Genomic DNA, 72,089 nt, shown 5'->3' on the forward strand with positions numbered 1-72,089 from the left:
GGGATTGTTTTCTAGATTGAGATTGTGAGGTGATTCATATCTTATGCTATAGGTGATATTGAGTTGGGAAAGGAGAATGCATTTGAGAGGGAAGTTCTTTGTATTTTATCTTGTATAATGCTATTAATATAGTGGTTCCCTTCAACTCAGGTTATTATGGATCTCCAACACTCCTCAAATATTTAAACCTTAAACAATGGAAATGGTCACAAAAATGTCATGTTTCAAAGAGGCTCCCTCTATAGTTATTGACTAGGTTTTGCTTTGAGCTTAGGCTTGAAATTGCTCCATAGGTTTTTGCTTTGTCGAGTATTCTTTAAGCATGTTCGAGCCTTGCAATGCTTAAAGTAGGGGAACAAATGCATGTCATTACAATGAAACTAGAAATAGATCCTTGCAATGTTTTTTATTACAAAAGATTAGTCTATGAATAGAGTTGAACTTTAATGTAGACCTCTAGTTCACCTATAGTTGGTGAGCAATCTTTATTCAACTTATGTGAAGTTAAAACTTATATGTTATCGCATCTATCATGGAGGTTGTGTTTTCCACATTTATTTTATCTTAAATTGTTATACTCGCCTATTAAGGGTTATTTTTGCTTATGTAAGTTCAAATCTTTGTTTTACTGATATTTAATGCCTAAACACCTGCATGGCAATTAGTACTTTTAGATTTAAGAATCAATTACTTTCATTGGTGTGAATTTTCTTTCCTCTCTATTGTATGTGTCTGTGTTTTTGTACATTTAAAATTTTATTAGTAATTTTTTCTTTGAAATATCAGGTTTTGATACTCTTGATTGGTGCTGATGAACATATTATGCGAATGCAATGTAGTGGATTGAAGATACTAATGTGCTTGAGATGATTGCGAATAAATTCAGTTCTTCAGTAAGTATCATATGTTTTCTAAAGTTTATAGTGTAGGATTTGGATATGTCATTAGTTATAAATTTAAATTTGTTATAGAGTTTGGATGAATTAAAAGTAAGAGGTAATTGTTTAAGTTGATATGTGAGATCAATAAGTTAATTAAATATGTGCACACTGACGCTGTATGATTTTCTTTTATCATATGGAACATATGATCTTTAAATTTTATTGGTCACTGTCTTTTTGGGTGCCATCAAACAATTCTTATGTTTATCGTTGTTGAAGAACAAGGCCTCAACTCTTTTAATCGTTTTTCAACTATCTTGCTCCATCTTCATTAGTTTGTTATCAAGATTTAGAGTTGGACTAAAATCATAAATTGAAGTATATTTCCCATGATTGTTCTTAGGGTTCTGGAAAATGATGTTCAACTTAATTTCTAGCAAAAGACTAATGTGCTTCGTTTTCTAGAGAAGCTCTATGATGATTCACAAATATAGACATTTTTTTGTCAAATATGACTGTGATGTCAATTCAACAAACATATTTGAGAGGTCTGCAATATTTTGTTTTATTTGGTGTACTATGAAAAATGTGTTTTATATTATATTTATGATATGGATCCCTAATTTATTATAATTTTATGTTCTTGAACTTATTGGTGCAACATTTGTGCTAGGGTGGATGTGATTGTTTTTATTATTGCTTTTTCTATGTACTCTATATTTATATTTAATTATTGTGTTACCTATGGTGTTTCTCCGGGTGCAACAATCATAGTTTTTTTTTTTTACTTATATCTAATTATTTTCATATATGTGGTTTATTATTATATTTTTCTCATGCTAAAAAGGAAGGTCCATAGGCTGACCTTGACCCATAAGGCTTTGTGGATATTTAGCGCTATGGGTTTCTTGATAAAATATTTTTTTGTGGGCCTTTTTTGGCCTTGTAATACCTAAGAAGACTTAAGTATGTTATTAATGTAATTCACATGTTTCACAAGGTGTTGTGTAGCTCAGTTGGTGAAAGCTCTTTGATGAGTTAAGTGGTCATTTATTTGATTCCTGATTAGAGATTACTTTTTGTGTTATCCATCTATTTTATTTTAACAAGTGCAACACATGTTATTGTATGTGTGTTATACTCAATTATATGGCTTGTTGGTGGAGATGATTGTTTAAGATGAATGAATGAGAGTTTGAATAGGGGCTTAAGGAGCATTTATTATTTTTTAAAGGGCATACACAGTTGTTAATATGCAAAAAGAGAGTGCAGACATGAGAGCCTTGAGGGGAGAAAGGAGTGCATGGCTGGAAATTTGTAGAAGGATAACGGCAAATCATTGGACAACGGAAGTGAGTCTGGATAAGGTTTTGGTTGGCTGTGATATTATGTGTAGTTAAGATATTATAATTGGCCCTAGGTACGGGGAAGCTAACCTAGACAATTCCTTTGTTTATTTATGTGTTTTAATGATAATGTTCTGGAATCATTTGTTTTATGTCACTCGATGAATTTTGATAGACGTTTTATTTTCTTAACGTTCACGTCAATTTGTGATTAGTTATTGCTTAATTGATGAACTTGAATAGTTGTCATGTTTGTAATGTATTGTTGGTTGAATTGCAATGGTATACATAACTATATATTTATGTTATTGCTGGATTGGAATTGGTTGCGAGTGTAGAAGATACCATCAAGTTTGTACGTTCCTAATTAATAAATTGAAAGTTGTTTCGGTGTAGCATTTTGGTCTTGGAAAAGCTTGGTTGGTTGATTGTCTTTTGTAGAATTGCTATATTGATGATGGTCCAGATTTAAGTATGCTATATGTTTAGAATTTATCTTCTGTTTTGTGAAACTAGTGCATATAGCAATCACTGTCTTGAATTGGAATCTTGGATTTAGTGAGTACATCAAGATGGGGTTAAGGGGTATGAACCTATTGGTTTTTTTGTATGGTCTGGTGCAACCCAATTTAGATCAAATAATCAGTATTAGAGAATGACATAAATATGTTGGAGTGAAAGTTAGTCTTGTACGTTGTAAGGCTTTTTGTCTAAGAGGTGAATGTTTATGGGTTCTATAATAATTTGTTGTCATAAGCTATATTGTCCAAGTTGGGGAGGACCTTACTCTTAGATGTGATAGGTAGGTTGTGGGAAGGCTTGGGCTCAAGGGGTAGTTTTCGTAGGTTAGTGTTTAAGGTATTGTTTTTGTGTAATAGGGGTTGTTGTGCGCGTTAGTACAGATGAAAGCCTGGTTAATGTGTACAAATAGTGTTTCAATATTGACGAGTATATTTCCAGTGATTAATTGTTATCAAGGTTAATTTCATGCCATAATAGTTGTTATATTATTATTGTCTAGTGTTTAAAGAAGCGTTGCAATTACTATAAGGTTCCTAGTCCAATGTTTAGTGACTAAAGTGTTTTTGATCATGTTCTAGTTACTTTAGTGGTCACATTTAGTTGTTTAGTTATTATAAACCAATGTCTACTTGCTAGTTAAGTTATTTTCCAACGTGTTCAATTGTTATAAGGGTCTTTTTCCATTATGTAGATGTTATAAGATTACTTTTCCACTGTTGGTTTAGTATTGCAGGTGCTTAGCTATTTCCAGTGAAACAATGATTTCCAATGGTCACGTAGTAAGTTTCTAAGCATATAGGGTCTTACCAAGCTGTAAAAAATTATTGTAGAGTAGTTTAGAGTGGAAGCTCAAATCCATAGGTTCAAGGTCGAGCTAGTCGTGCTCGAAGCCGGGTTGGCCAAGTTGGGGTGTTGGTTTGGCTAGGTAGGGTGTCATGGTCAGGTTGTTCGAACTTGGTCGAGCTTCTTGGCCGAGCTCTTAGGGTGTTTTTCCAACCTTGTTTTGAGGGTTTCACTAATGCAATCAGGGGAAACAACAGTGATTGTTTTCACCAATACGCAACAGTTCGAGAACCGAGGCATATTCAGGCGAGGCAAAACGTGGTAGACTTTTTGCCTTGGGTCAGACCGAACCATAAAAGATTAGGATTTTGTCTCGGTTCAAAGTTAACCAAAGCAGTAAAGTTTTTGATTTTTTTTTAAGTTTTTTTTGCGCAGGACTTTATGCCTCGGTTCCCTTTGAATCGAGGCAATATGTCCCCCTATACTGGCTCAATTGGAACGTGAACCGAGGCAGTAGGGTCCTTTTTTTTTCTTTTACTTTCGTCAGCCTTTATGCCTCGGTTGAGGACTGAACCGATGCCATATGGGTGTTTTTTGCTTCGGTTATGGTCACAATCGAGGCATATTCTCCTGTTTTTTTTCAAGAAGAACATGTTTGTTTCTGCAACATTCCCAACTACAGAAACAGACCTGCATATAATTTTACAGCCAGAACAGTCCAGAATAATCCACAAGCGTATATTTTGAATGAAAATTATATTAAAACATAAATACATTGAAGGTAATCATAAATCAACTTCTTAAAAGCATAAATCAATCCAATGTAATCATAAATCAATTTGAAACATAAATCAATCTAATGTACAAAGTTAAACTAATAGTAATCTACAAAAGCATAAAACAACTTAGAAGCATAAACTTAGAATTTATTATATCCTAATATCTACTACATACTATTATATAATTGAATTACATATTTAGCTAGTGCTTTCCTCACGAATTTAAGTGTCTTATCTAGAATTGGAGCAGTCACATTGAATCTCTGCATAAAACACAATGATTTCAATTAGTGTATATGAAATCTAAACTATAGAGAAAATAAAATTCAAACCTAAATATTACCGTGTGTCATCCACTGGTGTAATGTGCACGAATAGTGGTCATCATCCAAAACATGACGTAGTAACCACATTCATATGATAAAGAAAGTTGCTTTAGCATACATTTAAAGAAAGTTGCAAGGGAACTATTAAAAACAATTTCTTTAGCATACATTTATATAACAAAGAAAGTTGAAACATTGAGGTTCTTACCAATCTACTACATGTCTAAGAGGGCTGGGAGGAGACTTGTGCAATGAACAAAACCAGACAGCAGTGTTCTCCGGTATGGAGATTATAAGTAGCTGCCAATGACGTCTGAAATTGGTAATAACTTAATTGTCATATACCAAAATTAATAAATGAAACTTTAAAGTTAACAAACTTCACCTATCCAAGTATATAAGGGAGAAAATATATCTCCTTCCCCATTGCAACGCAGCTGGTGATGTATGTTTGGATATCATCAAATTTATTTCTTTCATGTGTCATAGAGGGGTCAATGAACCCATATACATCATTCAACCCCTTCTTGTTACTGACATCAAACCTATACCTGAAATGAAGAAATGTTGTGATATAAGTAACTTGATAAGAAAGAATTATATAAAAAAATTCTCATAAACTTACATCATCCACTGCTGAATGAGTGTAATATTAATTTCTTCTCTCCCCGACGCAAGCTCCCTAACATCTTACTGATGCAAGTATAATGGCATCTGAGGTTCTCTTCCAAATGTAGTAGAATCCCACTGTACAATCATCGACACATATGAAATGATGTTAGCAAGCTCGTTTAACGCACTAAGAGGGTCGTCCTCAAATAAATGAGTCTTATTTGGTGTAGGACTTCCCTATTGACCTGTCTGTTGTTACATGAAAAAATTATTATGTTATGACGTCAATAAGAAGTAAATATTAAAATTGAGAAGTATATAGTAGGAGTGTTTACCGGGGGGTCAGATACATCACCAACCAAATGTCTAGGCCAGGAGACGAAGGACTTAAATGCCTCTTGCACAGTGAAAAACTCATATGTAGGCACACGAAGAACGACATCTGTACGACAACTTCATCCACCGTGACTTTGACCTCATCTTCTGCTAGTTGTACACCACGCACTACAGTGGTTGTCTCATAGATTGTGCCACGAGCCACTAGCATGGTCCTGATATCAGAGAGAATATATAACTGACATGGACGAGTGTCGTCCATGTCGTCCTCTAGGGCACCAGCAGTTGAGCAACTTCCTTTGCCGCTTCTACCTGTCAAATTAAATGTTAGGTTATACAAAAAGTAAATTAATAAACAAAAATGATTATTAAGTTTACCTATAGGGGGCACAACATGTTCCGCTACAGGAGATAGCGGAGGAAGATTGCCATAATCCTCAGAACGCTGCTAGAACTGGTGCACAACCATTTCAGCAACTTCATCATACAACTCTGTCTAGACCTTCTTTGTGATCTCATGTGTCATCTCTTTTCTGATGTCCTCATTCATGTTTTCGTATGAATATGGACGCGAGGAAGACCCAAAGAACTGTCGTATGCCTATGCCAGTCCCAGCAGCACGCACCCGTCCTGGGTGCTCAGGTCGTTCAATAACTGTGGCAATAATATCCTAACGACCTTCCTGTGTGAATTGACCTTGGAAGCTCTACTCAACCAAGGAGTCCTGTAACATAACAAAACTTCAAAATCATTTGAAAGATCTATGTAATATATATAACCAAAATGTTGTAAAAATATGAGAAATGACATCTTACAATTCTTTCAGATATCTCTCTCGCAAAGTCGGAAGTGTAGGAGCATGATGGTCTTATACGGGCTAACTTCCACTTCTCATGCCGAGATGGTGGTGAGGGAGGAGGAGGAGGTTCACCATCCTCAGAAAGTGGAAGTCTACAATCTGACTTCTGCTTCATTATTTTTTCCTCAAGCTTCATATATCCACCACGAGACAGTAGGTGTGGATTTTTATTCAGAACACTTATTCTGTGCTTTTGACCTTTTTTCCTGTGACAAAATGAAACAAATGTCATAAAAAAGAATTATGGATAATGAATTGAATGATTTTACCTACACTTACCTGCCACGTCTCGGATGAACGTAGCTCTACAAACTGACGTCATGTTTCTTCGTCAATTACTGAATATTTGGAACATGGAGTTTCATTACTTTTTGGTCCAAATATATATTTGGACGTCAATTTTGTCTTAAACCCTCGAAATCTTTCTGCAATTGCAGATAAACACCTATTCTTTAAGCTCTCGACATTTGGGATATCAAATTTCATCTGCAATAAAGAAAGTAATAACCTTATATCAATATAATTAAACTAGAATTTGGAGCAATATTGATTAACTAACCAATAGATCTTGTCAGATAAGATTTTGATCAACCTCAGATACATGGTCAAAGGATGGAGTAAGTATAGAGATTTGATCACGTGCTAGTACTCCAAGGTAAGACCTAAATTCATTTGCATTTGGCCCATATGCTAAGCCAGCGACCACGTCAATAATGACAGGCGTCCTCTCACCTGCATTTCTTCTAAGTTGAAGTTGTCTACACCTTGTCACTCCTCTAGTGGGTCTAGAAGTGGGGACTTCATCCCCAAACGAATGTGGTGCCTCAGCCATATATCTGTCAAAATAAATAAGATGAAAGATTAATAAAAGACTTATAAAATAACAAACAGATTAATAAAAGATTAACAAAAGCCATAAATTTTTACATAAACATGAAATTCATACATAATCATATGGATTGATCATATGTATATTCCCTCATTGTGATCTTCCTGAATTGCTTGTATATCATCAATTAGAGGGTCGTCATCCAAATTTATTGTCGTTTTAAATGGATGGTTGTCAGCAATATGAAGATTACTTAGATTTTCTTCTTTATCTTCAATTTATCTTTTTCCTTGAAGAGCAACATACCAATGGTCAGACGCAAGATCTTTGACATAAAAAACCTGGCTTGCTTGATATGCCATGATAAATTGTTCCTTTCCTATAACCAACCTTTCGAAAATCAACAAGTGTCATAACAGATTCATCTATTTTGACACCACTCTTATTGTCGACCCACTTACATTTGAAGAGTGCAATGGAAAACTTAGTGTAACCAACCTCCCATATCTCTTCAATTCTACCATAATATATCATGGTTCCAATTACAGGATTTTGATCTTTGGATGTGGAAAATTATAGCGACTCAGCTTCTAGACTGACGCCACTATTTTGTATTGTGCTTTTATCATCCAAAGTCTTTGTATAGAATGTGCAATTATTAATTTCATAGCCTGTACAACATACAACATCAAACTTCAAACCATTTGCTAGCCATAACAAAGTCTTAGAAGACCATGATTCTTTCAAAACTTCAGATTTGAACCAGGATAAGAATGTTCTGTTATGCTCCATCAACTGTCATTTCTCTGATTGTCTTGGATACTTGTCCTTTACAACGACTTTGTGTGCTTCCAAAAATGGAATCACTTCATTTCTGTTGTTTAATATGTACATATGTGCTTGCATCAAATATTCACGACTTTTCGTCACCACATTTACACCTCAGATACTTTTACTTGTAGAACATATATTCAACCATGATGTTCGAGGGACTCCTATCGGATTTGCTTTAGTCATATAATTAGAGCAAAACTCGATACTTTCTTCAGCAATATATCTTTCAATCATTGAACCTTCTAGATGATATTGATTTTTTGACGTACCCTTTCAAAATCTTCATATAACGCTCAATAGGGTACATTCATCTTAAGTATACTGGTCCACACAACTTTATTTCTCTGACCAAATGAACAAGTAAATGCACCATGATGTCAAAAAAGGGTGGAGGGAAAAACATTTCTAGCTGACACAAGATGATGATAATTTAACTTTGAAGTTCATCTAACTTTGTAGGATCGATGACTTTACTACAAATTGATGAGAAAAATGAGCACAATCAAGTTATGGTCTGCCTAACTTTTTTGGGCAAAATTCCACGAAATGCCACCGGTAACAATTGTTGCATTAAGACGTGGCAATCGTGAGACTTGATTCCAACAAGCTTTAAGTCCTAGATTGACACTAAGCTCTTGATATTTGAAGAGTATCCTTGTGGTACCTTGATACTCTTTAAACAAAGACAAAAACTTATCTTCTCTTGTCTGAACATTGTGTAACATGTAGGGGGAAAATAAGTACGCTTACCAATCTCTCTTGGGGCCAACTCTTCTTGGATCTTCATGTTAACCAAATCCAAACGCGCATTCACTCCATCTTTTATTTTTCCCTGGATGTTTAGTAGTGTATCAATCAAGCTATCAAAAACATTTTTCTCTACATGCATGACATCTATGCAATGTCTAACATCTAAATTTGACCAGTATGGAAGATCAAAGAATATTGATTTCTTCTTCAGAGGGGTCGTTACAGAAGACTTCTTGGATGTTTTCCCAAATACATGATGTACTCTATTAACTTTTTCAAGAACTTCAAGTCTAGTAAGTGGAGTGGGTGCATTGTCTTTCTCTTGTTCTCCATTGAATGCTTTCTTTAACCTTCGATATGGATTATTAGATTGTAAAAATCGCCGATGAAGCATATACGTTGTCTTCCTTCCGTGTTTTCTTCACATATAGGACATGCTTTATGACCCTTCACACTGTATCCCGACAAATTACCATAAGTTGGGAAGTCATTAATGGTGAAAAATAACATGGCATGCATCATGAAAGTTTCTGAAGCAAAGGCATCAAATATTTCAACCTCATCAACCCACAACAACTTCAAGTCTTCAACTAGTGGCCTGAGATAAACATCTATGTCATTTTCAGGCTGCTTTGGACCAGATATCAACATTGACAACATCATGTACTTTCTTTTCATGCACAATCCAGTAGATAAGTTGTAAATTATCAGTATAACGGGCCAACAACTGTGATTGGTACTTAAATTACCAAATGGGTTCATTCCATCAGTAGCTAAGCCAAACCTAAGATTTCTACATTCTTCACCAAATTGGGGGAATTCTTGATCAATATTTTTTCATTGCTTTGAATTAGCTGGATGACGAAGCAGCCCATCAGTTGTTCTCTCATCTGCATGCCATCTTAGGTTTTTAGCGTCTTTGGGATTCACGAACAAACGCTTAAGTCTGGCCATGAGTGGAATGTACCAAACTACTTTCAAAGCAAGAACCATTCTTTTCTGTGTGATCACTATCTTCACCATTGTTTTTTGACTTGTATTGTGATAACACACATTTTGGACACTTTATCTAAACTTCACTCTCATTCCTATATAATATGCAATCATTCGGACATGCATGTATCCGTTTATACTCCATACCCATCGGATAAAGAATTTTTTTTGCATCATAATTACGAGTGGGTAATGTATTTCCATCTAGCAGCATTTCATCAACAACGACAACAATTCTGTAAAACTCTTATCAGTCCATCCATTTCTCACCTTTAAATTCATGAGCCTTAACATAAATCGACATACAAAGGAGTCTCTGCATCAGTGGACATCGTTGCATACACATGCGCTTGGGCAAAAGCTTCTGCGCCAACATCGCGGATCATGTCCTCTAAGTTGTCTTCTTCTGGTCGATCTTCCATATCCATGGAGGAATCATATACATTTGTAGTTGGAGAGACAGTTGGAAAGTCTGTTAATTCGTCGTGCCATATTCATGTTGTATAACTTCGTACGAAACCATCACAGATAAGATGTTCCCTAATATCAGTTGTGTTCAACTTCCTCCCATTCAAACAGTTCACATAGGGACATCTAAACTTGACTTCATCATCACCACTTGTACTCGCATTACGTTGCGCAAACTCTATAAATTCTTCTACCCCTCTCTCGTACTCAGTGTTGATGCATGGTAAATTAATCCACCCTCAATCCGTACGCATGTTTACTGAAATTGTTTACACAATTTCAATAATCTTGAATCATCACTTTGATCGTGTTTGTATTCAAGGTGTGACCCTATCCCATTCAAGAAGATTCACTTTTTTTAGTTTATTAAACATATAAATTTTTTAAACAACATATCTAAAATTTCACGAAATTTTGTCAGCATTTCGCATTGGTCTTCAGGTTACACGAAATGAAAGTGATTATAAATCACAATCAAATATGCACCTGAAGATCAATGCAAAACACAACTGCAAAATTTCATGAAATTTATGACATGTATTAATAAACTATGAAAAAATTATTACTCTTCTTAAACTGTTCAACCGGACAATTCAAGATTCAATACTTGTTTATTACCATCTCCTATATTCATTTGTAAATAGTACATTTGTTCAAAAAATCTAGAGATAGTAAATAATTTTTGTATTGAATCTCAAATGGAAAACTAAGGCTAATTGTAAACAACAATATATATTCAAGCAAACAAATAATTACAGTATTGCTACCGCGTTTTGATACGCTTCAGTTTTAATGAAACCGAAGCGTAATGTGCGAGTTTGAATCTCCTTTTTTTTATTAGTGAGTAAATCATTTGTTGGACGAAAAACTTATTATGAGAATTTAGTGAGTTGGGTCGAGCCTAACTACTCAGGAAACTCTATATTTGTTAGGTTAATTTTTATATATTTTTCTTCTAACACTCATTCGTTAGGCGACCACTCAACTAATTATGGATTGTTGTTTTATTTGATCCGATCTCTCTCAGATTTTCTTAGAAGACTATAAATACACCTTATATATTTATATGTTTGTTTATATTTATTATCAAATATGTAATAATATAATTAATAGTATATGCTAATTACAATGGTTACTTTTTTTTATATGAAATTACATAAATAACGATAATATAAAATAATAAAAATTTATATGATTATATCGATTTTTCTTTTACTTTATCCCTAGATATGATTATTGCTTTTCTCAATAATTAATGCACCTATAAGAATTTTCTAATTTGTAAGTTCTCTTTTCATATCTTAGTCCGTCAATTTACTTAAGTTTTTTCCCATGATTTAAATCTCTCATCTATCATACTATATACATTTCAGTCATTATTGTTAATACTATTAATTGTGATTATTAGCTTACGGTCATAAAATTTTGGGATACATATATGAAAAGATACTCTTGGCTTCACTTGAATTCAGGATCCTACATTGTAATAATTGCATAACATTTTGGTCTCTTCCATCCGCTGCAATCACTTCCTAACTTTCATCTCAACTTTCTAAACATCTACATAACATCTTTAATTGTCTTAATGCTAAAATACTAACAAATCATATTATAAATTGCATTACCCCATTTAAATAGTAAAATTCTCATCTCTTTTACTCTCTTGATAATGTGCACTTTTGTTCCAAAAAAAATGCACCACGTAGACATTCCTTTCTTCATTCAAACCAATATCAATCACCACAGACAAATAAAAATGTAAAGGGTTTTAAAAACCTACCGTGGCGGCAAAGGACGGCAGCAAAGGCAGCGGAGTGGCGGTGGAGCGGCGGGAACGATGGCGGAAGCAACGCTTGGAGAGAATACTCTTGTAGTTCGCGCGAGAAATAGAGCCACCCAACTTGGACAACGCTTCACCGGAGACAATGGAGGCGAAGGAGGGGGACGAACTGTGGCGGCACAGCGGTCGATGCACGGAGAAGACAACAATGGCCAACCCGCGAGAGAAATCGAAACAGAGACCTTGTTGCGTGACAGAAATGGAGAACGCCTCAGGAGCACTTCGCGTTTGGTGGTGCAGGTTCGCCTAGTTGCAGCAGTTCGCGTTTGGTGGTCGCTCTGGTCGAAGAGAAAGAAAGGGGAGGTCGCTCTGGTCGAAGAAGAAATGTAAACCCTTTTTTACGATTCTGTAAAATAAACCAAAGAGATATTACCTCGGTTTCACGAATAACTGAGGCAGTACGCAAGCTACTAAAGTGGTTCAACAAAAACCCGATGCCTAAACAGCTTAAAAAAAATTCAAAATAAACCTATATGCTTTGGTTGGCTTCCAAACCGAGGTAGTAGCCCATTTCGACACCGGTTCTAGAAAAACGAAGCAGTCTATGTGGACAGATGAAAAGCCTGAATACACAGACTTTTATGCTTCGGTTGGCTTGCAAACCAAGGTAGTATCCAGTTTAGGCACCGGTTCTGTGAAGAACCGAAGCGGTATCCCCATCACGAAAAGGTAGCCAGTCTGACTTGTAGAGTGGAAGAGAGTTTTATGGCTTGGGTGGCTGAGATAACCGAGGTAGTATCACGTTTTGGCACCGATTCCTTAGTAACCGAAGCATATAAGTTCCCGTTAATTACAAAAACGCCACCGCGTTTTAATATGCTTCGGGTTTTCCAAAACCGAAGCGTATTGGGTGCGTTAAAAAGTTATTTTTTTACTAGTGTTTAGAACTCAGTTTTAAGTGTGTTTTTTAGGTTGGGCAAGTTGATGGACATAGGGGCCGAGTTGTTTAAGGAAGTGGTTGAGATCTATGGTTGCATGATCGAGTTGTGTTATGTTGTGCAGAGTTGTGTTCTAGTGGTTGTGGAGTATGGACTTCAGGCTAAGCTATTTGGTAGTCTATGGGCTGGCTTTAGATGACTCTTGAATATTAATGGTGCATGTCTTGGTAGTTGTTTGGTTCCATGTTATGGAGGACGAGTCTACTCATTGTACTTAGTAAATCCTGAGCTTGGTGCTTTTGGTAGTGCAATGTGAGAAAGAGGTATTTTCAATCGTACGATGCGGGAAGGGGAATGGTGTTTTGTCCCGACTCTAACTTGTTTACTGAGTATAGTGCCTGGTGTGTGACACACCAACGTTTTTACTCCTAAGTCCTTGAGGAGCAGTGAAATAGGTCCTTTAGTCATGAGGTTGGGACGACTCGAAGCACCCTGTTTGAAAAAGCAAGTGTGTGAGGTTGGGTACAAGGGATAGACCAATGTCCTACATTTTGAGAATGGTAGTGGTGATGATGAATGTTTGGTTTAGTATGTTGTGTTTACTGTTATTCTTAAAAAGGATAAACTTAAAAATGAAAAAAAAATTAATATTGTAAATATTAGTTATTCTTTAACTATTTATTAAATGACCAAATAATTAGAAATTATGAAAAGATAAAATTAAAATAAAAAAATAGTATGAAAAAAAATAATACTTTAAATATAAATTATTACTTAATAGTAAATATGTTAAAAATAAATTAAAAAAACATTTTAATTTTGGTTAAAAGGTATCTAAGGATACACATTAAAAAGAAGTAATTATTTATTTATTCTAAAAATCAACTAATTTTCATCATAATTTTTAAGAAATGTTTATTATGGATTAAATTGATTAAGAAAAGAATTTACATTTTATACGTAACTGATATTTTAAAGATTGATAGGCACATTTCAACTTTCGGAAACTAGTGTTGCTTAAGAACTAAAATAATAATTTATCATCAAATGATGAAGTTGAAATATATTTTCATTGTTATGGTAAATCAATTTAAAAACAAATCAAATAGAGAAAAAAGGAAGTAAAATAATTCTTGAGAGAAATAATTTTTATATAATCGTGTAAACAATTTGTAATGTTAATAAATATGTATTATTTATAAATAATATTATTTTGAGAAACAGAAATAAAATACATTTTTCTAAATTTAACTTTATTAAATGATGAAGTAATTAGAAATAAAAAAGAGATGAAATTAAAAATAAAAATAAAATAGTATAAAAAAGTAATTAATACTTTAATTATAAGTTATTCTTTAGTAATTTTTCAAATGACCTATTAATTAAAAATTATAAAAGAATAAATTAAAAATGAAAAAAATAGTATTGAAAAAGAAATTAATATTTTAAATTTAAGTTATTCTTTAATAATAAATATACTGAAAATACATAATAATGGTTTATTGTGGGTAAAGATCAATTTGCTCAGTGATTTTTGGACAGGTAAAAGTCACGTAATTTTAGTGTTATCAAAACATATTCTATTCCCACCCAAAGTCACTGAATTCATTCTTGAATATGATTTAATGTGTTTTATTATTTTAATATATTAAAATATCTTTCAACATATTTAATCAGTATGTTTGAAAGCCTGAGTTAAATCACCACGAACATAAGCTCTAATAGTTTTAATCAATCTTAATTTATTAAAATAGAACGATTGTAAAAATAACTAAAATTTCTTTTTTAATGAATTAATATAGAAAAAATTTGCACCAGCGAATATAAAATCAAAACATAATGCTACACGAATTGCTAAAGGCGTATTGATGAAAGACATTATTTATTAACAAAAAAGTAAGATGAAAATTCATACAAGAATCCAAGATTATTCATGTAATCAAAATTCTAACAAAGTTTACCCCGAAAGATACCATCAGTTATTCACTATCAATACTATGACAAAGAAAGAAGAGTTCCCTTTCCGTTTATTTCTATTTTTTTTCTTTTGCTATGCAAAAATCATTTATCAGATATCTCAGTTATTGGAAGCTTCTACCACGTCATTTATCAGATATCATCTCAAGGTTGAAATCGTCAACAGAACACAACAACACGTCACTTACGCAGGAAGTGTCTCTCCATAAGCATTCCTGGAATCTTCGCAGCTAAGCTGTGCAAGATAACATAAATCATTGCAGTTAAGAATTACAAAATGCAAAAAACAAAGAGGTAGTGCATGGTGTCTTGAATTTCTGAAGAAATAGGTGAAGAAAAAGAAGCAAACCTGTCAGGTACTCTCTTGAGTCCATCGCCTGATAATAGTGTTGCAGTTGCGGGATATATACACCAGAGTGAGCTTTTCCCACTGAATTTGTATGCCCATTCATTCTTCCCCTATTTAGCCTATGATTCCTATTAGTGCTAGGAACCTGAAAATGAGAGAAATGAAATATAAATTTCATGTCTAAGACTCATTAGTTTGACAAATGATTTGCATAAAGGAATAAAAGTTAGAGATACCTTGTAATGATATAGCTATTAATTTTTTCCAAGTAAATATTTTTCCCAAAATAATATAAAAAGGTAAAAAAAACATTAATTTTTTAAAGTTCTTCTGTAAATTCGCACTCACAATAGGAACCTGTGATTGTTGAAATGATCTAGTAGGAAGCGTAAAGTCATTAGTCCTCCATCCTGGTCCCAATCCCAGAGGTTGATACAAAAGCCCAGATTGAAGCATATGTGAAGTAACATTTGGATAGAAGTAAGATGAAAAGCCACCAGGGATAACTGCAGCAGAAGATCCGTTCAATCGTGCTTGTTGTGGTGCATAGTGGAGCTTCAACTGTGTTTTCCTATCCTCTTTCCTCTGAGCGAAAGCAATATACAGTGGCTTACCATGGAACATGCATCCTGCAGCATGTAACAGCATTTTAAATAAGAGCATAAACAACGTAATAAAAGCAGTGTTTTCAAAAAATGGTTCTAAATGGAATACGTGTTCAAATTCATTGAAGTAACATGGATGTAAATTCTCGAGATCAGAGCTTTAATTAAATATTGGTATTGAAAGGAAAAAACAAAAGACAACATATAAATTATAACTGATCTTTCAATCCCCCAAACTAAGAAAAAAAGTTTGTAATCCTATAAATGTATATACAAATCTTGTGTCCTATTATTGAAATGTTATAGCAAGCACTTGTCCCCTGTTTCATACTATCTAGCTAAAAACAGAACATGGTCGCATTCAATCCTATGACCTTACAATAATACATCGGCAAAACTCACCATAAAAAGTGCTCACAGCTTTATTAGCCTCCTCAGGGTTGGAGAAGCAGACAAAACCAAACCCCTTGCTTATCCCTTTTTCACTTCGCATAACTTTTACAGAAGTTATTCTGCCACATGAACTAAACAGATTTCGTAGTTCTTTTTCACTAACAGCGTCATCAATGTTCTTCACATAAAGGTTAGAGCCCTGGAAGTTAAATGAAGACATTGTCAGAAGAAAAAAAAGGAATTCACAAGTTAAACGTAAGAGAAAGGGCATGGAATTACCTTTGATTTCAGTATTTGCTCCTTGCGTTTTTCCTCAAATTGATTATGCAAGATCTGCTCACGTTCAGCCTTCTTCTGTGCCCTAGCAACATAAAGATTCTTTGAACCTACATATGACAAATCAAAAGACAGATATGAATTAATATCAAAAAAGGAAATTTTGTGAATAAACACCACTTGTATACATTGAAAGGGTAAAAATACTACCAAATTGCGATCCATTCATTGCTTCCATCGCCTTTCTAGCATCATCTGGTCTATCATAGTTAACAAATGCAAAACCCTTGGATAGCCCATTGTCATCCTTTGCAATAGCCAAGCTAATAATTTTTCCAAAAGTGGAGAACTTTTCCTGAAGAAGTGCTTCCGTAATATCCGAATCCAAGTTTTTAATGTACAAATTTGTATACTTGGAATCATTACCAGGCACAATGCGGTCACCTTTTCTGACAAACTTCCCAACATATCTATTAGAAAATTAGACTCAGATTAATATTTATCTTAGGCAAATATCTGTACAGAAAGCGGATAAAGCATAGCGTGGTGCATAAAAAACTAGTTAAGGAATCAATAATGAAAATGTTATCGAAAAATAAGTTGGAAATCAAAGCGTGGTGCATCAATAACAAGTTCTAGTAGAGCTCCCACTTTAACTAGCATTTGCCCTGAAATAATGAAGAGCTTTACATACATCTGCTTGTCTCTCACAGTAGAGCCATTCAGGTTCTCAATGGCACTATTTGCAGATTCCTCTGACTCAAATTGAACAAAGCCATACCCTTTGCTCTTCCCATCGTCATACACGACTACTTTGCTGGACAAAACATTCCCATATTTTTGAAATAAATCATGTAGCACCGCATTATCTATTGATTCTGCCAAGTTCTGCCATGGTATTGAACAACAGAAACTTTCCATTAGAATTCACTTCAAGCAATAATGAACCAGAAATGAATTAACTATTCATACCAAAGCTGTAGATATACCTTAACAAACACATTCCCTCTGCCACTTTTCCTTGCATTAGGATCGCGATGTGACCACATGACCCTCATCACTTTTCCAAAGAGATAAGAATTATTTTTAACCTTGATAGCTCGAATTGCTACACAATAAGCATACCAAGGTTAATGGAATCAGACTACGTCAACAGGTATAAACATGCCAAGAGCAACAATAACCCCAGAAAGCACATTCTTTACTCTTTTCAGAAAGCACAAATACAACTAATAAAGTGAAATTGAAGTAAGCACTGTTGCTTCCACGTGAACAAACTAATTTAGGAAATTGAGTTAGTAAGAACCTTGTCTTAAACCGTCAAAGATAGCAATCAATACGCTCTAACTTTTTCAAAGAGAACATCTTGCAGTTAATGAAAAAATTACAATTACAAATTTCAAGCCACACAGTATAACACAATTGGGTCAGAAAAGTTTAAGCAAGAGCACAGCCCGAAATCAAAAATACTTCCACAAACTTAAAATCCTTTAAAACATGTCTTTAATCTTTTTTTCACAAAGAAAACTGATTAAAATTACAATGAACAAATCATAAGCACTACAGTTTAATTAAACTCACTTGTGTATATAACTTTTTAACAACTACGTACTTTAAAACCCAAGAGATTACCATTAAAACTAAAAATATGCTAGGCAACCAGAGATCATTTCCCGGAATTTATCAAATCATAGTTTAGTGTGTATTGTCTGAATTCTAGGCAAATTTTCTCGACACATAAAATAAAACCGAAAAAAGCTAGTTTCCCTGCAATCATCGACATTGCAGGAAATCGCAGATAAATAACCACAATTGCAGTTGCTATGCAGCCATAGATAGCCCAAGAGCCTAGACGCTACGACCAAAATTGCATTCGCTGACCACTTTATAAAAAAATAGTTTTTACCTCCATTCCCACACGATAAACACGCAAGAGTCTTCCAAGATTAGCGTTTCTTTACAAAAACAACAATAGTATCAACTTACCCTCTGAAGGCCAAATCTCAAATATCAAACTACGTACGAAGAAATGAAATACCCTAGAAAACAAAACACTAATTCGAACTAGCAATATTTGTACATCATTCCTTTACCACGTTATCGCCATCGATAAATAAAAATCCATGTAACTAGCAATTTCCAAGATCTCTCTCTTGAAAACCTAAAACAAAACACCAATTCAAACTACCATGACACGTTAGTGTAAAGATAAATTAAAAAGAAAAATCTCTCTCAAAACGCAAAGACGAACAAGAACAATCAAAGAAACGATAAAGAAAACCGCAGAAATTCAATGTATCTAAGCAATTGTTAGTCGTGAATGTTACTATATATGAATATCTCAGAGAGATAGAGAGAGAGAGATACCGTCTTGCTGAGACATAAAGTTGACGTAACCGTAACGGAGCGACGTCCTCGTCATGGAATCCCTGCAGACGCGAACAGAAGAGAGGCTTTCGAATTCCCGGAAGGCTTGGAATAGTTGGGTGTCGGTGACGTCAGGGTGAAGATCTCCAACGTAAAGTGAAGCCTGCGTGGCGGCGACCGTCGCGGGAACGGCCATTGTTGGATCGAAGAACGAGGGAGCGGTAAAGAACGGAAGATCGAAAAGGTGGTCACTAAAACCCTTCCTCGAACGACGGCGTTTTCTTTGAGAATCTTGACAACAGACTGAGAGTGCGTAAACGCAGAGAGAGAGAGAGAGAGAGAGAGAGAGAGAGAGAGAGAGAGAGAGAGAGAGAGAGAGAGAAAGACAGAGAGGAGGTGGTGCGACTGTGTGACTCAGTGAGTGTGAGGATCTTGCATGCAAGCAGACGCAGGAGGATCGACCGTTCAGTATTAATAGGTGAACGAATATGGAATTATGATCACGCGCTTTGCTAGTGCGTCACTGCACATCGATTTTATTGTTTTACGTAAGTGTAATTTTTTTATAATTATTTATACAAGAAAAAAATGTCAAAAAGTGTATAAAATATGATAATAATGTAAAAGAGATAAGAGAATGTTTTATGAAAGGTACATCATAAATATTATTCTATTTTGTTCTGTGTAGAAAGTTCCAAATTCAGTTATGTTTTCACTTTTAATGAAGCATTTATTTGCTTTTAATATGTCCTCAAACTAATTATTCATGGAAAGAGTGAGACTATTTTATTAAGTTTATTTTAAAAAAAATTATATTTATTATAATTTGAATTACTTTAAAATTATTCTTATATATATATATATATATATATATATATATATATATATATATATATATATATATATATTTGAAGGTTTGAAATTTTTTGTTTTACTCATTTGCCATTTTACATAGTTCAAGGTCACGTTGATTATTTGTTTATTAATTATACTTAAGAATGAAAAAATAAATTCTCCGGTATAAATATGTGTGGGTGGAATTAGTTAGACATTTCATATGGTTACTTAAAGGCAAGAAATACAGATAATTTTTTTGTCATTAATGGTATGCTTCAATATTAATAATTATATACATAATAATATTCTCAATAAAAATTGTTTAGTGGGAATTGAATTTATTATAATACCTTTATACCAATTATTAAATTTAGTATTTATTGTTAAATAAAAAATAATAGATAATAGTTAAGATGTAACTTTTTCTTTTTAAGAATATAGTTGTCTAAATTTTATTATTTGATTATAATTTGGCTTACCACGGAACAATTAATATAGCAAGAAAAATAAATTACATTCAAATTCTTTAATGTCCAAAATTTACTATGAAACGACATAAAAAGGTAACTAAGCTAATATTTTAAATTAAATACTTATATTTATACATATTAATCGTTACATAAAGTTAATGAACTAATTTCTTCTTAAGCTTTTAAAGTGGAAAGTGAACGTGAACAAGAACAATATGAGACTAAATAATATATTAGGAGAAGCTATTGATCACAAGTTTTTTTAACAATTCATTAAAATTTAACTAATATTATCATGAATGAAGTTGTTAAAGTGATTTGATGGAGAAAACAACACTGCTATAGTCTGATTTGATTTGATTTAATTATGTATTTTTATTTAAACTTATCAATTACGATAATTTTAGATTTATTTAAACTTATGTTTTGAGGACTATTTTATTTACATGTATATACTGGTTTTATTCACTCTTTATTGTCTTTTTATATTTAAAAGTGTTGGAAAACAATCGACTTGTAAGGAAGATAGACTCTAACCATAGTTATATATCATGTTAAAAAGTGGACTTTAAGTCAAATTCAATCCTACAAAATCGACTTGTGTAAGATAAAGTTTGCACTCGCTTATATATTATAAATTGGTCTTATCTTGAGTAGATGTGAAACTTTCAACAAAAAGAACAAAAAATATTAAAACTAAAACTTAAAAAGTCAATTTTTTATTATTTGTATACTTATGTAAAATTCTATTTTACCACTTTTTTTTTGGCACTTGCTTTAATTTATATTTATTATTGTTTATGTACGGTGGTTCTCGGATTCAAGGTTTATTTTCTTCAACATTTGTATTATGTGTGGTCTCATATAATTAAACAAAATAAGGAATACATTCTCTTAAAAGAAAAATGTAGAGACGAAGATTCTTGAAAAATTGTTTATTGTTAATCTTGATCTTCATTTTGTTATAAAACTTAAGTTTATATATATATATATATATATATATATATATATATATATATATATATTATAAAATTCTCTCCTTTGTTTTGGATGAGTTTAGGTTGATCAAGCTCATGTCAGTCGAGCTCACGTCGACCGAGCTCGTGTGGTGGAGTTCAAGTGGCTAAGCTTGTGTAGCCGAGCTTGTGTGACTGAGCATGGTGTGTGACTGGTTTTGTTGGTCGCTCCAACAAACTTGTAGGTCAAGCCTTTCTTTTGCAAGACACGAGATTTCTTTTATACTTCGTGTGTGTTGAACGGTATCGTCAAACCATAAGGTGTAGGATTCTTCTACATGTCATGGACCTTAGGTCGATCTCATATCTCATCCCCACTCTATAAATAAAGCAGTTGTGGTCATTCCAAATACACGAAACATATTTGATGAGCTCTCTCCTTCACATTGAAACGTTTAACTAGCTCTCTCTCGCACAATAAACATCATGAGATCTCTCTTTCACTATTCAACATCTTAAGCTCTTCCTCTCATGAATCACCTTCACTAGCTCTCTTTTTCATACAGAATACATGTAGATTTTGTTCCCTCTCGTCTCTGCTCTCCCTCTTCTTCATTATTCTCAAATATCCTTGGTTTATTTACTTTTAAAAAAGATTGCTTGCTAGTTCAGTTATCACCAATTTTTTTACGCAACACACCAAGGATATGTCCTTGAGGACAATGGATTTACACCCATCAGGAAATTATCGTTCATGATTTTTGCTAGCATTTTACAATACATTTTTCTTCCTTTATAGTATTGCATTAGATGCACGTGCAAGACCTATGAGATACTTAAGAGGTTCCACTAGTGCAGGAAGGGGAAATTGCATCGGTTAATTTTGCTTATAGGCATCGGTTCTGCAGCCGAGGCATATACGAACGAGGTAAAAAGGAGGTGGCTTTATGCCTCGGTTCTGAACCGGGTTAAAACGATATCGGATTATGCCTCGGTTCTTAGATAACTGAGGCAATAACTTGTTTTTTTTTCGGAGTCCACTTCTCCCTCTTCCTTGCACAGTCCACTTCTCCCTCTTCCTTGCACAGTCCACTTTTCCCTCTTCCTTGCACAGTCCACATTCCACAGTCCACAGTTCAAGCAAAACAAAACAGACCACGGTCCAAGCAAAAGGGTTATTGAATTTTCCTTCCCTTTCACAGAACCAGATCTCAAAAATACAGAACCAAATATCAGAAGCAAATCTCAGAAGCAAGCACTCCAACAGCAACTACACTAGCCTAACAAACAAAAACAGAGAGGCTCCTGTAAGGCCAAACCATAACAAAGAGAAGAAAAGATGAAGGTTGATGCCTCCCCTTCTCGCAGAAACGCCACCGCTGCAGGACGCCCTTGCCGCGACCTTGCCGCCACCTCGCTACTGTCTCGCCGCGGCTTCGCCGTCATCTCGCCGCGGCCTCGCTGCGGCCTCGCTGCGGTCTCGCCGCGGCCTCGCTGCCGTCTCGCCGCGGCCTCGTTGTCGTCTCGCCGCGGCCTCGCTGCCGTCTCGCTTTGACCTAGCCTCCACCTCGCCTACACAGAAACTATCGCGATTCATTCAACCCTTAGATCGGCGAGCCTCCCATCATCGCCGCCGCGGTACTCGTCTCCACCATCACGCCTCCCCTCCGCTATCGACGCCGGCCACCATCGCGCCTCTCCTCCGCTTTCGACGTCGGCCACCATCGCACCTCCCCTCCGGAGCGCAAGCTGCTTTAATGGAGGAAAGAACCTCCTCGCGCCGTGGCTCCCAAGTGGGAGAAGAGAGATTCCCCTTTTCTATTGCGAGAGTTTCTGCTTCTGCTGCGAGAGGAAAGAAAATCGTTTCGTGTAAAATGAAAAAGGAGATACGAGTGTAGGTCTACGATAGGTAATAGGCCTCGGTTCTCTTTTAACGGAGTCAATACCCCAAAACACAGAACTCGGTTCCACCTTTAACCGAGTCAATAGGCTGGAATGTGTGCTATATGCTTCGGTTCTCACTGAACCGAGACATATAAATTCATCAAAACTACAAAATTGCCACCGGTTTCTGATAGGCTTCGGTTTTTCTTAGACCGAAGTCTATTAGACGAGTTAAAAAGTATATTTTTTACTAGTGTTCAGTAGATTATGTCATTAAATATATTGAATTTCTCTATGTATTAGAAACGTATAGTGATGATATTTGGATATCCGATTTAGATCAGACAAAGTCCATTTTTGGTTATGTTTATTCCTATGGTGTGTGTAAAAGTTCTTTTTCTTTCAATCTTTCTTTCTTATCTTTTGCAATATGTGAGAGATTGTTATAAAACATGTGTGTGTATATATATATATATATACACACACACACACACACACATACACACACACACATTAGTACAAAAAGTACATATAGTGTCACCCGCATAACGTCTCATAATAACAGAATAACCAACATAAAAAAAGATCGGTGGAAGTTTTGTAAATAAAATAGCATTAGACGTCGACTACTAGTTCCCTCAACGTCTCTATGCACTAAGACGTCGACCCCCTCATACCAGACGTCAAACCCTATGCCAGAACCTGCCAAACAAAAATTGAAAGGTCGTTATTTTAGCAATTAGACATTAGACTTAGTAGGGGTTGATGCCTCTATGCACTAAGACGTCGACCCCCCTCATACCAAACATCAAACCCTCTGTCAAAACCTGCCCAATCAGAACTGAAAGGTCATTTTTTTTTAGAAATTCGACGTCAGAAATACTTGACGAGTTCTCTCCTTCACACAGAAATACTTGACTAGCTCTCTCTCACACACAATAAACATCTTAAGCTCCCGTTCTCATTGTTCAACATCTTGAGCTCTACCTCTCACGGATCACCTACACAAACTCTCTTTTTCATACATAATACGTGCAGAGCTCATTTCCTATCATATTTGTTCTCCCTCTTCTTCACTATTCTCAAATATTCTAGTTTTATTTACTCTTAAAAGAGATTATTTGCTAGTTTTGTTATCCTTAAATTTTTTTGGGAAGTTCTTGTTGCATCTTGGGAGACTTAACCAATACGCCGTGGATAAATCCTTAAGGAAAGCGGATCTACATGCTTCAAGAAATTATTCTTCATGATTGTTATTAATGATTTTTTTGCAGCGTGTGTTTAGCCAAAATATGTGATGACTCTATATCTAAGCTTCCTTGCATTAGAAATAAGGAATGGATGAATCTTGGCAAAAGCTTTAGGAAAGTAGGAGTATGGTGGATTGAAATGGAAGGAGTGAGTATTTGTTAAAAGATATTGGGCCAACTCTTAAGGAAGAAAGGTTTAGAATAATTGTTGAAAGGCTTTTTGTAACATCCCAAAAATATAGTATAAGTATATAATAGAGTTATCACGTAAAATGATACAATAGATCAGTCATCTACTAATTAATAAAGTATTAACAGTACAGTTATCCAAAATAATCATAAAATTAAAACTTTACAGAAAAACGCCTAACGACCAAAACTATAAACACAATCGATCGGTCCAAAATCAAATCTTCCCATGACCGATCGGTCATAATCTACACCGCGGGGTCCTCCCTGTCCAACGCCTGCTCCACCGAAACTTCACAATCCTCTGCTCACATCCACCGGATGATCATTGCACAAAAGAAAATACGGAACGACAACATCACAAAACAAAAAGTAAGGGTAAGCTAATGTAAAAAAAATCATATGAACATACAATCCAAATACACCGAACAGATAAAATAATTAAACACAAATAAAAAAACATATAACACATATTGACTGACCACTTTAACCGACCTTCTGGACTAGTATGAATATGTAGCTTTTTGCTGTTCGTGCACTCATGGGTGTAGTAACTGGAAACCCATCAGCTGCCACACGAGGTTAACCTGTTATCACTCACCGTAGGACCCTCCCTCGGCTAGGGCCTTGTGCTATTCTCACTACATGACTTACCCATCTCTACTTGAGACTTGGTAATCATTAGAATGTCAGGATGAACGTCGTAGATTTCGCTATCCATATTCATACTATACCACCACTTTGCTTATCCGATCACTGAGACATTCCTCCTTGGAATTCTCTTTCATACCTTTTGAAACATCATACTTTATTGGAATTCTAATACAATAGATCATACAAGATATATCACCACAACTCTAATAATCAAACCGAACCAACCAATGAAATCAATAGTAAAGACCGAATAACTTTTCATAGAACAGAACCGAACAGACAAAAACACAACCTCTGAGTATGATCGAACAAAAAAACACTCACAGCACGTGATCATGACCGAACGGTCCTTTAACAAGAAATACTCGAATACTATCCTAAAACAATTGAAGGGTCGAAAGCTAGAACAACCGAGCACTATTAGCTTAGATCGAACACATAAAACTTAGACCGACAACTAAGAACTGAGACCGAATACAAAGATAAAATCAATCACTAAAACATGACCAAACGATCATTAACAATTAAGGCCCATAGGAGGTCGATCACAGTTAAGACCGAATGTCAGGACAAGACCGAACCCTATTGATAAACCGAATACTAGTACGAAGACGAACGTTATGACAAGACCGAATACTACTAAAAGTGAACGTTAATACAACACTAAGCACTACTCAGGCCGAACACTGATAAGATTGATCGTGAATACAAAGCCTAACACTTATATCAAACCTAACACTATTAAACCGAACGCTAATACATAGAACGACTAATAACGAACGCTACTACCTAGTACAACTAAGAACAATTTCTAATACCTAGTACGACTAAGAACGAACGCTAATACCAAACCGAATATTATCAAGGCCGAAAATGAATACTATTAAACCCGACCATCAGTATTAATCGAGCAATACTAAAATAGAATACTACTATGAAACTGAATACTACTAAGACCGATTACCTGACCTGACCGAGCGCTCAATTTTCTGCATAATTCTGCAGAACTTCTGCAGAATGAAATACACCCTAGAATTTCCCAAAACTGAATATTTTTCCCAACCCAGAATTCACTCCAAGATCTGTATAATCTACAACTCAACAATCACAACAATTAACATGTCAAACAAACAATGTTGATCACCCAAACATTCAATTTCACCCACATGCAAAACCATCAAACAACGTTTTCATACATCACCAACCAAACAATTAAATTAACTAGCTTCTCTTACCTTAGAAAATCTGCACAGCTTAACCCCAAATTCCCAACTTGATGCTTGCGCCGAAGGAAACTCTATGAACACCTATAGATCACCATTTGGTGAGAAAAGACCAAACATAGGACTAGAATTGAAGTCCGAAACAAGAAAAGAAAGCTGATGAACACATGCAACTCGAGACTTGGCTTGCATGTGACAACAACCAAAATTTCTAAGAAGATGAACTTACCAATTCAAAGATTGTTTTTGATCGGTGAAGAAAGAAGCTTTTGACACCCTGATTGCTTAATTACTATCTGATTATGGAATAGGTATGAAGAAATTCTAGAGAGATTTTGTAGAGAGAAGGAGGAGAAAAGGAAAACTCAGAAGTTTGGAGAAAAGAAGTGCATGCAGAGAATGCACAAAATTTTGAAAAGTTGATTTATATACTACCGTCAAAATCGATCGGTCCACTCAGATGCATACACCTGTCTTCCCCACTTTCTCTGAATTTCTCAGTTCTTACATTTTTTGTCACACAAAAGTCAACAAACCTAAATTCCCCACTAATGTAGTATAGGGGCAACCTAGGGTCTAATCCGTGGACTTGGTACTTATTAAGCTAAAATTGTAGAATTAAGTCCTAACTTTATTCATGATTTTATCTAAAGAAAAAAACTAAAAGATAATGCAATGCATGATTTTATCTAAAATGAATGCATGATACATAAAATAGAATGATGCAAAGGAAGAAAAATAAGACTGTAATCTATGCTAAAGAAAGATAAATGGAATGCCTAAAATAAAATGATGTATTAAAAGAATCTAAAATTCAAAGAAACTAAATGGTAATTAATGAACAAGTAAAGTTGTAAACTGAATCAAATTTAAAATTCTCATTGTAAGAACATGAAAATGGAAATACAAGATACCAGAGTTTCTCAGAGTCTCACTGCCTGTCACCCTATGGAAATGATCCAAGAACTCCAATGAAACAAAGATTGTATATACTCCTAAGAAAGCTTAAAATTTGAAACTAAAACATGGAACTGGAATTGAATCTAAGTACACCGTCTGTCACCCAGTGCACGTCTAAACCTAAGAATGGTACATCTCACCCACCACCCGTATTATTCACTTTACAAGACTTCCCTTTATATAGGGAAAGTCAAAAACCGAAAAAGAAAGAAAGGGGTAAAAAGGGGAGGAACTAAAAATTGACTCTTAAAGCTTCTTGAGTGTCCTCCAACGAACTCTGAACCAACTTCTTCAACCGTTCGAGCTTCTCGCAGGTGCCTCCATTCTGACCGATCAATCTCTTGGGCTTGCTTCCTTTGGTTCGATGTTCCTTCTAGTAAGTGGCGCAAGGTCCAACTTTTCTCTTCATCTCTCTCGCTTTCGTCAAGCCCTAGTTGGAGGGTGTGCTTCTGCCAAATGATTTGCTCGAGAGATAGACCCCTTGAAAGATAACAGCTTCACTAGCCAAAAACGTACCGTTTGACTAATCTTCCTAAAGGTCTTTAAATAAGAAGCTTCATGTGCAAAGGCCCAGACCAACCAAGGTGCAACTCGATGCTTCCAATCAACACTGGCCCAAACAACATCTTCAACTTCAGCTCCAGGGTGTTGCTCCCTCCACCACCACCGTATACTTCCTCCACCTCTCCACATTATTTTAAATACAATTATATCCTTAAGTTAAAAAGATTTTTACTTTTACCCTATTTTAAATAATTTGAAACCCTAATTTTACTTTCCTAGCACCCACCCACGGAACTCTCTTCCCCTTTCCCCATTCCTGTTTCACCTCCCCACCTCCCGCGCTTCCATTCCTTTTTCTTCAGTTTTACAAAATCATTACGTTTAAAAACTAATTATATATCACATCCAAAATTAAAAATTTAAATATAAACTAATATAAATATACATTATTAAAATACATTAAAAATATATTCAAAAATAATAAATCAAAAAATTTGAATTAAATTATTAAAATATCTAATAAACTAATAAAATAAACCCTAAAAAAAACGAAACCTTCAAACGGAGGTGACATCCTTCAATGGATGTCAACATCCGTTTAAGGTAAAACGGATGTCGACATTCGTTTTACCTTAAACGGATGTTGACATCCGTTGAAGGATGTCACCTCCGTTTAAAGGTTTCATTTTTTATTTTAGGGTTTTATGTCATGGTTTATTCGAGTACACACCTGGAGGAAGCACCACACACGCACTGCACCACTCCACGCACTGTACCACGAGAGCGACTTTGCACCACCACGAGAGGGAGACTGCTTGATAATTCTTTCCACCACCACCATCCTTTGCAACTTGTAGTATCTGACAATAGACCAAAGAAAGAGAGGAAAAAGTATAATGTTAAAATGAAAGAAAAGCATTTTACTCATACACGGTACTACAATAGGTTATTAGCGAAATAGGTTATGAAGGGGTAAAATTAAAAAATAATAACCCTAAAAATAAAATTTTACTGAGGGGCAAAATAATAAAGGGGAGGTGGAGGGAGAAAGGTGTGGTGGTGGAGGGAGCAACACCCTCAGCTCCATGCAGATTAAAACTCTGGGTTTTTTAACAATGCTGGCCCAATAGCTTTCTTCAGCCCAAACAGCCAAAAAGAAGAGATAAAAGCCTACAAAAGAAATAAAAAAAATTATTTATTTTTCTAAATATTTATATCTAAAGAAGAAAAAGACTTATTTATTTAAAAACCTATTTATTTAACTAAAAAAGGAAAATTAACACTATTTTATGAAAAGTCTATTTTTATCCTAATTACTCTAAACTATACTAATTCTAATGAATTAAAAACTAAAATATCCTAAGAGAAGAGTATTAACACATAAAAATAGGGAAATAGAGAGTTAACAATAACCAATAGAGAATCATATTCTAAGGTGACTCACAACGTTGAGAAAAAATCTATGCAAAATTTCTCTATATATTCATGAGTGATTTTACAAGGTGTGAGCTCCTCTATTTATAGAAGTGAAATTGAAGGTTGAGCAAAAGGGAGGGATTTGAATTCCCCATGACGTCCTAAATTCATGCCCCATTTAGAGGATAAGTGTCAAGTGAAACTCATGCTTTCCACATTGCACCATGTGCTAAATGAGAATGTGCACCTGGCCTTGAATGACTGATCCAGGGTTTCTTTTGGACCAATCTTAGCCCAATTGAAACCTTAGGTAGGTTGCTCTAACCTGTACAAAGATGATCCCAAACGAAGGTCAAATTATTATACTACTTAACCCAAATATAATGCATAAATAACCTAGACTATTTGTTTGAAATGTTTATTATTGCTTTTTACATTTTATTATTCTCTAAAGTGAACCTTTTCAGAAATAATCTTGGATCCAAGGATTATTAAAAGTCTAATAGAATCCACACATCTTATAAGTGTTTTTATCCAAACTCAAGGTCTATTATGCCTTTAATTATGTGAAAAAAATGTTGGCAATTAGATAAGTTGTAATTTTAAAAATAAATATAAAAGAAATGAAAGAGTAACAAGTGTAATAATCTACTTGGGTGTCAAATTTATTGAATAAGTTACATATTAATAAGATATTTGTAAGAAAAAAAAAGTCAAAATGTATACTTTTTAACCTAAATCATAATAAATCTAATTTAATTTTCATAAAAAAATATTTCAATTTTTTAAAAAGTAAAAAATATAAAATAATTGCAGTTTATATGATAAGTTTACAATTTCTCTCTCTAAGAATATTCATAGATAATTTTTGTTTAAATAAATTATATATTTAAAATTATGTTATTATCTCAAATAATAAAAGACTTTTCTTTTAGAGTGAAAAACGTTTTTTTTATTTCATCTTTATGTTATTTTTTATTTAACGTAAAATGTATCACCTTATTTAAACAAGTTCAAGCTAAAAATATTTAAACAAGTATATATTTGTAACATCCCATAAATACAGTAATAAACCATACAATAGAATAATCACATTAATTAACGTATCGGTTCAATCTTACACTAAGCAACGAACGATCACGATCGATCGGCCTTACATAAAGTTATAAACTTAACTTTACAATATAACAAGACTAGACCGATCGGTTTACAAAAAGAAAGTTTACCGAACGGTCATTACTAAAAAAGAAAAAGGTGACCGAACGACACCTTATACTAACTAAACTATACTACTAACCGAACGTACTACGGTTCGGCCTTAACTTCCACGTCGACGAGGTTCTCTTCCTCCAAATTTCCTTCTTCCAGCGCCTCTTCCAGTAGCGCGTCTCCATCTGCTCACATCCACACGGATGATCATTGCAAAGACAAGACGGACGTACAAGGACAAGACAACACAAAGAAGACACAGGGTAAGCTTATGTAATTTAATTCAAGTAATAACATACATTTTCATATGCAAGCACATTCAAACACATTCCAATAAACAATTCAAATCAAACCCTGATACTAGATCGACTGTCCGGACTGTATGAATTCTGTGTAGCTACGACGTTCGTGCACCCGGGTGATGTAGTAACTGGAATTCTCATCAGCTGCCACCCGAGGTTAGTCCGTTCCATCCAAAGTGCCCCTAAGGACTAGGACCTCCTGCCGTTCCCACACATGACCTACTCCCCTCTACGTGAGGACGAGTACTCACAGAACACCAGGATGAATCGCCAGCTAAGCTTTGTCCACATTCATACTTTACGATATCAATATTCATCCAAGAATCGTTCCTCCCTGGAACGCTCGTCCAAAATCCACATCATTTCATTCATATCACATTCTCTTCCTATTTCATTCATAATCATTCTCAATTTCATCTTTCATTATCATTTTTCTCAAATTCATCTTTCATTACCAATAAGTTAAATTTCATCTTTGTTCAAATATTCTTATGGATACTCGATACCGAACGTTCAATCCTCACTCAGAACGAGGACGAACACTTGGAACGAGACAGAGAGGTCTCCAGTTCCAGAATAGAATAAGACCGATTACAATAATATACCCTATATGATGAACGTTATTTTCCACGTGAATCAGTTGAATGAACTGACTCTCGTGAGTTCAGACCCACACTCAAAGAATAAAGTAAGTACGGAGGCTCTAGGCCGGATCCAAATGAATGTAGACACATCAAGACGTTAAAGAATCATATTTAGAATAATTCGATTACAGAAACCTAATGCCCATCAATGACCGAACACGGTAAAAGGATTTACTGAATTTGGACGAACGCTGTTTCATCAAGTTTGATAAATTAAAAACGATTACGAGCGTTCGGTATAAGACCGAGCGCCACTCATTACGAGAGCTTGGGTTGAGACCCGTCACTGATTTAAACTCATAATAGAAATATTAATAGTAATAAATATAATACGAGATGATGAGGATAGGGTTTAAAAATGACTAAGTATCCAAATATATGTTTACAAGATTCTCAATTCCTCACATAACACTCAGGGGCATCTACGCTTGGTCGAACGCTCAAACATAGCATTATTACAAGAGGGCGTTCGTCCTCAACTAGAATTCTCCCCAATTGAAGGAATTCCATTTCAAACAAATTTAACAGAACTACCGAACGGTCAATGACCATTCGATAACGAACGTACACTATCATGGGAAATACATATTCAGACTTCACTTATATTCAATTCATTTCTCAATACATAGTTTCATAACTTTATAAAATTTTAATCACAATCAATTTGATTACTTCATACAATCCATATCATACCAAGAAATCATATTCCACATCAACCACCATATCAGTATTCATACTTGATACATACATTCAATCATTCATCAACTAAACGAACGTTAAAACATTTCAACAGCATACAAATTAAATTAAATAAGCTTCCCTTACCTGGATCTGTGAGTGAACGTCCTAAACGTAGGTTCTTGGTTCGCCCGACTACAACTTCTACCCTCACAATCACTTAACTCTTCCAAACTAAACCAAACAGTAAGAAACCAAGATAACTTAGACTACACCCTCGCATGAAACCAAAATGTGGTTTGCATGTAACTAAGAACGAACGACTAAGGGGAGAAGACTTACCAGTTCAAACTTGAAACTCAATCGGTTCAAGATGAAGCTTGGGACGCCGGGAATGCTTCCACGGTGCCTGAACGGTGATCGGAGTAGAGAAGGGTAAGTTACAATAGAGAGAAGGGAGGGTTTTCTAGAGAGAAGAAGGAGGAAAATGAAAGATCAGATTTTGGAAAGAGGGTGCATGCAGAGGAGAGTGGGCAGGGTTTTCAGAAAAAATCATTTTTGTTTACCCCACGTCCAAACGGACGTACACTCTCCTGTCGACACCTGCCATCCACTAACTGATTTTCGAAACTTTGATTCTTGACACCTGATGTTTGCGCAGAAGGATTTGGGTGCGTTTTTAATGAGTCTGAGCAGGGGTTTTTGGGTGCATTTAACGAGGCCTAACAATATTAAACATAAAATGAGCTTGAATTTGCATAAAGCACACTATAACAAAAACATGAAAAATAAGTTATATTAAGAAAACAAGTTTCATAATGTGTAACTATATTATAGAATTCAATTCTTGAAATGTAAACTATATGCTTATTTATACATTTTCAGCATCGTATTTTGTTTGCTTTATCCAATTTCAATTTTTATTGTTATTTTTATTTAACTTAGTTCTTTTATTTTTTAAAGCAGTCTAATTTAATTATTTGCCACTAACATGTATTCATATTACAATTTTTATTTATTTTTTCTAAAAACATAGACTATCATGTTAGTTATAGTCGTGGGAGTGGCAATGCCATGTGACAGTATTATTATCGCAGTGATTTTCAATTTAATTCCTATATTTAAATTTTTTTATTTAATTTAACTTTTTTAAAATGAGCAATTTGTCATTCTCTAATTTGAAACCAATAATAATCAAATTTAATTACAATTTATATATACATGTTAAAATAACTTTTTAGAATGTATATATTAAATCATTCCACCTAAATATTTAAATTATTTTATTTTTTATCTGTGTAAAAAATTAAAAGTGTAAAGATGAAAAATATAATTTGAATATTTAGGCAGAGTAATTTGATGTTTAAATTTCAAAAAATTTTAACATGTATATATAAATTGTAATTAAATTTAATATTTAGCTTTTAATAGGAGAAAGACCAAATTTTTCCATTTTTTTAAGAAATAAGATTAAATTAAATCACAATTTTATATATAAATATTAAATTGAAAACAATTACATGTGACAATAACGCTAACGTGCATTATCATTGTTATATAACACTATTATAAACTAAGTGACACTTGATATTTTTCTTAAAAAATTAAAAAATTAAAAAAGTTAAAAAAATTAAAAATTAAAGATTCACTATTAATACGTACAAACACGTCGGTAATATTAACATAACAAAAATAATTAAATTGTACTTCTTTAAAAAAGAAGACAACTAAATTAACAAAATAAAAATAAGAGGAGAAAATTAAACCAACAAGAATATGAAAACCAAATATATAATTAAGGTTATAATATATTTATTTGGATTTCATCTTTATGTTATTTTTTTATTTTGCATAAAAAATAAGTAAAAAGAAAAAAAAAGTCACCTTATTTAAACAAGTAAAGATTAAAAATATGTAAACAAATATATATTAAACATAAAAATGAGCTTGAATTTGTATAAAGGACAATATAACATAAAGATGAAAAATAAGTTATATTAAGAAATAAAGTTTTGCAATGTGTAATATATTAGAAAAATTAATTTTTAAAATGTAAATTGTATGCCAAATTATACTCTTATATTTTGTTTGATTGGTTCAATTCGTTTCCTTATGTTTTTTTGGTTTAAATTCTTTAGTTGTCTTTATTTATGTGGCGTTTTTACATTTTGATCTCATTCTTATGAGAATCCCCAATTGAGTCCTTATAAGTACTAATTTGAATCAATAGAGCCCTGCCGTTAAATTTAGTTAACAGAGTTAACGGAGTTAAGTTTTTACACATGTGGGAGGATGACGTGTTAATTTCTTTAAACGTGACATGTTTAGAGTTGAAACGTGGCATTTGGTCATCTTCTTCTCCTTTTTACATCTTCTTGTCATTCCTAATCCCAATCTTCTTCTCCATTCTCAACATTTGTAAATAGGTATGCTCCCCTTCTAAAGCTACCAATCCAATAATCCTCCTTTCTTTAACTTCAGTTACGCTCTTTATTTTTTGCACAAGCGTTAGGTTTTCATTTCCTCTGTTCTGTTTCATTTTTCTTCTTGGTCATTGTCGAGGACAGCAATAATGAGAGCGGTTTGTTCGGCTGGCATGGTGGAGAGAAATGTTGAACTTGGAGGGAAGAGTTTCGGCTTTTCTGGGATGCTTATAAAGGAAAATAGCTTTGTGAATCGTGGAGATGCTATTTCAGATTCCAGGTCTGATAGTGGTCAAGGTAGAAAGCAAAAGAGGCACGACTTTGGGTTTTACAAAGAGGAGTTGTTTCGTGATTTCACGATTTGGGCGAAGGGAAAAGTTTCGTGATTTGCATCCCATGTGATTGCAGTAATGAAAAAACCTTGGTGGCTATGTGTTGCTCTGGTAGTGTGAGAAGCTCGAGGTGGCTGCTCGCGATTTTGCAGATCAGTGAAGATGATGGCTCGCGATAAAGGAGGAGTTGCTCCATCACGGTGGTTGGAAGATGAGCGAAGTCGCAATTTAGGGTTTCTGGTGCGAAGAGATTTGGAGCTTTTTGTGTTTCAGGTTTTGTAGGTTGCGAGGAAGTGTTTCGCGATAAGGGAGATGAAGCGAGGAGCTTCGTCTCGCGATGGCTTCTTCTTGCGGTGGCGTGAGGGTTTGCGTTGGTGGTGGAGGGGACAATGAACTCTAGTGACTGTATGAAAAATTGGAAAAAACAATCAGAGAGGTTCACAAGCACATTACTCTCACATCAGCATGCCACGTTTCAAAAAATTGACACATCAACCTTCTACCTGTATAAAAACTTAACCCCGTTAACTAAATTTAACGGCAAAGGATCAATTGATTCAAATTAACTCTTTTAAGGACTCAATTGGGGATTCTAACAAGAAGGGGATCAAAATGGAAAAACCACACATAAATAAGGACACCTAAAGGGTTTAAACCTATTTGTTTTATTCAATGTCTTCTTATTTTTTTAAAACGATCCAATTTAATTATTTAACGCATTATGTTTATATATGTTACGTGTAAATGTGTGAAATTTTCGACTTGTTTTAATTTCTTTAATATCATTTTTTATTTCTTTTTAGAAAAACATAAACTATCATGTGACACTCATGGTGATGAGACAACATTTTTAATTTACTCTCTATATTTAAATTTTTTTGTTCAATTTAATTATTTTTAAGAAAAAATGAAGCAATTTGCTCTTCAAGACAAATAGTAATAAAACTTAATTAAACTTATATTTATATATATATATATATATATATATATATATATATTAAAATATATTTTTAGAATTTATACATTAAATCATTCTACCTAAATATTTAAATTATTTTAGTTTCTACCCATATAAAAGTTACAAATGTAAAATATATCTTCTATCTACACTTATTAAAAATAAAATAATTTGAATATTTAAGTAAAGTAATTTATTCTTTAAATTTTATAAAATTATTTCAACATAAATATTATATATATATATATATATATATATATATATATATATATATATATATATATATAAATTATAATTAACTAGAGTAATTGGACTCAAATCGGAAAACACCAAATTTCTTTGTTTTTAAGAAATAAAACTAAATTGAATTAAAATTTTAAATATAAACATTAAATTGAAAACAATAATTTTCATGACACCGTAAGAAATGAAACTAAATTCAATCAAAATTTTAAATATAAATACTAATTGAAACAATCATTGTTATATGTGACAATAAGACTAACTTATATAATCAGTGTCACTATCGTATACATCATACTTTATGCTTTTTCATAAATAGTTATAAAAATAAAAAAATTAATAAAAATTAAAAAAATTAAAAAAATTAAAAATTCTATTATTAATATAACATGACTGCCAACATAATAACAATAACTAAATTATAACTTTAAAAATATAAAGAAAACTAAATTGAACAAAATAAGATAATAAGAGGAGAAAATTAAGCCAACCAAATATTAAAGAGCAAATGTATAATTAAACTTATAATATATTATAAAAATCAGCGGTAAATTATTATTTGGATAAACTTTTTAATTTTAATTTTGGTTCTTAATCCTAGACTCTCTTTTTATACTTTTAGTTTATAAATTAATTTTTTTTATTTGGACCTAATTTCAGTTTAGCATTAATTTTTTTTTTTCAAATTTTAACATATTTATTAAAAGTACTATAAAAAGTAATTTAATTAATTAAAAACTAAAAGGTAAAAGAAAAATATATGCAAAATTAAGGATCAGACAAAAACTACTGATTTATTAAATATAAAATTGTGATTTTACAAAGTTCCCAAATTTATTTGTTTTTCAACACCTGAAGGATTCCAAATCTCCTCCGAAACGGTGTTATCTTTCCCTTTAAGCTTTTTACATGAATTAGTTTTCTTTTTTCGTTGAAATTAATGACTAATGATGTGTTGGAACTGGTGCCATATTGGCATAAGTTGTTAACTATTGTAATGAATGCTTTGTTCGTCCTGTTTCTCTACGTGTGTTCTTCTTTGATTCAACCAAAGTATGTTTAATTAAAGCCCATGTACTAATTGTTTCAGTTATATGGCTTATCAACAGACATGATTGCATAAAAATAACATGATTGAGAGCTTCAAATTCAGAAGCTATGAATTAGCTGAGATGCTCTTTAGGTTATAGAAGTCATCAGTCATTATACATGAAAAGAAGGGATCTTTTAGTCAAGCTATTGGGGACTTGCTGCAGTAAGACATCAGTTACACAGTTGCACTCGCAGTGTTTGAAACTGGGCCTCGCCCATGATAGTTTCGTTGTTACAAAGCTTAATGTTCTTTATGCTAGATATGCATCCCTTTTTCATGCACATAGGCTGTTTGAAGAAACGACTTGTAGAACTGCCTATTTATGGAATGCTTTGCTTAGGACCTACTTTATGGAGGGAAGATGGGTGGAGACATTATCTCTATTCTATCAAATGAGTGCCAATGCAGTGTCAAATGAGGAAAGACCTGACAATTACACACTGTCTATTGCTCTTAAATCGTGTGCAGGTTTGCGGAAGCTTGAGCAGGGGAAAATGATTCATGGATTTCTCAAGAAGGGGAAGATAGATAATGACATGTATGTAGGGTCTGCACTGATTGAGCTGTACTCAAAATGTGGACAAATGAATGATGCTTTGAAAGTGTTTACTGAGTATTCAAAACCAGATGTGGTTTTATGGACTTCAATAGTTACTGGGTATGAGCAGAATGGCTGTCCTGAACTTGCACTTGCATTTTTCTCCCGAATGGTTGTGTTGGAGCAAGTAAGTCCCGATCCAGTAACACTTGTTAGCGCTGCTTCTGCTTGTGCCCAGTTATCTGATTTTAACACAGGAAGAAGTGTACATGGATTTGTGAAACGAATGGGTTTTGACACCAAGTTATGTTTGGCCAATTCTATGCTAAATATGTATGGAAAACTTGGTTCTATTAAGAGTGCAGCTAATTTGTTCAGGGAAATGCCAAATAAGGATATTGTATCTTGGAGCTCAATGATTGCGTGTTATGCTGATAATGGATCTGAAACCAGCGCATTAGATCTTTTCAATGAAATGATAGATAAAAGAATTGAACCCAATAGGGTTACAGTAATTAGTGCATTGAGGGCTTGTGCTTCCAGTTCAAATTTGGAAGAAGGTACACATATCCATAAATTGGCAATCAACTATGGATTCGAGTTGGATATCATTGTCTCTACAGCTCTTATTGATATGTACATGAAGTGTCTTTCGCCCGCAAAAGCAATTGACCTTTTCAACAGAATGCCCAATAAAGATGTAGTTTCTTGGGCTGTTTTGTTTAGTGGGTATGCTGAAGTTGGAATGGCACACATGTCCTTGACGTTTTTTTGCAGCATGTTATCAAGTGGAACACGACCTGATGCTATTGCTCTGGTGAAGATTCTTACTGCAAGTTCAGAATTAGGGATTCTTCAACAAGCTGTGTGCCTTCATGCTTTTATAACTAAAAGTGGATTTGAAAATAATGAATTTATTGGAGCATCACTCATAGAGTTGTATACAAAATGCAGTAGCATAGATAATGCTAACAAGTTTTTTAGAGGATTGGCTCATAAAGATGTTGTTACCTGGAGCTCAATGATTTCAGCATATGGATTCCATGGGCAAGGAGAAGAGGCTTTGAAATTATTTTATGAGATGACTAATCTTTCAGATGTTCAGCCTAACGAGGTAACCTTTGTCTCAATTCTATCTGCCTGTAGTCATGCAGGTTTGATTGAAGATGGGATAAAGATGTTTCACGTCATGGTGAATGAGTATCAATTGATGCCCAATTCAGAGCATTACGGGATTATGGTTGATCTTCTTGGTCGAATGGGAGAGTTGGATAGGGCCTTGGACTTGATTAATGGCATGCCCATGCAAGCTGGCCCTCATGTATGGGGAGCCTTACTTGGTGCATGTCGTATACATGAAAATATAAAGATGGGGGAGTTTGCAGCTCAGAATCTTTTCGTGTTAGATCCTAATCATGCAGGGTATTATATACTGTTATCAAATATATATTGTGTGGACAATAATTGGCTTGATGCTGCAAAAGTCAGGACATTGATAAAGGAGAATAGGTTGAAGAAGACTGTTGGTCAAAGCATGGTTGAGATAAAGAATAAAGTTTACAGTTTCATTGCTGGTGACAGATTGCATGGTGAATCTGATCAGATTTATGAAATGCTAAGAAAATTAGATGCAAAAATGAGGGAAGAAGGTTATGATCCTCCAATATTGTCACAGGAAATACAGTTCTAGTATCGGCTATGTGGAACATTAAATCTGATGGGAAGTTATCCGATGGCAGAACTAAAAAGCATACATATCCCTTCTAAACAAAATGTTGCCACCATAAAAATACCTTGAAACCTAAATGGTTAAAGGATTTTATGGATGGCTTCAAGATATTAGAATATTATTTTAATTCCTGGAAGCTAAATGATGACACTTACTAGGCCATTATTGCTGACATCTTTTAGATTATATAGTGTACTCCACCTTACTTATTATAATTAGTTAGTGAATTTATTTTCTACTTTTCAATAGCTCTTGATGGTAGATAGCTTAAGTTTACAGCACTGTAGTTGATACCCTTTTAGTTAAACCGCTGTACTTAGATTGTAAAAGTTGTGTTTAGAAAATACTTTTGCAGGCACTTTTCTGCAGTTTGATTTCTTCACAATGAACAATTTGAGAATTAAGTACATTAGTTGAGAGGGGCTCATTCCTGCTGGTGAATTTGTTTTGATGGTATTGTGTTAAACATTTATGTTGTTATGATGCCTATTTTTATCTGTATATTTCTTAATCTTGTTAGGGCAGCTCTACCAAGATTACATTATCTGGCCGAGCACATATTTTTGCTTACGGTGGATCATATCTAACATCGAGTTCAATACATCTCTTGACATCTAGTAGTTAAATTTACTGGTATAGATTTGTGTAGTTGTTTTAAACAGAAGAAGCGAGAATTATCTCATCTAATACTCAAGTCACTATCATATGCACCAAATCCTCATAAATGTATTTCTCATTCTGTCCATTATCCCTATATACAAGTTACTGAATATCATATTAACTAAATCAACCTTTTCTGTAATACAATTTTTTATAGGCATTTTGGAATCTCAAATTTAGCCTCTATGCATCCTAATTCTGACTCAGTTCTAGTCTTGCTCACTAGAATTAATACTAATTCAGTCCTAAACTCCTCTAATATGCACCAAATTCTTTACTGGTATGCTACTAATTTGGTAACACTGATAGAAAAGCGTTGGGACCAGTTTTTATTTTTATGTTGCAAAAGAAACTAACTGAAGTGACCCCTATTTTGGCACTGTTCAATACTATAAGATTAAACTCAACTATCAAAACTATAAGGATGAAGGAGAAAGATGCCGTTGGTTTAGGGAAAAACTCTGGCTTTCTGACCTTCTGTTATGAATTATACAGAAATCAGATCCCTTGAAACACAAGAAATTAAAGGGTCCTTATATATATTCCTGCAGTTTCTATATATGTCTATATATTTATAGTAAGATAATGTTTTATAGATACAAGTGACAGATACAGCTGGTCCAGATGGTGTGGTATAAGTCATTAACATTTTGAGCTACTGGCTTAGCTATATAAATTGTTTTGAACATGTAAGCATTTTGAGGAGTATAACTTTTTTAATTGTTAGGTTATTTGACTATTTAATTACTAATTGGCCTTAAATTGAACCAAAGCATGTCAATCGTGATCTACAGTTAAAATTTATTGCTGTAGTTCTCAAGAAATATATATTAATGGCTAAAAACCTTTGGTCCGAAAGTTTATAAATAAATTAGGCAGTCTGCAGATTTATAGAGTTGTTTCAGTGTCACTAGTCATTTCAAATTTGAATCATGAATACACAACTGTATTTAATACTTAAAGGAGAATTTTGATGATCTATATCAGTGTTAATTTTGTTGTTTTAACTATCATAATTGTAAGACTTAATATCAATTTTGGTCCCTAATTTTGTTAGTTGTGTTTAAAGTGATTTTCCTATTTTTGAGTATTTCAGAGTGGTCACATGTTACGTATCCAAGTCGAAGACGTAATTAAACACGATCACAATAGGTAGAAAAGACAATGAACGAATGATAATGAACGAATGAATCTCTTTTATTGATGGTAATATCTGAATAAACAAAAGTAAACAATAATTGGGAGCATAACCTCCTTCAATTACTTGGGAGCATAACCTCCCTCACAGAAGCATAGCCGCCTGTCAACAAACTCAATAATAAAAAACATGCCCTGAACAATAGCATCTAGCTTTATTTATATTAAATATTTCCCTAGAATATAATTTTATTTACTATTATTAACTTATACTGAATATTTTCCTAGGATATAATTCTATTTACTATAATTATCTTATACTAAATATTTCCCTAAGATATAATTCTATTTACTATAATTAACTTATACTGAATATTTTCCTAGAATATATATTTATTTACTGTAATTAACTTATACGGGATATTCTCCTCAATTGTGGCTCCCTTTTACTATAATTAGTTCTCGCCCATCCTAACAGCTGCGACAGTTAGGATGGTAATTCTTCAACCGTTTGGCTCAGGTCCTTCACTGCTTCCCGCCGCTCGGCTCGAGCTCTCACCATCTTCCGTCGTTCGGCTCGACTCCCCACAGCCTACCACCTTTCGGCTTGACCTTTCTCTACTTCCCCCCTTTCGGCCTAGTCGCTCCCCGTTGTTCACTGTTCGGCTTGCTCGCTCCTCGTTGTCCACCTTTCGGCCTGGTTGCTCCCTACCTTCCACTGTTCGGCCTGGTCGTTCCCCGTCTTCCACCGTTCGGTGCCCTTCTCCTTCTCTCCTATACCTTCTTCTCTCATATACCTTGTACCCTAACATCAAATGTTTTATAAAAATGGTTGAAGTTAGTCTTTTTTGCTGACGGCGTTAAAAAACGCTAATGGTGTAATGTCCACCTTAGCCTATAGTGAATGATTTGTCCACCACATTTTTCCACGTCATCACCCTCTTCCACCAAAAATCCTAATTCCCCTTGCCTTCTCTTTCCACCGTCACCTACCAACTTCGCCGACCACCACCTTTATCGTCGTCATCTTTGCACCACCAATGTTTGTAAACCCGTGAGTAACTTTAAATTTGGCAGCCCCTGCCCATGTTGGAATCCAATTTCCACTATTCTGTACTTCCCTATCAAGCCTTTTTCGTGGTTTAGGCATTACAACTCCTGGATATGTCATTGTTTTTTCTCTAAGTGTTGCAAACCTACTCATAATGTAAGTTCTAATCCATTCCATCATAGTTATGATAGGTTTGTCTCTAGCTAGTAAAATTGTACTATTAAATGACTAAGACAAATTATTTATCAAGACATCGCATCTAGGATAAGTACTGAATGCATGTTTACACCAATACTTAGTTGGAATACCTAGCAACCAATTGTAAGCATCAATGTTAACAGTTTTCAACTCACCCATTTTCTTTTCCCAGTCCTGTTCAAATGTGGCCTTGGCAGCCCCCATCATAAGATCTCTGATCAGCACTCCTCCACCAAATCTCCTCTTCTAATTGTTATACAAGTTCCTTAAGCACAATCTATGTTCCACTCCATCCAAGATGTCATCAAAAATTGTCATTAGTCCTTGCAAAACACAAAATAATTGTGCTAAATACAGTGACTGTTACAGAAAAAAAATATGATGACAGTAAAATTAAAATACCTTTTGTTGATCAGAAATGAACACCCAACGTTGACAATCAATGCCACCAATATCATCCAAAAGTAGTGTCAAAAACCATCTCCAACTTTCTTTGCATTCATTTTCAACCACTGCAAAAGCTAGTGAGAAATATTGGTCATTGGGGTCTCTGCCAATTGCCACCAACAATTGATCACCATATGTTGTCTTCAGATGACAACCATCTACCCTTATGAAGGGCCTGCAACTTTCTAAAAAACCTTGCTTACAGCCCTCTAAACACATATAAAAAGAGCCAAATCTTGGTGGCAAACTTGGTTCGGGTTGATTGACTTTAATTTTAAAGGTTCCAGACTTCACCCTTAGCAATTCCCCTACATAATCATATAGACGACCATATTGTCATTCTCCATCACCAACCAAAGAATCCAAAGCAATTTTCTTGGCCTTTCCAGCTTTCCAAGCAATTATACCAACACTGAATGACTTCTTAATGTCATCAATGATTTGGTTGACTGTCATGTTAACCACATTTACAAACCTGTCTACTGATGGACAAATTTATGAACACCAAAATATGATGTCACAAACTTGTTTTTCAATCGGCAAGTATGACCGAATCGTTCAAGTAATAAACTTGGTAAGACCAAGTATCGTTCTTCCCAAAGGACTCACGGCCTAGTTTAGTTATGTGGTTTCTTAATTAGCTAAGACTTACAGATAAAATATTTGGAGTTTAATATGCAAGACAGAAAATAAACATGTATGCATGAAGTTTTGATCAATGGCCAAAAGCAAAAGATAAACACTTTCAATGATATTAATGTATGAATATGTTGTTGGGGGTCAATTTCATCTTATCCACTCTCATATATTTTAGGAATTCAACATTCAAATCATCATTGTTAATGCCACTCTCTAAAGTACCTTTCTAGAAGGCTTCTCCCTAATCACGAGTTCATACAATTCCTAGCATTCCTAATGATCAGTTCATAAGTGCAGGAGCTTAACGACAACCAATATCATATTGGGAGAAATTCCCCGGATCTAGACTTCCCCGTACGTGCCCGTATCGACAAAACCAATAATCATGCATCGACTGAGTTAAACAATGCAAGCATTAAGCAAAGAGGAAAAACCCTAACTAATGATGAAAAGAAAGCATAAGTCTTAATTAAAAGATGTAAAAATAGATTCCATATATGAGAGTTTCACAAGATTACATTGATTCCCCAACAAACATACAGAGTTTAGTTCACCATATTCATGGTGAACCTAGATGAATTACAATGAAAGAATGAAAGAATAAACCCTAAAAAGGTGAAGAGGAAGCCTCAACATCCAAGATCCTCCTTCAAAGGGGTGGAAGAGAGAGTGTTTGCTTCGTTCCAGCCAAAGATACCTAACCCTAGGAAACCCTAAAGCTTAAATACCATTCGTAAATTACAAAAACTTAGGTCCAAGCCCATTAAAGTGCCGCTCAGCGGTAAATTACCGCTCAGCGGTAAGTGCGTGTCTTGTTTTCTCCCCTCAGCGGATCTCCAGTGAGTGCCTGAGTGCCGCTCAGCGGTAAACTGCCGCTGAGCGGTGACTTCGGCTTCTCCTTTTGCACTTTTTGATGTCTTTTCTGATTTCATCTCTCTCCTTCTTCACTTCTTTCACCAAATTCACCTTAAAACCTGCACAAAAACACTGAAATCAAGCATAAACCTGTCCAGCTCTCTTATTTCTAAAAATATAAAGAAAAGTATGATTTCAAGCTAGTTTCTAAGTGTAAAGGTTACTTTTAGTGTCAATTTTAATCATAAAAATAACAGTTTTTCAACTGTTATCATCTACTAATACTTGTGCAATCCAGTTTACACTTGCACTTTTGTTTCCAAAAACTCTTCCACATCTGTGTCGTCCAACCAAGGTTTTGACCCTAAATGTTTGCTTGCCTCCTACCTTACTAGCCATAATAAGAAAGCCACATTTGTTTTTACAAACTACCTTTACTCTGTTCAGATCATTCTTGACAAACTTAACCTCTTTTCCATTTAATACACTATGCTCCATTAGTGCATTTTTAAACTCCTTTAATGAACAAAACTCCATCCCCAATTCGAATATGAAGTTCTTGTTCATATCATCTTCTCTAAACTTTTTAAAGTTGGCCCTTTTCAAGCTCACATCATCATCACTTTGTACATCTGAATCCAATTCATCATTATTGTAATCCTCATTAATGTCATGCTCTCCAACTTCTTCATTCGTTACAAATGAACCTTCCCCAACATTGCCTCTTCTAGTCACACATTTCTTCTTTTTTTTCATTGCATTCCACCTATCCAAAACTGGATTAATGTTTCTACGAACATGGTCAACCCTATCATTCTCAACACTAAACCCATCATCATCATTAGCCATTCTTTCTTCTTCACTCTCATCCAGACAATCTTCAGCTGAAGCTTCTACTTCCCCCTCAACCACATTCCCCCCTTCCTCTTCTTTATGAAGATAATGATGTTCATCACCACCATCACAGTCAACCTTTTCCTCACCAATTTCAACCTCTTGTTGTTCCTCACCACCATCACAATCAACCTCTTCCTCACCAATTTCAACCTCTTCTTGTTCCTCACCACCATCACAGTCAACCTCTTCCTCACCAATTTCAACCTCTTCTTGTTCCTCACCAACATCACAGTCAACCTCTTCCTCACCACCATAACCTTCTTGTTGGTCTTCCTCACCCATTTCAACCTCTTCATGTTCCTCAGCAGCATCACCCTCTTCCAGACCGATTCCACCGTCTTCTACAATCTCAACCACTTCCTCCATGTCCTCTATGTTTCCTTCATCTGCCTTTTCATCACAACTAAGAAAGTGAACTTCCACTGCCTCACTAGGAACATGTTGAACATATATTTCTACCTCATCCTTATTCTCCTCTGCATAGTTAGCCAAGTTCAGTGCTTCCTTGTCAATACTCAGTAATCTCAGAGTATTCATCAGCCTTTCCTTGGATCCCTTCCACCATAGTTTGAAGTTTGCATCATACTTAAATTCTTTAAAAATTGCAACTGCTTCAAAATAAGACCAACGATCTAGATCAAGTCCTTTGATCACGTGTACCTCTCCTCCAACATATTTTAGCCCCTTATTACTAACAAACTTCCCCATGTGATGTAAACAAACTTCGAAAACCATTTCTAGTACTACATTCAGACATTAACACTTTACTCACAAATTTTGACCAACCAATGATAACCGATAAACAAAAACTTACCTTAATACAATGCGCTTGTCTTTCACACCACTGTTTCTTCCACGACCACCGCAAGGAGCACCGCAAGGACCAATGCAAGGACTAACGCAAGGACTAACGCAAGGACCACCACAAGGACCACTTCGAGTGGAAGGTTTCCAGTATAATGTTTCCAAAAACTAGTTTTCCCCAATTGGAAGGTTTCGAGCCCTAATTCGTAATCTGATTTTAATCACCCACACACGTGTCGATCACTTAATCTCATTCCATTAATTAAACAAGCAACGTGGCAGATACTTAAGACAGAAGCTGGCAGAAGACATGGCCTCGCCGTTTGCCAGATCAACAAAAACTTGACGTCGTCCATTTTTAAGGACTAATATTACATGTTTCAATACTAAGAAGACTAAAAGCCATCAAAGTTTTGATTAGGGACTAAAACAAAAAATCAATGATACTTAAGGGACCAAAAGCATATTTAACCCATCAATGATTGAGTTTTTCTGTGGTGGCGGAAAGATGGTTGACGAGGGAAGATAGGATTATGCTAATTTGGGGTTTTAGGGTTTGCAATTGGGGTTTTCGCAATGGTGAAGATCACGATTAGGTTTTCGCGTTTCGCGATTTGGGTCTCTGGTTCTGGTTGTTGCTTGCAGGTTGCGTCCATGGTAGCACGAAGGTCTCGTGGTGGAGGATGACGATTGAACAAGAATTTTAGGCTTACGGCGGCAAAGGTGGCCCATGGTTACTACGAGATTGGATGTTGGTGGTGCAAGGCTGACGGTGGCAAATGTGGTGGTTAGCGAATATGGTAGGTGACTGTGGGAGGGGAAGGCAAGGGTAATTAAGGTGTCTAGTGGAAGAGGGTTATGAAGCGGAAAAATGTGGTGGACAGGTCATTCACTATTAGCTATAGTGGACATTACACCGTTACCGTTTTTAACGCCGACAGCAAAAAAGACTAACTTGAATCATTTTCACAAAACATGTGACCACTTTGAACAACTCAGAAATAAAAGGACCATTGCGAACACAACTAACAAAATTAAGGACCAAAATTTGTATTAAACCTAATTGTAATATAATTATGGTTGGTGCATTTGAGATAAGGTGGCTTCACATGACTTTTGTTTTGATCTAAATTAAATGCAAAATTACACGAGTACAAAAGCTGGTGTTCCACTAGGTGTATTCAGCGACAAAACCTAAATGGAGATTGTTGTGTTATGTTATAATTCCAACTGATAACCACAAGTACTTGTTACATGAAAAAGATTTACATTCCACAAGATTAGATAACCTCGCACTCTAATAAAACAATTTACATTCCAAAGCTTTAAAAGACAATTCATATCAATGGAGGCACAAAAGATAAAATCCCAAATCATGAAGAAGTGAACCAGCATGATTTTATGCAAATATTTTGGTTTTATAAGATGTTTCTTTCCTCTTATTTTTTTAAGAAGGTAGTTATTTTCTTCAAAGTCTTTTAGAGAGACAAGTGAATCACATTATGAAAAAGGCTTTTAAAAAACCCTTCATTATCTTCCTGTATCCAACCTTTATCAGTTTTCGCTACAAAAACATTGAAACTCATCCCAAATCCCATAATCATGCCCTAACACACCTTCATCATATTGCTTCAAAATTGCAACCCAAATCCTAGCCCCAATTCGTTCCCAAATTTGTTCGTTCTCCAATACCTCAACGATTATAAAATTCCCAAATCTCATTTGCAAAGCGTGACTCCAAAATGTTAGGAGACATTAACAAATTGTCCAACTCGTCGAATATCTTTTAATGTGTAGGGTTTCGAGCATCAAAGCCCAAAGCTTTCTACATGAATTAAATTTTTTCTTTTATTATTGAAATTAAGGATATGTTTGAACTAGAGTTATATTACCAAACGAAATTTGAGATTGTTGTGTGCTTCCTACTACCATTTTAGTTAAAAGGAAAAGAGAAATGATCATGGCACAAGCTGTTAACTAGAGTCATATTACCAAACGAAATTTGAGATTGTTGTGTGCTTCCTACTACCATTTTAGTCAAGCTATTGGAGGCGTTTTGTAGTAACATACCAGTAAAGCATTTGCACTCAGTGTTTGAAAGTGGGCCTCGTCCATGATAGTTTCATGGTTTTACTGTTAAAAACTAGGTATGTAGAATAAAATTTGTCTAAGTGTATATTTTATTGAATAACCAAGCGAGACTTATAAAAGCCAAAATACCAGTACATCAAAACTGCTCTGCATAATGGGCAGTTATTGAAATTAAAAACGACACTAGGAATAAAAATCTACAACACACTAATGACTAATTATCCCTAATAAATAGGAGATTTATTTAAAACATTAAAAGCTTAAAATAACCAACATTCCCTCTCTTAAGCTATATACTGTTACATTAAGCTTATTTCACTTATATCCACAACTCCAAGCATGTGATGTAGACTCTCAAATTGTTCAAGCTTCAATGCTTTGGTCATTATATCAGCCAATTGTTCTTCAGAGCAACAATAACTAAGACAAACAACTTGATCTTTAACCAAATCTCTAAGAAATGAAATCTTACTGCAATGTGTTTACTCCTTCCATGAAAGACGAGATTCTTGGACAATTGAATAGTAGAGCTGTTATCACATAGAATTTCTATTGCACCTTCTTCTTTTGAACTGAGATGTTCTAAAATTCTGCAGAGCCAAATACATTGACATGCACAAAATGCTGCTGCAATATACTCAGCTTCAGTTGTACATAGGCTCACCACAAGTTGTTTCTTTGAGGCGCAAGAGATAGCTCCCGTACCCATTAAAAAAAAACTGAACCAGAAGTACTTTTTCTATCATCTAAGTCACCTCCATAATTACTGTCATTATAGGCAATAAGAACAGTTCTTCCACTCTATTGATAAAAGATTCCATATTCAATTGTGCCTTTAAGATATCTTATGATCCATTTGATAGCAGCCCAATGTGATTCCTTTGGATTTTCCATGTACCTGTTGATTAAACTTATCCCATACATCAAATCAGGTCGAGTGACTGTGAGATACATAAGACTACCAATTGCTTGCTTAAACTTTGTAGCATCTATTGGGACCCCTTCCTCATCTCTAGACAATGTTGTTCCATACAATAGGATTTCTTACTAGATTGTTTTCTGTCATGTTGAATCAAGCTAATATCTCCCGTGCATATCTTCTTTGACAAATGAAAATTCCTACCTTGCTTTGTATGACTTCTATTCTGAGAAAATATTTCATTTTGCCAAGACCAGTCATATCAAATTCTAGCTTCATTGAACTTTTAAACTCTTCACACATATGTTTATTGTTTCTAGTAAATAGCAAATCATCAACATAAAGACTAATTATTAAAATATTACCCTGAACTTGTTTGGTGAACAATGTGTGTTCACTGGAACATCGATTAAACTTTTCTTTAGCAAAGTAGGCTTCAATTTTGCTATACCAAGCTCGTGGGGCTTCCTTAAGTCCATATAAAGCTTTCTGCAACTGGTAAACCTGAGTTTCTCGACCCTTTTGAATGAAACCTAATGGTTATTGCACATATACCTCTTCTTAAAGACCACCATGCAAGAAGACACTCTTTACATCAAGCTGAAATACTTCCCATGCGTTTTGTGTAGCTAGCTGATAAGTGTGAAAAATAGATGTTTTGACACTTATAAATGATCTAAATTTTGTAATTATTCATGTTATTACTCAGTGAAAAGTCGTAAGAGGAAGTAGATTGTGTTGTAAATTATTGTTCAGGAAAAGTTGTACAAAAGTGAATCTGTCAGCCAATTCTCGCATAGCAGAAGCAAAATTCGCAGAGCCAGGAGAATACATTCGCACAGCGCACCACCATTGGTTCGCTGAGCAAATGACATATGAGAAGAATGAAAAGTTGCAATTCGCACAGCGCACCAGAGGTTGTGCGCTTAGCGAATGTGTGCAGTTGAGTGCTGAATTAATTTTAATTCGCACAGCGAATCTGCTTCTGTGCGCTGAGCGAATAGAGCAGTTTTATGAGAAATAAACTGTCTCTTAAAAGACGTGCTTTGAAAGAGGGAGGTAGAGATCAGACTAAAAAGGATAATTTTTGGAGAACTGCTCTAGGGAAGGAGACCATCAAGAGACCTCTCTGAAGACATCAAGACTGCACATCATGCAAGGAATTGCAGAAATGAGTATGTTTGTGATGTCTAGGATAGGCTAAACTTTTATTCGTTGGAATTGACTGTAATGGCTGACATTTGATGTAATCTTTCCTGTTCAATATAAGTTGTGTTCATATGCTTTTCTTGTTTACTTTTTATTTTATTTTACGGAAGTAAAATAAACTTGTTTTTATATTTAAATTGTACTGGGAAGTAAATTTGAGTATTAACGCAAGAAAAGCAACCAGAAGGAAAGAGGCTAGGAATAGTTTCAATTCTCCTGGTCATCAATAACATCGTTCTTAATGCAAAGTTTATGTTTAATTACTTAAGGAATTAATAATTGAACATAATTCTTTAGAACTTGTTTTAAGGAATTAAACCAAGATACTGTGATGTTGATGTTTGAACGCAAGTTATATTGCTCAGAATAGTTACTGTAATGTGGTCATGAAGTCAATTCCAATGAAGCTTTCTTTAAATTTTAATTTCAATTTTAAATTGTCATCTAGTTTGAGACTATTAATTCACTTATATTTTGTTGTTCAAATTGATTTTGATAAATAAATTTTAATTGAATAACGTAACACAAATTCCCTGAGGAGAACGATACTTTACTTATCACTGTATTACTTGTAACGATTTGGTATACTTGCCAAAAAGTTAACAAGTTTTTGGCGCCGTTGCCGGGGAATTTGATTGTTTTGTTATTTCAATTAGTTGTTTATCAATTTCAATTTTGTTCGTATCTCTGTAAATTCATTGTTTTAGTTTTCTGTGTATCTGTATATATTGTGTTTTGTTCCTGTTGTTATTTCTTGGGTTGGTCATTGGAGATTTTTGTTCTGCATGCCACGCAGAACAAAATCTGAGGATTTATTGTTTGATTCTGAGATTGAAAGGACAGCCCGTAGAAATAATAGTAGGCGTAGAAAAGAAAATAGAAAAAAAGAAGCTAGAGAATCCAGCTTATCTTCAAACGCTTATTCTTCATCTGACCGAGAGGGTAAAAAGATGGAGGAAAGCGAGGATAATGAACAAAGAAGGCGTACGTTGGAAGATTATGCTTCAGTGACTGTACCTACATCTTTCAACAGTATAGCCAAACCTGTGATAATTGCGGCTAACATGGAAATGAAGCCAGCATTGATACATCTTGTTCAAAGTAATCAGTTTTCAGGATTGTCACACGAAAATCCCTATGATCATCTGGCAACTTTTAATGAATATTGCAACACTGTGAAAATGTTGAATGTGTTAGAGGAGGCAATCAGACTTAGTCTTTTTCCATTTTCCTTAGCAGGCAATGCCAAGAAATGGTTAAATTCTTTTCCTGAGAGAAGTCTGACAGGTTGGGATGACGTTGTGTCAAAGTTTTTGCAGAAGTATTTCCCTCAATCAAAAATAAACAAAGGCAAGCAAGAGATATCCTCTTTTCAACAAGAACCTGAAGAGACTTTGAGTCAGACATGGGATAGGTTTAAGGGATTGTTAAGAAAGACTCCCATACATGGATTTGATGTCCCCACTCAATTGAATCTGTTCTTAGGAGGTTTAAAATCTCACACAAAATTGATGCTAGATGCCTCAGCAGGAGGTAACATTAGGTGGAAGACACCTGATGAAGCTCATGAAATTATTGAAAATATGGCATCTAGCGACAATGATGTTCAAAGTGAGAGAGGACAAAATCAAAAGAAGGGAATGTTTGAGTTGCAATCCCAAGATGCCTTATTAGCCCAAAATAAAATTATGACTCAACAGCTTGAGTCTCTGATGAAAAAGGTATCACAACTACAAATTCAAAATGTATCACATGCACAACATACTGTGCAAGGATGTGAACTGTGTGGTGGAGAGCACCAAAATGGACAGTGTGCTATTCAGTCTAATGCAAAGGAAGAGGTCAATTACATGGGAAATCAAGGCCGTTCAGGAAATTATAGAAATTATAATCAAGGATGGAAACCTCATCCTAGCATGGGACAAGCTAGTTCTAGTAGACCACCACAACAACAGTTTCAACAACAACCTACTCTTTCTGATAGGACATCCAAACTGGAAGAAACACTCCATCAATTCATGCAAGTATCCATCTCCAACCATAAAAGCACTGAAGCTTCTATTAGAAACTTGGAGACACAAGTGAGTCAACTTGCAAAGAAGCTGGATGAGACATCTGAAAAGAAATTTATGGCTAAGAATGAAGTTCACTCCAGGGAGGAATGTAATGTCATAATAACCAGAAGTGGAAAAGAAGTGGGGTTTGATTCCAAGGAGAAGCCGACAAATAAAGAGGTTCAAGTACACAAAGAGGATGATCAAAAGATGGTGATTAAAGAAGAAGAAAGTAGAAACAGGAAGGAAGATGGAAGACAAAAAGAGAAAGTGTTGGTGAAGCAACTTCCTTATCCTAAAAATACTTCACAGAAGGATAAGGAAAGACAAATGGATCGGTTCAAGAAGATATTTAATCAACTTGAGATTACCTTGCCATTGACGGAAGCACTGCAACAAATTCCTGCTTATGCGAAATATGTGAAACAATTCCTCAGTAAAAAGAAGTATTTAAATGAGGAAACAATTGAAGTGCATGGAAATTGCAGTGCAATAATGCAGAAATCTCTACCTCCAAAAGTCAAAGATCCAGGGAGTTTCACTATCCCCTGCACCATTGGAAATCATGATATAGGGAAGGCTCTTGTTGACTTAGGGGCTAGCATCAATTTGATGCCCCTATCTATGCTCAAAAAGATTGGTGACCTTGAAGTCAAGTCAACCAGAATGATCTTGCAAATGGCAGATAGGTCCATTAAGCATCCTTACGGTGTAGTGGAAGATGTGGTGATTAAAGTTGATAAATTAAAATTCCCTGTTGATTTTGTAGTAATGGAAATGGAGGAAGGTGTAGATATACCTCTCATTCTTGGAAGACCTTTCATGAAGACAGCTAAGGTTGTCATTCATGTTGATGATGGAACTGTGAAATTAAAAGACCAAGATGAAGAGGTGATATTGAATGTCTTTGAAGGTGTGAAGCAAAATCAAGAGGAAAAGACTAGTTCCAAAGTAAAAGATGAAGTTTTAGCAATTACTAGTCTTCCAAGGCAAGTTGTCAAGTTGGCCAAGCAGAATTTTACTTGTTTCAATCCAAAAGTGAAGGAAAGAGATGAGGATAAGGAGAAGCAAAGAGTTCACCAACAAATTGAAGTGAAAAGTGATGAACTCAAACCTGGAAAACCTGTGACTCTTAAGAACAGGTTATGGGTCATCAAGGACATAAAGGAAAATGGAGTACTCGAAATTGAGGCTCCATATTCAAGAAGAATTAAGTTGGTGACAAGAAAGTTACTCAGAAAATGTTGGTGTCATGAGAGGAAGAAGCACACCAACATCAACAATCCAAATTAACCATGAGATTCTGGGTCAAGCTAGTGACGTTAAAGAAGCGCTTGCTAGGAGGCACCCTAGCACATGTTTGTATATATTTCTGTTTGTTGATTGTGTTTCTGTAATGGTTAAGTTTGAGTGTGGAGAGGAAGTGCTGAGATGCTTGATAAATGAGTGCTATTCGCACAGCGCACAACTAGGTGCGTTATGCGACTAGATGATTTTATAAAGCAGGGATTTATTCGCACAGCGAATTTTATGCGCTCTACGATAGAGAAAAAGAAATTGTTTTGAGATTGAATTTCGCATAGCGATTACATTCGCTTTGCGATTTAAAGGTTTAATTTTTCTCTTTGCGGAAGTATTCGCATAGCGCATTTGATAAGCAAGACGAATAAAATCACTAGAGCAATTTGAGCATTTAATCCGCATAGCGCACACTTTCCGCTATGCTACTTATAGTTGGGGGTGAGCTTTGTCAAAATTCGCACAGCGACATTTTGCGCAGAGCGAATTAAATGAGAGTGGTTTGAGTTGTGTTTTAATTCGCATAGCGCATAGCTGAAATGCGCTCTGCGAATTTTGCTTAAAAAAAAAATTTACAGATGTTATTCGCTTAGCGCACAGATCCGGTGCGCTTAGCGATTATTCTGCAGATGACTTCTCTTTTGAGTTTGTAGCACTCCTTTTATGGCCTGAGGGCAGGCCTGAGTCCAGGTGGGGGAGTGCCTATCCAGGAGCACCAGAGCCAGAGTTAGATGAGCAGGAGGACATGATGGCAGGTGATGGTGATGAGGAGGAAGAGGAGCCAGATCCCAGATGGGTACAGCAGAGTTATCATTCGCAGGAGAGCCAGTGGAGATCCAGGACAGATGGGTCTTGGTAGAGTGCTGATGGACAGATGTTATTGATGTGTTATTGATGTTTTTGTTATGTTGTTTTTAGATGTTTCAGTTTAGATGTTATTGTGGAACTCAGTTATTTGTTGATGTTGGTTGTGGTTGTAAAGACTTTGAGGTTTTGATTTAATGACTATGCATGTTCTGATGATATTATGTGATTTTTGGGGATGATGACTTGTATGTATGTGGTACATTGCTTCAAAATTTTTATCTGTGTGTATGAATATGACCAGATCTGTGAGTGTTGAGAGTATATATATATTGATTGAGCGATATTGAATTGTCTGGATATGGACTTGGATTTTGCATGATTTTGATTCTAGGTATATACACACACTTTTTGGTTAAGGATGAAAAAGGCCCTGTTTGTATTGATTATATAGCTACTTGGCCAGATAGCCTACCTTTAGACACTGTGATACATTTGTGAACCTTTTTGAGCCTTGAACTTAAATTTTTCCTTCCACCTTGAGCCTATGAGATGATATCATACCTTACACCTAGAAGAGAACATGTATTATGCTTTAAAAGAGGTTAAGGTTGAATTCAAGTTTGGGGGAAAGAAAAGATCAATACAAGAAAAAAAAAACACAAGAAGCTCAAAATGAAAGAAAAGGTTGAGCTGTGAAAGAAAATGGTATGTGATAAATGATATATTTTGGGATTTGAGTACTGTATTGGGAATTAAAGTTGTTCTCTTCTTAATAGGTGTCTTTGAATCCAAGAAAAACCATGATTCTTTTTCTAGCCAAGCCAAATCTTAACCTGAAAAGACCTTTTGACTTAACCAATAGTGTGTGAAGTGTGTGAACCAAATGAAATGCAAAAGCTGATGAAGTTCTATGACAATTCTGCTGTGAGGACAAACACTGTGAGTGGTGAGAATGATAAATGCTGATCTGGTTTACATATTCTATACACAGGTGAATTTTTGAGTATTGTACTGTGCCATACCTGTTTGAATCTTTAGGAATGCATGTGAATTGTCTGATGTGTAAAGTCATTCTATCAAAACGTCAAAGGTGTGTTATGTGTTGTTCATATGTTTATGTTATTTCCTGAGGGCATGAAATAGTTCAAGTTTGGGGGAGTTGATAAGTGTGAAAAACAGATGTTTTGACACTTATAAATGATCTAAATTTTGTAATTATTCATGTTATTACTCAGTGAAAAGTCGTAAGAGGAAGTAGATTGTGTTGTAAATTATTGTTCAGGAAAAGTTGTACAAAAGTGAATCTGTCAGCCAATTCTCGCATAGCAGAAGCAAAATTCGCAGAGCCAGGAGAATACATTCGCACAGCGCACCACCATTGGTTCGCTGAGCGAATGACATCTGAGAAGAATGAAAAGTTGCAATTCGCACAACGCACCAGAGGTTGTGCGCTTAGCGAATGTGTGCAGTTGAGTGCTGAATTAATTTTAATTCGCACAGCGAATCTGCTTCTGTGCGCTGAGCGAATGGAGCAGTTTTATGAGAAATAAACTGTCTCTTAAAAGACGTGCTTTGAAAGAGGGAGGTAGAGATCAGACTAAAAAGGATAATTTTTGGAGAACTGCTCTAGGGAAGGAGACCATCAAGAGACCTCTCTGAAGACATCAAGACTGCACATCATGCAAGGAATTGCAGAAATGAGTATGTTTGTGATGTCTAGGATAGGCTAAACTTTTATTCGTTGGAATTGACTGTAATGGCTGACATTTGATGTAATCTTTCCTGTTCAATATAAGTTGTGTTCATATGCTTTTCTTGTTTACTTTTTATTTTATTTTACGGAAGTAAAATAAACTTGTTTTTATATTTAAATTGTACTGGGAAGTAAATTTGAGTATTAACGCAAGAAAAGCAACCAGAAGGAAAGAGGCTAGGAATAGTTTCAATTCTCCTGGTCATCAATAACATCGTTCTTAATGCAAAGTTTATGTTTAATTACTTAAGGAATTAATAATTGAACATAATTCTTTAGAACTTGTTTTAAGGAATTAAACCAAGATACTGTGATGTTGATGTTTGAACGCAAGTTATATTGCTCAGAATAGTTACTGTAATGTGGTCATGAAGTCAATTCCAATGAAGCTTTCTTTAAATTTTAATTTCAATTTTAAATTGTCATCTAGTTTGAGACTATTAATTCACTTATATTTTGTTGTTCAAATTGATTTTGATAAATAAATTTTAATTGAATAACGTAACACAAATTCCCTGAGGAGAACGATACTTTACTTATCACTGTATTACTTGTAACGATTTGGTATACTTGCCAAAAAGTTAACACTAGCGTTATCAAAACTCTCACTGTATCAAGTCTAGCTATAGGTGCAAACACCTCTATATAATCTATTCCATACTTTTGAGCATAACCTTTGGCCACCAATCTGGCTTTATATTTTGCTACATGACCATTTTCATTAAATTTGGTCTTGTAAACCCATTTAAGACCTGTGGGTGTAAATCTTGCTGGTGGATCTACAAGCTACCATGTATTGTTTTTCTCAATGGCCTCCATTTCAGCCTTCATTGCTTCTCTCCACTGTTGACTCGTCCATGCTTCTTCAAAGGACTGGGGATCTGCAGATTCTGCTAGCATCATTGCCAACAATTCATCACTTTCTTCCATTAACAAATTAGTTTCATAGTCAGTCATCCAATTAGGAGGTCTTCGAATTCTGGTTGCCCTCCCTGCCATTGGAGTATCAACATGTTAAGAAGTTGATTCTGATGTGTTTGGATCTGCATTATCATTGATTGTAACTTCCTGTGAAGCAGGTTCAGAACGTTCATCTGTTCCACACGTTTTGTCTTCCCATTTAAGAGCTTTTGTCTTATTTTTCTCAGAGTCATCTTGCCAATTCTAGTTTTTCTCTTCTTCAAATACAACATCCCTGCTCAATATAACCTTTTTTGTAACAGGATTAAACAATTTATAAGCTTTGGATTCATTACTTACCCCCACAAAAATACATTTCTGACTTTTGTCATCCAGCTTTCTTCTAATATGATTTGGAATGTGAGCATGAGCAATGCAACTAAATGTTCAAAAATAATGGTTTTGAACCACTCCAGATCCCTTCTGGTGTTTGATGATGTTAAAGAAGAAAGGCTTAGATTCTCACACCAAAAGGGCGAGGGGGGGTTGAATTGGTGAAGCGTAAAAATATAAGCTTTCAAAATCTTTTTTCACAAAATTGGATGTTTTTATGCTCTTCTTGAATCACAAGTTAAATGGTATGTATTGCAGCAATTCACTTAATCGAATACAGAAACAAATTAATCGACTGTAACGAAAAGTGTAGGGATCAGAAAATTCAAACATTGGTTTTTACACTGATTCACCCAAGCCTACATCCAGTGTCCTTCCAACCACAGGAAGCAAATGCACTATAGAGATCAAGGTTTTTACACCAAGGTTTTTCCAGCGACCTCACGTCAAAAATGTAAAACACCTCTCTAACCCTCTAATCTAATATAGGAGATACAACAACCAAGTCACGCAGCAAGAACACTCTCTTCTGCTGTCAAACCCTTTGAGCCACCCTCAAAGTCAAGAACACAGTTTTTCTTCCTGCAAACACCATAGGGAAACCAACCAATCTTCACGATTGCAGAAGTTTCTGATCGAGCAATATACACCTTGTTGTGTAGAGTGATCAGACATTCAAATTCAATAAACCTTGCAACTCAAGAATCCATCAAGATTGCGATCACCACGGTCGTTCTTGGTTCTTGGAGCTTTTTTCTCTTCTGTAAGATATTTCATAATATACTGAAAGATATGAAAGTGTTAGAATCAATTGTTCTTCTTCTTATAGAAATCAAGTCCTGCGTCAATAGATAGTTTTTCACCAAACATACGTGTTTTAATCGATTTAGCTATTAATGTAATCGAATACTTTTCTCAGTTATATCAGAATAATAGTAGTCAAATGCATTAATTGAAAGCGCATTTAATGTAATCGGTTTATAATAAATTCTTAGTCAACATATACAAAAAATATGACCGTTGTGACAGTTATGTCAACCATTTAACCAGTTTTCAAAACAACAACTAACTTAGTTGAATACAAGTTGCATGCATTCGATTAAGTAAAAACACTTAGCACATTTTTGAAAACTTTTCTTCACAAATTTATCACAGCACACTTGAAAAATATTTGTGCAAACACACGAGTTTTAATCGATTTCACAAATAATGTAATCGACTTAAAACTGTTGTTTTGCCACACTTTAAAGTTCAACTTAAGTGCTTGTGCTTTTTCATTTCCGAAACCTTATGTTATGCATACACATATAAAATCACATATCAATCACATTGTTATGCATTGATCAACATAGTATGTTCACATACATGCTTTAACAAATACAACACAATAAGCATATAAGCATGTAACATGTAACATAGTAGAACCACATGAGTTTTTATTAACTATGTGTTGTCATCATCAAAAACACAAATATCACTAAGATTGTGGGTTCAGCTAAACCTGTGCTCCCCCTATCAACAATCTCAACAGATGATTTAGAGCAGCAGTTGTAGGAACATGGACACACCAACGTACTGCTTTAGGCCAGAACTGTTTAGGAACCTATTTTTCATGCAAAACCGTACGCACCGCATTCATGATGGTGCGATTCTTTCGTTCAATAACACCATTTTTGTACGGAGTGTAAGCAATTGTCAATTGCCTGGATATACCTTGTTGAGTGTAGAAATCTGAAAATTCCTTGGAAGTGAATTCTCCCTCTCTATCAGTTCTAAGGCAAGTAATAAAGGCACCAACTTCCTTCTCTACATTGGCTTTGAAGCTCTTGAAGGCTGTGACTGCTTCAAATTTCTCATCTAGTAAATAGATCCAAGCTTTACGTGAATAATCATCAATAAAACTTAGAATATACCTTTTGTTAATGTGAGAGGATGGTGAAATAGGGCCATAAATATCTGTATGAATTAATTGAAGCTTTGTGAAGGCCCATCACGTGCTTTACTTTGCGCCATATCTCTATGTTGTTTGCCTACTAAGCAGGCACTGCAAATCTCTTTGAGTGGTTTTAGAGATGGTAATCCTATCACCATCTGCTTGCTAGCTAATGTACCAAGACTTTTGAAATTTAGATGTTTGAATCGTCGATGCCATAAGTGAGTTTCTGCTTCTGAAATTTCCTCAATTTGAAGGCAGCAGGACTAGAGTGAAGCAGATAGGTAAAACAAGCGATTTCCCTTCATGTTGGTCTGCATAAGGAGTCCGTGTTCTGGATGGAAAACCTTGCACATGCTATTTTGAATTAGGACAGACAAACCCTTCTTTTGTAGTTGTCCTAGGCTTATGAGATTTGTCTTAAGTCGTGGTACATAATAAACGTTTGATATAATATGAGGAGTGCCATTAACTTCAATTCGAACACTCCCTTTTGCAGTGACAGCTAGGGTTGAATCTTTGCTGAGTTGACCGTTCTATTAAGTCATTCTTCTTGTATTTTCGTGAACCATAGCTTATTACCGGTCATGTGATTACTGCAACTTGAGTCTAGAAACCAATCCTCCTTTTGTACAATTTGTGTTTCCTCATATGCAACCAAAATAATTTCTTCTTTTGTCTCTCCTTCTCCAAATGACACGTAATGAGCCTTTTTCTCCAATTCAGGGCATTCATATTGATAATGCCCTAACTTATGACAATAGAAGCACTCAATGTGTGCTTTATTTTGCACATATCTTCCATGTCCCCTACCACATCCGTGACCTCTGCCGTGACCGCGACCACGACCAGCTACTAGTTTCTCTTCATGAATAACTTTTAGCACCTGTTCATCTAGATGACTGTCTTGCATCCTTTTCTCATGAACAAGTAAACTTCCATGAAGTTCATCAAGGCTGAGGATATTCAAATCATTGGATTCCTCAATTGAACACACAACGAAGTTAAACTTTGGGGTTAACGATATGAGAATTTGCTAACCACCATGCTTGTATTAATCTCTTCACTATTGGATTTCATCTTATTAACAATACTGAGCGTTAGTCCCAAATAAGTGTCCACCTTCTCACCCTCCTTCATTCCTAGCAGCACGAATTCATGGCACAAAGCTTGTAGTTGAGCACACTTCACTCTTGTGGACCTTTGGTACTTTTGCTACATCGACTGCCATATGGCTTGAGACGTGCTCTTGTCTAATATAGTTTTAAGAATCTCCCTTTCAATAGCTTGAAACAAATAATTCTTCACTTTGAGATCTTTAAGATTGACATCAGATACATTCTTCTGTGGCGCTTCTGTTGGCGCAGTTCCAAGCTTTGGAATTCCTTCCTCTATAATCTGCCATAACTCTTTGCTTCGTAGAAAATTTTCCATTGTCATAACCCATAAATCAAAATGACCATCAAATCTTGGGATGTCTGGTTGTACAAATTTTTCAGCCATTCTCTTCACTCACTTTTCTCTATACACACTCAAATTACACTTTTCTCACCCCTATTTAACTCGTGCACACTTCTGTATCAGGCCCCTTACAGAGCTCTGATACCAATTGTTAAAAACTAGGTACGTAGAATAAAATTTGTCTAAGTGTATATTTTATTAAATAACCAAGTGAGACTTATAAAAGCCAAAAAACTAGTACATCAAAACTACTCTGCATAATGGGCAGTTATAGAAATTAAAAACGACACTAGGAATAAAAATCTGCAACAGACTAATGACTAATTCTCCCTAATAAATAGGAGATTTATTTTAAAACATTAAAAGCTTAAAATAACCAACAGTTACCCAGCTTGATGTTCTTTAGGCTAGATGTTCATTCCTTTTTCATGCACATACACTGTTTGAAGAAACATCCTGTCAAAGGTGAGTCAAGACAAACTAGACCACAAACACTTTCTAATTTTAAATTAAAAATTTAAATAAAAATAATTTAAAATATTAACTTTTCAATATTATACTTTTTTTAAGGATATAAATATATAATAATATAACTTAAATAATTAATATTTACAAATTAGGTTTTAATTATTAATTAGAATAATTGTTTTAATTTATATAATTAAAATATTAATTAATCAATGAAAAACTTTAAAATATTTATACGATTATATATATATATATATATATATATATATATATATATATAATTTGTTAGTAAAAAATTTAAAAATTAAGAAAAATGACGAATAAATCGGTTAGTCCATTGGTCCACCCTTTGGTAGAACGAGTTGTAGTTATTGACCTATTTTGTTATGGTGGACCGATTCAGTCTAATATGTTTTTAACGGGCAAGACCAAACCAAAATTGTCTGGATAAATCGTTCGAAAGTGATCAATAACCACTCAATAACTTTCTCATTAGCTAATCCTAAGTCTCGAGACATTGTTGTTATAGACTAACACTAACAATAACTGTAATAACTCGAACTAGTAGTTGAAAAATATCAAAGAAGTAAAGGTTGAGTGTTGTTCCTTCCAAAGGATTTTTCTTCATGAAAAATGTATAGGTGGTTGATTTTTCATGGAGGCTCTGTTCCCTTTCCATTTAAAAGATATTCATAAAGATATATTTTAATATAGACTGATTTCATTTTTTAAAATAATTTATTTGAATAAAATAATTCAAACTTATTGAATTACAACTTTTCTATTTAAATAAAATATTTCAATTATTACCAAATCATAAATTTTATTTAATATTTAAAAATAATTAATAACTCAATATCAGAGTTGTTTTTCTTTTCACTTTGATCAAATATACAATAGAAGTCTGAAGAATTTTTTAGTTGACATTAACAAAAGCTTTCCTTAATTAAGCTAAAGCTAACCATAATTATTTTAGCTAAAATGGATAAAGATTATTTTTTTTCAATGTTATTAGTAGAAGTTAATTTTTAATATTGATGGTCAGTATTTTTTTTTAACTAACAGCTTAATAAGTTTTGCTGAAAAACTCATTTTATTTTTTAGACAGAATTTAAAATCCTATAACTTTAAATAAATACTTTTCTTTCCTAAATTTCTAAATTTTAATTTCCTTTCAAATATTTTATTCAAATTTTATTTTAAGACAATTCAAATTCTTTTATAAAACTAAATTACCCTCTAAAAGGTTTACATCCCAACACACTATTATTATTCTACCCAATGGCCTTTTCTAAGGATCTCTATCCTCTTCCTTTTAAAATTTTTAGACTGGTTAATCACACTGTTTTTCCTTTATCAGCAGATGGATAATAAGAAAATCCTATATATATATATATATATATATATATATATATATATATTTTCTTTCAGTGAGGCCAACAAGAAGCCATCTTGTATGGCAAAGAACAAGGAAAGAGACAAGTAAATGGAAAAGAAAATACTAAGATGATCTTTTTGATGTTTTAGTCAACATATTTGTGATAAAACCATAGAAATACTCAACCAAGTCTAAAGAAATACACTTGAGGTTCAATTTCAATTTATGTTATTAAACAGAAATAAAGGTTCATAATATAAACAAATTGTTCAAACTTCAGAAATGTTTAAAAATAATTAGTCTTTTTTAATAAACCTTTTTAATCACCGTTATGTTTACCTTGTCAAAAATGGGTACGTATAGTCACCGATGTTTTAACCAATCATTCTTGGAACTTCCATCCAAATTTCCACTAATCAAACTCCTGCCAGAATTTTCCCTTCTGAAACCCTCATTAAAATCTTCACTTTTCAAGCTTCTATTCAAATCCCCATTTCTTCAGAGCTGCTTCATTCATAAATCTTTGACTTCTCACTTGATCCCCTTCCCATGATTAGTGTTGAAAACTTAATTTTACATTATCTCGAGTGATGACTTCATTCCCAACATTTCACATACTTAAATTTTTTCATACTAACATTATTATGTACAAAGACAGAGCCACAATGCTTACGGATAGTAAATTAGAAAGAACGCTTATTGCGGAGCTGCTGACACTTAGCTGTCCCCCATTGATGTATTCATCCTTGCTCGTAGTCACAGAAACATTTACAGACAAAGAACCTAGCATCAAATGAAAATTCAAGACACAATAAAGAATTATATATATAATCTTTGCAGGAGTAGAGTTTCTCTGGTGAACTTACAGTCATAGTTAGCCCATCCAATTCGTTGATGTGCCAAGTCATACACAACTATCTTATCTTTTAGGACAAGATCTGCCAAATCAGTTGAAACAATTTTGATTAGTTTCGAATCATCATGGTAGATCACTTGTATATCTGATAAAATTGATGCATTATTTACAGAAAAGAAAACATGGCCTGGCCAATTTACGATTACCATAATTATGACGCTCTCAAGTACAAAAGTAGAATAATTTCTTTTACCACAACACTGATTTATTTAGTACTTGAATGGTGAAAATGAGACAATCTACCTTTTCTGGATCATATTTTATTCCATCAGAATGTTGCTGAACTCAGAAAATCATCTATCTACTATTACTTTTGAAGAATTTTTGTAACAACAATGGGTTATGCGAAATTGTGCAGAAGCAACAAGCCATAAGTTCTCAGTGGTATATGATGGCACTAGCTGTTTACCACTGGTACAGAAAACATATTTTAAGACATTTTTCTTATTCTCTTTTTAAGAGCCCCATTTCATAATCATGATTTGTGATTTCTTTTATTTTCATTGCGTTCTGCGGTCTTTATTCTGTGAGAAAATGTCCAGCATCTAACCTCCTAAAATTGAAACTCCCTCCTGTACGTTCTGGAAACCAATGCACCACATTTCAGCACCATCCTGTTTAAGCAGAAGGCACCTCAGCATATAAGCAACATATAATTTCAAATAATAACTTCCTTATTCAAATGTATGAGTTATTTAACAGACATACTTACACGGTAACCATTATGCATAAGGTACTGCTCTGGTTTTAAAATCATTGAAGCTCCACCCTCAAAATTTAAACTGACTGAAGGGAAAATGTCACCTATACTGTAAAACATAAACTCTAATGAGTTATGGGAAATCCTAATAGGAAAGTTTTGAGAAAAAAGTCATTCAAAAGTCTCAACAATTATAGTATTCATAATGACCTGGTTGTGACCAGATAACACTGGCTTCCTTTGGAATTAGTTTGCTGAGCAGATTGTGACACGGCGGTAGTTATCTACACATTCGTTTAGAATTTCAAGATCACTATATGTTATAGATAAGGTAAAAAAATATTCCTTATAATGTAGGGTAAGTAAATAAAAGGAAAATTTCATTTGCCTCCTTGAAAACCCCCTCTTAATAATACTAATATAATATAGAAAAGAGTGTGAACCTTAATAAGATGTTTAATTGGTGGGGGTATCCAAAATCTATCACTGAAACATCAAAACTTAATACCAGAAAGAAAATAAAAGGTATAAGAATCCAAATGAACTCAGTCGGAAAATATGTTAACCAGAATATTTAGAAAACATATAAAACAAAAGATATACAAACAACAGTGTAAGAAACTATCCTCACTATTTACAATTTCTCATGATGGACAAGAAAAAGGACAATATTGAGCTCAACACAGTAAAATACTTCAAGATTTTGCCCAAGAAACTTACAGCAGTGACTAGAGGATCATAAGCTTCTTGAACAAGATATGCCAACGTTGTACCACAGTCAACTATAGTTCCTCGGTCATTAGACGTTGCAAATACAGCTGGATTAATTGGAAGGAGTTGCCCATTGACAGCAATACTCTGAAGATTCAAGTTGTAATGAGGCCTGAGATTTGATCAACCAGTCAAATACACTGCAATATATCTCATAGAGAACCACAGATTATTTGACAGAGACAAGAAATAATTTGATAGAAATAAAACCAGCATAACAAGTATTTTTAATGACATTTTTTGAGAGCAATATTACTTAAACTCAAAAATAACTTACATCTATTATAATTTAGGATTTTCCTCAACCTACTGTCTCTCCTTAATTTCCCTCCCCAATCTACTTAACTTTCAGATCATACAATATTATTATCATTATAAAAATATATAAGTTTTTATATTATAGTATAGTTACATGTATCAATAACATAAAAGTATAAATATATTATTTACAACTTATGAAATAAAAAGATTTGAAAAATATAACAAATTATCTGATTATTTCTATTTATATTCCAATTCAAGATTCATCTCAACCATTTTCTCGCCTATTATTTTCTACCCATTTCAATATTTTTTCTTCCCTATTTTTTCCTGTCAGTTTGAATATCCTTTTTTTTTCTGCTAAATTACAAATAAAACTAGCTTCATTAAATTAAAACAATACATCTTATATTTTCAATTATATTCATTTATATATATTTGGCTTCTGAAAAAATAGTTTAAAATGGTTTAGCATTACCAGGTTGATTCAAACATTTTCCCCAAGAGTGAAGCATGTGACAACTTTGTGCTTGTGTAAGTGAAAATGGTGAGAAACTAAAGGGATTTTGATACGAGAGCATCTGTAGATCCATAGGTTTCTTAAAGACAATATTATTTTCAGAAACCGAAAGGATGTTTCTTCCCCGTGAAAGGCATGAACCCAAAAGTGTTACGATCTTCCAGGATCACTAATATTATATAATAAGAATACTATCCTAAATCAAGAATAGGATAAATACAATAAAATCAAATTAACGCATCAGAAATTAACAGTTTAGGTTAAAAAAAGACAATCTCAACCCACCAAAAATTTCATATTGGGGTAAGTTATCAACTAACCAGGTAAAGAAAATGAGAAAAGAAATAAAGAGAACATACTGTGATGGAACAAGTGGACTATAAACAATACTTGACTCCTTTATTTCGCCAAGAACTAGAATGCCTCCTCCATCACCATCTCCTTTCAAGCAATGAGAGAAGACTTTGGGTGTTATTCCGCGTGATGACAACTGCGATACAACAGATAGAGCACCTGGACCAAACCCAAAAATTCCATCAACTGCTTTTTCTGTCTTAGTCAGATCTCCAGACTGATAGATGCTACACCTGTTTCCAATACAATCAACCAAAACAGTCTCATTTAAAACAAAAATGGGAAAATCCATATCAAATATTAGCATAAACAGGGAGCTATATGCAAAATAAACCAGAAGAGAAGCCACAGGAAAAAGAATGAACAAAAAACATCAACATAAGCAAGGCCTTCCATTAACCTGTTCTCCCAGTTTATTAAAAAAATCAACCAATTGACAAATATTAGAATGCCAATTTAACCTCCACCTTCCCATCTCCTCTGTTTTTCATACAAAAAAGCGTATCCCACATACAGTTCTACTCTTCATACATTCCCAATCTCATATTCAGTGTACACACCTTTATTCACAAAAATAGACAAGTATAATGACTCACCCAAAAACAATGGTAGCCGAAGAGTTAACCGGTGGAAGTGGAGGCTGACCCACGATCAAGTTAAAATACAATGCATCCGAAACATAATAACCTGCAGTCCCACTTCCATCTCCATACTTAAAGGCGTAGCTGCATTGATTAGCCCTCGTGGAGCACTCAGCAGAAGCACCTTGAACCCCGGTAGTGCATATCGGGTCCGTGCAGGACACCAACGCAGCGGTGGACGACCCAACCGTGTCAAAGAAATTAAGCTCAATCTGCTCACCACAAAACACAACCAACAAAATCCTCAACACATTAATCTCCAAATAAAAAATATTACTTCCCATCAAAGCACCATAAAGTAAGTATGCATGATAACAAGAAGCTCAACACATTAAGCACCAAAATCAAAACCAAATTCAAAATCCTCACCCCTAGTTCACTAGACTGGGGACAATTACTGCAAGTATTGCAATTCACCCATAATATATCACTCCCCGTATCAATCTGAACGTTAAATTCTTTAGGAGGTGTTCCCATCTTCACTTTGGTATAATACAACCTGAACAAAAACAAACAAAAATCACCACCATATTCAATAATATCACTCTCAAAAAGTCAATTAAATAAATAAATAAACAAAACTTAGCACTAAAGTATATAAATATATCTTTGTTTTCCACATTTTAAAAAAAGAAATTTCAATGGATTACCCGTACCCAACGGTGTTTGGATCGGATGTTCCTTGGACTGCTAAGTCGACTATTCCGCTCAACATTCGGGCGTGGCGGGCTCTGTCAAGAGCCCTCAGCTCCGCAACCTCAGCGCGGTGGCTGAGAGGAATGCTCCTCTCGAGAGGTAGGAAAGCGCCGTGCACCGCCGACACCAGCACGGCGATCACCGCCAACAGCGTAGGAATGCAACACCGCATTATTGTTAGTATTTTTAAATTGCGTGTGGTTTTGGGTTTTGTTTTGCCTAATGGGAATGGCGAAGGACTCGGTGCATTGTAAGTTGAAACGTAGAGAACAGAGAAAAATTGAAATGAAAAGCTTTTCACAGAATTTTCTTTGCTGATTATGGAAAATTAGCTCGATTCATGTTGCTTATTAAGTAACTCACAGGGCAACACTGTCACTTGGGTTTTTCTAATATCTATAAATTCACTCATCAAATTTTAATTATATTTTCATTTTAATATTTGAATTATAAACTTAAAATAATTGAGTTACCATTTAATCGAATAACTTGTTAATAAAATATCTCCTCCGCCTGAAATGTAATAAAATATCTTACCACTGTTTCATTAACATAAATTATGCAATTATTTTGAGAAAAAAAAAGAGAAAAAATACATAACTAGGATAATGATTTATGAAAAAACTTTATTTCCACATTGAGAAATTACAAATAATAATAGGAAAACTAAGAGGGGAATAAAGGTAAATTTAAACTAGTGGGAAGTTGTACGCTGACACAATGCTTTAGCCTCTCAAACTTTTCAAATGAAAAGGGAACGAAGATTCCATATAATTATTAAAGTTCTCTGTTTCTAAGTAGCATTTAAATAAAGTATAGTTCATAAATTAAATTTTTACTCTATTTCATTTGCGGGATCTTTATTAAACTTTTTATATTTCTTGGTTTAAAATTTGATAATTTTTTATAAATATTTGTCTAAAATTTTGTTTAATTGATTATATGATAACTTATAGGTGTTAATTAAACTGAAAGAGTTAGAAAAATGAGGTAAAAAAGATATTGGTGAGATCCATACATCTATATGAAAAGCGACCCTTTAACGCCAGGTTGTTCTTTTTTCATTATTGTATAGTTTATTGTATGCACCAAAAACATGATATATGGATGAAATATCATATCATATGGTAGATCATGGGGAGAATGTAACAGTGTACTTGTCACATTACTTATATATATAATTTATCTTTTGGAGAAGAGATTATGGGACCTTATTACAGGAACTCCGATTGAAAATTGCAACAACGTTAAGTGAGCATAGCAAGATCGAAGAAGATGGAAAGAGACATGTGGGAGCAGATACAGTGATTTGCCTCAATCATAGGGACATGAAAGAGACAAGATAATCATTTCAGTAAATTCAATTCACATTCATAATTTTATTTTGCATCACAGATAATATTAGCAAACACATGATAAAAGTGCTCATTTTTGCTTTTCTTTCTTAATCAAATTTTAGTGGATTTGAAGGAACAATTGTGTATTTATTTATTATTAGAATAAACTATAGTAGGATAATTTAAAAAAGTAATTTATTTATTTGGTGAATTTTAATTCTTTTATAGTAAAATGATTTGTTTGGAAAAACGTTAAAAGAAAGTTAAAATTTTAAAAATTTTAATAGATAATTCAAATTTTTAAAAAGTAAAAAATCACTCAAATAAGATAGAAATTGAAAATTCACAATTAATCACATTTTTTTCATCGCGCACGCATATATATATATATATATATATATATATATATATATATATATATATATATATATATATATATTCAAAAAATTAAATTGTTAAATTCGTGTTTAGAGCGGGTAAGTGTCGTTCCTTAAATTCTCGTGAATTTTTGGGATTTCTGGTACATGCAAGAAAGCTTTGTTGTTTGTATGTGTTTAATAATATTCTCTTCTCCTTTCTAACTTCATTTTGGTCCTTTGAGTGGTCTCTTATCACCAATCGGTGAACTATAGCTATTCTCAGGAGTTTCTGGTGTTGAGAGCAAAATTTCTAAAGTTGTTGAGCTATTCGGTTCGGCTAAAAGGTAAGGGAAGCTAGTTAATTTAATTGTGATTTCCTATGTATGAAATTACTGTTTGGATGGTTGCATGTGTGTGACTTGAATATTTGATTGAATTGTGTTGAATTTGTGAATGATGGAACCTGTGAACTGGTTGGAGTTTCTCTGTGTAAGTGTTCGGTCTGTTCTGATCTTAAGGAAGTGGGTATGTGAATATGATAGTTTGGGGTTGGGAGTGAAATCTGGTATGAGACTCTTTGGGATGATGTTAGAATGATTTTAGGTACCTTTGGATAGGTTTAAAATGGTATATGAATCATGTTTGGAGGATTAGAAGTTAGGGAAATTGTTTAGTTTTGGTAAAATCTAGCTTGTTCATAATTCTGCAGAAGTTCTGCAGAATTATGCAGAAAATTGAGCGATCGTTCTTGGTAGTGCTCGGTCTTGTACTAGTGTTCGTTCTGGGTAGTGCTTGGTCTTGTACTAGCTCTTGTTCTTGGTCAAGCGCTTAGTCTAATACTAGCAGTTATGCTAGAGTTAGCGTTCGGCCTTATACTAGCATTTATGTTAGTGTTAGCGCTCGGTCCTATATTAGCAATTATGTTTGTGTTAGCGCTCGGTCTTATACTACCAGTTATGCTAGTGTTAGCGCTCGGTATTATACTAGCAGTTATGCTAGTGTTAGCGTTCGGTCTCTTCTAGTGGTCGGTCTTTAATAGTGTTTGGCTATTTCTTCTGTTTTATCTATTATGGACCGTTTGGTCCTATCCTTTGGGTAGTGAGAAACCGTTCGGTCTCCAACGTTCACAGAGTTATCGGTCTTATGAGTGAGGATATGATTGTTGAATGAAATTATATGTTAAATGATGAGGATTATGTTTTTAGTACTGTGAAATAGAATTCCAAGGCAGAATGCCTCGTGGATGGTTATTAAATTGTAAAGTATGAATGTGGATATCGTGTTAAGCTGGTGTTTATCCTGATATTCTGTGATTATTCATTCTCAAGTAGAGACGAGCAACTCATGTTTGAGAATGGTAGGAGGTCCTTTAACCTCAAGGTATCGAGGTAATTTTCACTAGACTAACCTTGTGGGGTAGCTTGATGGGTGTCTTGTTGTTTCACCACCACAAGTGCAAAAACGCTTGTAGCTACACATTCATACAATCTGGATGGTTAAGTCAAGTGTTCGGTCATTGCTTGTAATGTATGGTCGGTCATTGTATGCTTTAAAGTGTTCGGTTGACATGTGTTTATGTATTGGTTTAAATTGCAGGATAATTGTAATCAATTAAATTACTCTAGCTTACCCTTGCTTTTTTGTGGTCTGTCTTTGTGTGTGTGTTTCTCTTTTGCGATGATCACCTGATTGGTGTGAGCTTAGGGATACATTCTTTTTAGTTGGAGCAGCTGAAGGGGGGAAGTGAAGCTGATAGTATAGGTAATTATCTTGTTCTTCAGGTGAAATTTTTATTCACCAAATCTATAGTTCTGTTTTATCAAGACATACACAACAGATGTAAACCTCATGATTAATCAACAACCAAGCAAGAATGTTACCCTATATGCATGGAACTATTCCTCACCAAAGTTAGTGTTTTACTCAAGCACTCAAAAGTGTTTCACTCAAACTCAAAGGTGAATAGTGAGATGACACTCTTACACTCTAGCATCACAATGTCACATGAATCAACTTTGTCTTTCATTTAACCATATATCAAACACACTTACAAGCAAGTTATCATCACAAGGACTTTTTAAGGTTTGTATTGAGGCCAGGCTAAGAAGAAAATTGGTTTTTCTAAACAACAAAGTTCCTTGAGTTAAGAGAGTGCACAATTCATTTATTCACATTAACAATCAACTCTCTTTCTCATTTCATGTGAGAAACCAATCTTCATTCATTCTCAACTTTACTTGCAATGAGCTTAACCTTTTCTTTTCTTTCTTTTCTTCTCTTTTCCTTTTTCTTTTGCTTTTTTCTTTTGCTCGATGTTTTTCAATGAATTTCACAAAGTTCTTTCCGGTTTCTCACCACCCTAAACTTGAACCGTTCGCCATTACCACAAAAACATACTCTTAACTCAAGGTAAGGATTTCAAAAAGGATTTTTCCACTTTTCAAATTTAGGCTCAAGGTGCAAAGGTTAGAGAAAACATTGATCTTTATTGGGTTCACCTATAAACATTGGCTTTAAGGGAGAAGAAAAAACACGACCTTAATCATTTGTAGCAAGCAAGTAAGTAGTTTAATCATAGAAACTTAGGCAAAATCAATCATGCTTCCAAAGTAATAGCATTCAATCAATCAAAAATCTGGAGTCCAACCTCTCACAGGTTAAATCAAGTTCCACAATTTAATAACAT

The 72,089-nt window shown here is 34.4% G+C and overlaps 3 protein-coding genes across 4 annotated transcripts; 1 reads left to right on the plus strand and 2 right to left on the minus strand.

The window, feature by feature from the left end:
- Nucleotides 1–14,901: 14,901 nt before the first annotated feature.
- On the minus strand, nt 14,902–19,425 carry LOC148193939 (polyadenylate-binding protein 7-like). The gene is made up of 9 exons (XM_088097492.1): nt 19,004–19,425; nt 17,626–17,744; nt 17,331–17,524; nt 16,847–17,106; nt 16,640–16,746; nt 16,370–16,559; nt 15,711–15,991; nt 15,363–15,507; nt 14,902–15,248 (listed from the first exon to the last, which is right to left on the minus strand). The coding sequence occupies exons 1-9, from the start codon at nt 19,197–19,199 to the stop codon at nt 15,244–15,246; spliced, it is 1,497 nt and encodes a 498-aa protein (XP_087953618.1). The 5' UTR covers nt 19,200–19,425; the 3' UTR covers nt 14,902–15,243.
- A 17,564-nt stretch (nt 19,426–36,989) lies between these two features.
- LOC124842225 (Tetratricopeptide repeat (TPR)-like superfamily protein) lies at nt 36,990–39,996 on the plus strand. The gene has a single exon (XM_047318667.2). The coding sequence runs from the start codon at nt 37,345–37,347 to the stop codon at nt 39,454–39,456; it is 2,112 nt and encodes a 703-aa protein (XP_047174623.2). The 5' UTR covers nt 36,990–37,344; the 3' UTR covers nt 39,457–39,996.
- Nucleotides 39,997–63,040: 23,044 nt separating this feature from the next.
- Nucleotides 63,041–68,038, minus strand: LOC124842226 (aspartic proteinase 36-like). Of its 2 annotated transcripts, none has more exons than XM_047318669.2 (10): nt 67,662–68,038; nt 67,381–67,510; nt 66,967–67,223; nt 66,376–66,603; nt 65,185–65,347; nt 64,675–64,748; nt 64,477–64,573; nt 64,315–64,378; nt 63,715–63,786; nt 63,041–63,631 (listed from the first exon to the last, which is right to left on the minus strand). In XM_047318669.2, the coding sequence occupies exons 1-10, from the start codon at nt 67,877–67,879 to the stop codon at nt 63,477–63,479; spliced, it is 1,458 nt and encodes a 485-aa protein (XP_047174625.1). In that variant the 5' UTR covers nt 67,880–68,038; the 3' UTR covers nt 63,041–63,476. The 2 variants fall into 2 exon arrangements, with proteins under 2 accessions (XP_047174625.1, XP_047174626.1); XM_047318670.2 differs by having other exon boundaries at nt 67,668–68,037.
- Nucleotides 68,039–72,089: the final 4,051 nt, after the last annotated feature.

Source organism: Vigna umbellata, chromosome 8, assembly GCF_029865625.1.
Source record: "Vigna umbellata cultivar VRB3 chromosome 8, Vumbellata_1.0, whole genome shotgun sequence".
Lineage (NCBI taxonomy): Eukaryota > Viridiplantae > Streptophyta > Magnoliopsida > Fabales > Fabaceae > Vigna > Vigna umbellata.

Excerpts from the sequence above, each read along its gene's own strand:
- LOC124842225 (XM_047318667.2), top strand. The coding sequence starts at position 37,345 with ATGAAAAGAAGGGATCTTTTAGTCAAGCTATTGGGGACTTGCTGCAGT.
- LOC124842226 (XM_047318669.2), bottom strand. The coding sequence starts at position 67,879 with ATGCGGTGTTGCATTCCTACGCTGTTGGCGGTGATCGCCGTGCTGGTG. Across the intron at positions 67,224-67,380 it reads CCCAGTCTAGTGAACTAGGG|ATTGAGCTTAATTTCTTTGA; the intron begins GTGAGGATTTTG and ends TGTGGTGAGCAG. Across the intron at positions 64,574-64,674 it reads TGTTATCTGGTCACAACCAG|TATAGGTGACATTTTCCCTT; the intron begins GTCATTATGAAT and ends TATGTTTTACAG.
- LOC148193939 (XM_088097492.1), bottom strand. The coding sequence starts at position 19,199 with ATGGCCGTTCCCGCGACGGTCGCCGCCACGCAGGCTTCACTTTACGTT. Across the intron at positions 17,107-17,330 it reads ACTGTGAGAGACAAGCAGAT|ATATGTTGGGAAGTTTGTCA; the intron begins GTATGTAAAGCT and ends ATTTTCTAATAG. Across the intron at positions 16,560-16,639 it reads AGCAAATACTGAAATCAAAG|GGCTCTAACCTTTATGTGAA; the intron begins GTAATTCCATGC and ends TTTAACTTCCAG.